The following is a 72,089-nucleotide window of genomic DNA, read 5'->3' on the forward strand; positions in this document are numbered from 1 at the left end:
GTTGAAACCTTGAGGTCATTGTATCAAACTTTTATGTAACCTTGATTTTGTAATGTTGTAATTCATGGTATTTTTGTAAACATGTATTTATGGATATTGTAAAAGGGAATCATTGGAATGTATGATAATTCAGTTGTTTTAATCTTTTGTATATATAAAATGAATGCATTGGAGTACTTTGATTCTTTCATTATGAAATTTAGATGTATGTGTAGTGTTTATCTTTAACATTTAATTTTCCTAAAATAGTTGAACAATAGGATTTTTCCATGGTGTTAATATAATCTAGAAAGTGATCTTCATTGGTAACCCTTAGGGAATCAAGTGTTAGACTTCTGCTGTGTTATTAAACATACAAGTGATATAATTTAAGAACTTGTTCTTTTTAAAAAAATTAATTCACCCTTAGTTGCATAGATTGTGATGTTTTTCCTTAGGGTTTCTGGTGGGGCATTACAATTATGCTCAGAATGGAAATGCTCAACTAGTACGTTCAACAAATTGTGATTCACATGGATATTTGATGTCTAAAACAAGTATCCAAATCCACACAACCCAATGTGACCTCTGTGTGTGTCTGATAAGTCATGCACTAATCTTATGCTCAGCATATATGTACACCAAAACGGAATATCAGGCAACTGAATCTACAAAATTGAACACACAAATCATTAGTAAGTGATCAAATTTGCACTAAGAATGTGTTAAACATGCTAAAGAATCGAAATTTATAACTTTGACAATCCAAAATTGTTGTTTGGACCTTCAAAAATACTTGTTGTTTTCCATACGAGTTACCACAGTCAAGAAACATCTCGAGTGACAAAACACTACGAGCCGCATGAGTAAACACTATTATACAACAAATAGTAAAACGTCGAATGATTAAAGTCTCTGTAGAACACTCTCGTATGATAAAAGGGTAGACACCAGACGATAAACCCTATATGACCATACGAAAAAACAAAAAATTTTAAATACTCGTATGAGAAACAATAATAAACTACATGATAAAACGACACAAGATGACTTCACATGAAATTAAAAATAAAAAATTCAACAAAAATTCAAAAAATTAGAAATGCACAAGGCTTGAGATTGATTACTTACTGCTAGGGGTTAGTTTCACGGTCGATTATGTCATCTTTGGTGCTCAAATCGATGCTCTTGGATAGGAATTGCCATTTTTCTTTGCATGAGGTTTTTCAAATTTTTAACTTTGAGAGGTAAAAAATGAATTGACAAAGACACATTGAGCCCCTTCTATAGCCCAAACCCTAATTTTCAAACTTGCTCCAATCGACATAAAATTTGTACCCTTGCCTAAATTGCCTATCCTAAGTCCATTTTTGGGATCGAAATCGAAATCTGACATCAATTTTCTAGTCGAAATTTCACAATGTTGACCACTTGGTATTTTCGTCTTCCGATCATTTTTTGAATCATTTTGCGCTCAAATCAATTCTGAATTTAAATCTTCAACATCAATCTTCATGCTCAAATTATCATCGCTAAATTTTTTTATCTTTTCAAAATTTCCTAAACTCATTGTAACCTTGTTATCTTTTGATTTCGCTCTTGAGGGGGCATATTCATTACATCTTTTAAGTGATTATCATTATTCAAAGTTGAGAAATTTTTCAAATCTTCATCTAAAGTTGAGAAGAAATGTTTCAGTCAAAGAAAATCAACTAAACCTTGTTACTAGGGGCATCTTAACTAAATCACATTGTATTAAGTTAAGATTCTTTGATGTCAAATAAAGCAATCTCTAGGGGCATAAAAATTGTTGTCCTTATCTGAATCAACCTTCAAATCGGTGTTTAGTTTCATCACATCAAATCAAGCTGGATATTCTCTCTTGCTAGTTGATTCTTGTTCAATCAAGTTCAAAATCGGTTTTATCACTTTTCTTAGTCGATTCTTGTTCAATCAAGTTCAGAATCAGTTTTATCGCTTTTCTTAGTTGATTCTTGTTCAATCAAGTTCAGAATCAGTTTCATCTCTTTGCTCAATCTAGTTCAATCAAGTTCTAGATCGATGCTCATTTCTTGATTCATGAAGTTCAATAACGATATCTTTTTTATCAATTCTTGTTCAATCAAGTTCAGGATCGGTATCGCTTTAATCAAATCTGTTTAGTTTCATAGCTTCAAATCAAGCTAAACATCTCGCTCTTCATCGGTTTTTGATCCATCAAGTTCAGAACTAATATCTATTTGACATAAACTATTCTTTGAACCAACGTGTTGCTTGCATATTAATTCAAAGAGGGGAAAATGTAATACCCTAAAAATGGTCACCTAAACCATGGACCCCTAATCTCGACAACATCACTAAGGTCCTAACCAAAGGAAACTAAATCAACCTTGAGTACCTAATTAATCAATTCTTCAATCATTAATGTTACATGGTAAATTAGTCACTTTATATTAATTAAATATTTATTTAATTAATTAAATCATTCCAAGTAAATCATTTTGGTCAATTATTCTATTTATTTAATTAAATATCCTAGCATATTTAATTAATAAATCAATTTGCCATTTAATCATTAAAAAAAATTAATTTACAAAAAAACAAGTAAATTGAGAGAAGAAAGCAAACTTGAGATATTTTTCTAAAATTGAGATAACTTGAGAAATTTCAGAAAAAGCAATTGTATTGAATTAATCATTTTCTCTAAAATTAAAACTCAAAAGATTTTCTTGAGGAAAGAGGTTCACTTGCATTGAAAAATCTTTTTCTAAATAAAAATCTTGAGCAAATTAAAGAAAAGTGCACGGAATCAACTAATTTGATCTCCAATGCAAACTCAGACTTATAATGTGAATGCGTTCAATCAGGCCATAATTGGAATCTATCTCAAGATTAACTTAATTTGATCTCTCAATTATTTCAATTAACCTAGTTTGTGCTTTTTCTCGAGGAATCTCAACTGCTCATTGTTAATCGATCTTGGCTGTTGGTCTCTCTTTTGAGTCTCTATAAATTTATCCCTTCATCTCTCATTTAAGACACCCTAGAGATTTATTGTTATTATGCAGTTTTTGCTCTAGAGTCATTGAAAATATTGTTCTTTGAGATTATTGCATCTTAGTTTAGCTTTTTGCATACTTAGTTTAATAATGATTGCTTGAATTCATCTAGCTTAATATTCATTCATCTTGCTTAATCTTGTGCTCATATAGATCAAACCCTTCATCTTGGTGTAGTCTAGTCACTAGTATTGCTTAAACAAATCTGAGAGCAAGTCTATACTCGCATCTTTTAGAAGGCAATAGGTCGATTTGTTATGATTTTTACACTCATGATTATATCTGTCTAACCATGCATGCAATGATTTATTGAAGTGTAGTGTCTTATAGCTTGCACACTTTATCCACTTTTCACACACACATAACCTAAACCTATAAATGTGAACTAACATCTAATTAATTGTGAACTAATCTAATGGAAATTACGAACTACTGACTGAGCAATTGTGAATTTCTATCAAGGCAATTGCGAATTTCTAATAGATCAATTACACATCAGTTAAACTGATTTTAAAAAAAAAGAATTAGACAAAATAAAAAAATAGAAGAGAAGTTTTTGCTTTCTTTGACATGCTTTTTGTTGTCTCTTGTTTTGTTTCCTCCTTCTAGCACTTGAAATCTTGAAAACTACGCTTCCTGTCATTGGATTAGAGACATTTTATGCATGAAAATATTTTTTCTATAATTGAGAAAGTTTGATAGGTTAATCTTGCAAATGGAAATAAATGAAAAACAACAAATAAAATTTAATTTTTGGGATATCTCTACAATTGCGCATCAGTTAGTGCAATTGTGAATCAAAATGATAAAAATTGTGAATCAATATGATAGCAATTGCACATCAAAATGTGCAATTATGAATTTCTGTCAAGTCTGTATCCAAATTCCTGTACAGCCCTGCAAATCAAAAAAGTCAAAAAAGTTAGATCAGTAAGTGTGTTTCACGTCAAGTTCACCAAATGTATTCAGGGGTAAATTAAGCATAAACAATATAATCAGATTATCAAAGAGAATCACAAACTCTAATCTAATTAAATTACTCCTAAATGACAATAGAAATGATATCAAATCAATTGAATACACAAGAAATAACATAAAACTCCCTCAATTGATCTAAAAATGCTTCCATTGCTCTTCTCCAATTCGTGTGGTAGATGGCTCTTAGGTATTGCACTAGGATTCTTGCATATTATTAACACAAATATTTTGAAGACTGTGATTCTAGATTTATTTGAGAAAATGATGTTTATATAGGTTTTCAACACAGATGGGGAGGGATTTTGAACTCAAGTCCTAGTTGAGAGTGAAATGATTTAGATTGATCAATGAACTCATCTTGATTGATTTGTTAACTCAATGGATTGAATATTCAACTAGGTTGATTGGCCAGATGACTCAATTGATTAGTTAGTCGATTGAGTTGACTAAATTGATTGGAAAGATAAGTGGATTGATTGATCAGTCAAAAAAGGTGATTTGGAGTGAAAAGAGGTGATTGGAGAGTTAATTGAGTTAACTAATTAGTCAACTGATTTCATCAATCAGTTATGATTTCAACATGTACTATAGGACTTTGAAATTGATTTTAATTTTCATTTCAATTTGGATTTAAATTTGGACTTTCGAATGCTGAAATCCATATGTAATTAACTAAAATTCAGATTTGGTCAAATGTGGATTTGATGATTTGAAATTAGATGAAATTAATTAAAAATTAAATTTGGGGAATTGGAAGAATAAATTAGTTAATTTAAATAATTTAAACTATATTATTTAAACATTGGAAATATAATTAATTAAATAATAAATATTATTTAATTAGGGAAATTAATCATAATTAATTAAATAATTAATATTTGAGAAAGGGGTTTGATTTATTAATTAATTAAAGAATAGAAATTGGATAATTAGAAATGTTGAATGAGCAGATTGAGTTAGTTTAGAAGAATAATTAGCTTAATTAAATAATTAAAGAATTATTTAATTAATTAGGATGAAGAATTATTGCATGATGAAAAAGATATTTTTTAGTGTCAAGTGGTGGTACACAACCTCCAATGATGTGGAGGAAGGCACTATTTATTGTGTTGAATTTTACAAGGTGTGATTTTTGATATTATAGGGATATTATCCATAGAACTAGATACTTGAGTCATCCCTCAATCACCTATCCATTATCTTCCAAAATCCACTTCTCCACATCCTTATGCTCATCCCTATCCATCTTAATAATTCCAAAAAAATCCAAAATAAATGAAAACAAAAGGAGAAGAAAAAAAGTATAGAGAAAAAATTCATCCAATGGTGAAAACTGTTAGCATTATAACAGACAATAAGAGATTGTTGGCATTTCAATTAGGATATTGAGAAGGTTGTTGGTGATTATAGATATAACTGATTAAGGATGTTTACTATCTTAATATTATTATTTTGTCATTGATGTCAAGAAATTGATTTTCTAATTCAGTATGATGTTGCCATATCTTAAGAAGTATGATTTGGTGAGTATAAAAATGTCGATAAAAGACACAAAAAGAATGTGATGAATAAGGGGAGAAATAAGTTATTCAATGGGCAATTATTACCGAGTTAGACAATGATGAGATCATGATGTTTAGATTGTTTTGATATCCTGCATATGTTGTTGATTGTAAGGTTAATACTATACTATGTTATTGAGCAAAGAACCTATTCGGTAAACCCTAAGGTTATCACTATCGGTTAATGAAGGTGGAATGTCTACCAAGTGAAGTTTAGTATTTACCAAGTTGCAACCGAGCTGTAATAGAATGCATTAAATGATTAAAAGTGTTATTTAAAGAAGGAAGCTAATGAACAGGAACTGATTAAGTGATTGGTATGTCGTGCATGAAGTTTGTTAAAGAATCTATGGCAAAGGAAAATTGGTAGGAAGATCTATAGCATAGATTGAACTGCAATACCTTAGCACAAGTTCCAAGAAATGTATGCAAGTTCCAAGGTGAGGTAAAACATTTTCAGATCGAAGGATACATTGAACCTAGTCAAGTTTGAAGATCTGATGGCTATGATTGATCACGGGATATGTGATCAAGGAGATTAAACGATTAGCAAATTGTTTATAAATAAGGAACCGTTGATAAATAATGCATGCAGGCAAGTGTAAGAACAGGGATGCTACATAGTGATTACCAAGCATAGAAGCTTGAAGACTTGTTTGATTAGCAAAGTATAGAGCACAGTAGAGGGACAAGATTAGTCCTATGACTAGATTGTATTGAGCAAATAAGAATCTTCTTTAGCATTTTAGATGTGAAGTTGCAGATAGATTTTTATTACTGTTATTTTGTAAAGTGATAGAAAATCTCTTAACCAAGTGGACTTAACAGTCTTATTTGTAAAACCCTCTAGCAAGGTGACATTCTGATTTACTGTTTGAAATCCTTTAACAAGGTCACTTCTAACAAGGTGAAGATCCTAACAGATCTAAGGGAAATCCCTTAACCGGGTCACATCTAGCAATGTGTTTGTAATCTTTAATAGGATTTTCTTTTAACCGAGCATACACTAGAAGAGTATATTTCTTAGTGGGTCCGAAATCCCATAGTGGTTTTTCCCTATTTGGGTTTCCACGTTAAATCTACTGTTATGAGTGTTATGATGTTTATATGCTTATGAGTTTGCATGTTTAGTAGTTTTGGTTATATTGCTGAAGTATATGTTACCAAGGTTGAATCTGTTGTTTTTATGGAAGATTAAGTTTGTATGATTCACCCCCCCTCTCATCTTGTTAGCTTGGCATCTGTACTTACATTAACTATCAGAACTATCAAAAACAACTATTTGTGGCACCTTGGGTAAGTACCATGATGAAAAATTAGTAAAGAAGTGTCATGTGTAATTCCCCATCTTTTTTTAATCTACACTTGAGTGCAAGATTCATCCCCACTAACCTACCATTTGAATCATCCATATCCCTTATCTTATATTCACATCCTATCTAAGTCCATCCTTATTTCCTATCTTTTATCTTAACTATCCTATCTATATCTTCCATCTCATATCCCTCATCCTATCCAAATCCATCCTCCATTCCTACCTATGATCTTGATTAAGATACAAGAAAAATAATAGGCATGCATTCTTTATAAAATACAAGCCCTAATTCCTCAACCTTCCATATCCCTTACACTTTATCCTTCCATCTCATACATATATATCTACCATCATTAATTCCACTGTTAGATACTTCATCAATCCCAAAGACACTGAGAGGGGGGTGAATTAGTGTCTAATCGGTAAACAAAAGATTTAAACTTGTTTGCAACTTTATAACCCAAATTAATAGACCGATAAACATGTAATAATACAATAAAGAGAAATAACAGTATAACCATCAATGCACACCATAACACAGATATTTTTGGCAAGGAAACTCGGTAGGGAAAAACCTTGATGGGATTTGCAACCCACAATATTTACTCACTGGTCAATATGAGTAAATATTACTTATACAATAGGGGCCTGCACATGCAGGAAGGCCAACAACCTAGAGATCATTGCTCAAATGGAGTCACACTGACTACACAATTGGATGGTTAAATCCAATGATAATGTACTGCTCAAAATAGCATTTGCAATACTGGATTCAGTACCAATTTAAGCTCTATCAGATACCTCTGCCATAAACCTTGCTTCACTCTACTTTGCTCTTATTTTCTCATAAAAATAATTACATCATAATGCATATACAGTTATTCGCTCTCATATAGCACTTGCATTCGTTACCTATACACATTTCCTTACTTGCTTTCATGCATACAAAATGGCCTACAAGATCTCATACATATATGAGTCTTTATAATACATCATGTTGGCTATACAATAATATTACAATACAAAATAATATAATTCCCATGTTGGCTAGGAGTGCCAGTAAGATCTTTTGTCGGTGTAGACTGGATGCCAGTGAGAATAGACTTGTAGTGTCTGTCCATGCCGATAGATGATGTTTGTTGCCAGTGTAACCTATGAACCATATTACCAGTTGGTTGCCATCAATGACAACATCAACTATTCTCATCTGAGTGTATAATGCCAACAATCTCCCACTTTGGCATTGATGACAACACTCATGAGAAAAATCCAAAAGATGATATCCAAAAATGAAGTCCAAAACTGATCCAAGAATAAGAGTTCTCCCCCTAAGAAAATGATCCCTTATGTACATTTTTCTCCCACACTACCCCCCCTTTGACATCAATGACAAAGGATGTCAAAAAGAATCAAAGAATTCAAAATTCTACCTCAAATCCTATAACCGGTTATGTACAATCTGAAAGATATCTGCTAAAATCAAATTAAGACTGCATAAATTTAGTGTTGTCAAAAATAATGGTTTCAGTCTGTCGGATCATACCGGTCAGATAATGCATCTATTTCTCTAGTGATCTTTCTCCTTGAATGGTTTATTTAGATAGTTCAATCCATTGTGTTAGAAGGTTGTCCAATCTAGGACCAAGTTTATTTTTCAGCTCCCGGGCCTTCATTTTTATCCTTTCTTTTTCCTTTTCTAATTTCTCAATCTTTTCTTCAAAAGTTGTCATTTCTTGATCCAAAACGGAAGTAAGTTCTGAAGAACCTATCATGTTATCTACTATATCATCAATCTCTTTTTGTTTTCTCATTATCTCCTCATCAATATCCTTTGTTAGGTGGTGAGGCTTGCATGCTTCCTTATACAATTCTTTATATTCCAAAATAGTGGAGTTAAGTACCAGTAATAAAGAATCAATATGCTCTATATAGTCCTTAATAGTCTTATCAAAGAATTCACCTTTCTCCTTATTCACCCTTTCCTTAACAGTCTCTTCATTAATTTTATCTACAGTTAGAATATTTGAAGCAATAAATTTGGACAATGTGTCCAATTTACCTAAAGATCTAGAAATATGATCTATCTTACAATCCGGTGCAATCAATTTCAAAATAGGTAAAGTATCATCAATGGCCTTAAATGCTAAGGCATTGCATTTAGTGATCTTCTTTATGGAATCTAAAAGTACATTTGTCACATTAGTAGGTCTATAATCCATGGTGGAAGTGCTAGGCAGAGTGTGAGGTTCTGCAATTGGTTTTTTCTCTTCTTCGGATTCCTTAACCACTTCAGCTATCTTGTTTCCATCTTTAACTTCTTCCTTATGCTCACTCTATTTTTCAACTTTATTTTCATCCTTACTATCATCCTTACTGACTGTTGGTTTAGATATACTCAGTTCATGCCTTATTCTAGTTTCAGTTTGTGCTTCTACTTCTGCTTCTACCGGTTTCTTAATGTTATGCTGAGTATCATCAGGGATGGTTTCAGTTTTCTTAACTTTAGTTGTTTTCTTATCCATGACAATGTTAAAGTCCCGAGTGTCCACATTCATAGTAAAAAGAATGTTTGACTCTGGATTTGTGTTATCTTTTGTCATTTCCTTTGCCTACTTTTCAGTTTGACTATCAGTTTGTGTTGGTGCCTTAGCAGTTATTAGTGGGGTGTCTTGTGCTAGTGGAGGAAGGTTATCCTTGACCGTGATATCAGGTACACTACCAATTTTTCCTTTACCTTTGTCTTTTTGATATACCTTAGCAAAATATTTATCTATTTTCTGTCTATCCTTCTCTTCTTTCTTCTCTCTTTCCACAAAACATATATCCCACTTATCCACTGTCTCATCTGCAATTTCCTTGACTCTGCTAGCCATAAGACTAACCTATCGGTGACCACTCACAAAAAATGTTATGTTTGCCTCTGATATTAAATCATCAATTTCCTACTTGGAATTAATAGGATGCACAACTAATAGAGCTTCTACCTTTAATTTCTTATCAAGCTCCATGACATACATTCTCTTTTCCTCTAACCTTAAGTATAAATCATTTGGTAGATCATCTACAACTTCAATAAGAAATTTCTTGTATATATGAAGATATAAAATAATACTTTCTTCTATGGTATCCTTATCTGAATCCTTGAAAGAATGATAAAGTTTATTTACATTACCAAGGTTACCTTCTTGGGTGATTTCATTGATCAATTCTTCTGGTGTAAGAGTATCCGGTGCCTTAGGTTCAGATTTCTTCTTTGAAGTTACTTTCTTCTTCGAACCACTGGGCTCTCTTACAGCCTATTGTTTCTTCCTCTGTGTCCTTGACTTCTTGGGAGATGGAGCAGGTGTTGGTGAGGGTTTTCTTTTCTTCCTGTCCACTCTCTTGAATTTGACTGCCTGATTAGTGTCAGAATCAGATGTAGTAGCCATAGGGGAAATGTGATCTACCGATTGCTATTCTGATTGACTTTCTTCCACATTAGCAGTAATACCGCCAAGATTCATCAATCCTTCTCTAACATCCTTTACCAACTTAGAAACATCTTTCATTAGTTTCTCTCTTTTATTTCTTTTCTTTTGCATGTCTACATCCTTCTCAATTGTTTATGCATTTCCAAAAATTTCTTCTAATGGTTCTGGTGGAGCATCTAAAATTATTTTATCATATGAATCTAAAATGTGAGAATCCACCTCATATCCCATTTCAGTAATCCAGACAATTCTAGGTCTAACTGCCTCCATCTAGATTTCATCTATTTTCACTACAAAGCATATCTATTTATCATATTTATCCACAATGCTTTGGGGAATTCTTTCCCTTTGTCTCATTTTAGTTTGGAAATTATTGAAATAGTCTTTTACCAACTTATCACCATTAGATCCCATACCAGTAATTGCCTCCTTTATTTGTTTTCTAATAGAAATATCATAGGCAAAATCCTTATGTCCTATATTGGGGATCGCTTTTGAAAAGTAAAGCATTAAACACACAATCATACTTCCAAATTTAAAGGTTCCTTTCTTATCACCTTTGATCTTGTGCAAATTCTCTAACAGTTCATCCTTTAACCATTCACAAGTATCAATCTTTGCATTGTTCAATATCATCTCATGTGCACCATGAATGCATGAAATAGACATAGAATTCAACCTATTTGTATGACCAACTTTATAACCAATGACCATGCTAGCAAATTTAACATTTGTATCCTTTATATCATTGACCCTAAGTGACCGATTGTCAAATGTAGCTCTAGTTAAGCTCATAACCTCTTTGTTAGGGATTTTCTTCTTCTTGTCAGGTCTAGTATCGGTGGATGGTAAACCAGTAATAGACCTTATAGCTTCTTTAGTAATCTTAAATACTGAGTCCAACCACATAAATTCACCATGAACCTCACTGAGGACATAGCAGATGGCTTCATCTAAAAATTGTGGCATATGGAGGATATCTATGAAACCTAAATCCTCAACTATGTTAGGTCCCGGAGACAACTGAGAGGGGGGGGGGTGAATCAGTTGTTTAATAAATTCAAACCAAAACTTATTAACCAACTTAATGCTTAATACTGGTAAACCAGTTAAGTATGTCGGTAGACAGTGTTAATAGTAAATTGCCATACCGGTAAGAATTAATGCATGAAACATAAACACAAAGTCATCCACAACACATGACACCAATATTTGTATGTGGAAACCTTGTAAGGAGAAAAACCACGGTGGGAATCCTTACCCACAATCAGATGATACTACTATAGATAGTAAGTGTACAAAGAGGGTTCTGCACATGCAGAAAGGCCAACATCCTAGATCTCACTACTTAATAACAAATGGGAGTCACACTGACTACAATTGGATGGTTAAATCCAATAAGAATGTACTGTACAAAATCACATCTTCATATGTTGAATTCAGTACCGGTGTAATGCTGATATGCTTCTACAAAAACCTAACTTCACCTTAAGATGATGTCTTCGTGTATGCCTCTGCTTGATCTCGCATATACCTTCACTCAAATCTTTTTCACATTTCACACTTGATCTTACAAATAAGATCTTACATTTATACCATACCCTAAGACCAATTTTAGTAGGTTGGCTCTACAAGATATTACAATAAAACATTTTACAAATAATATAATATCCGATGCAATAACTGATAAAACATGTCGTCTTAATGCATTTATAACAATAATAAATCATCTCCATAGTGTCCCATGTTGATCTGGAAAAGATAAACCTGCCAGTGTAACCCTAGATAACCTAGACCTATTTGCCGGTAAAGGCAAATATGCAAATAAGAATATATCAATGATTAGTACTTCAAAATAAAGTGTCCACATGATGTCTTTGACATTACCAAGAGTCTTCCATGTCATTCCAGGTACTGGTGAACATTATATCCTTCCGGTTGATCATATACCAGTAATTGTTGCACAGATTACTGCTTGCTGGTGAATGTTGCTGGATCTCCAAAGTAGGTGTATTTAGTAGGTGTTGACATCAATGACAAAACCATACCAAAATACCAACAATCTCTGCCTTTGGCATTGATGGCAACACAAGATGGAAAAACCATCAAAGTGCCAAAACAGAAATGCCAAATACAAAAACCAACAATCTTCATTTCTCCCCCTAGGAGTAACAATACCAATCTCTCAAAAAAAACTTTCCCTTAAAATCTCTTTTTCTTTCCAAAAGGATAATGTGTTTTTCCATAGATATCTCTCCCCCTTTGACATCAAATGCCAAAGTCACAAAAGGTCAAGTTCATACAAAATACCAACCAATTCAATATACCAACTACTCCCCCTGAGAAGTAGCTTCCTTATCAAATACCGGAATAAAAGATTTGTCCATTTAATTCTGTCGGTTGATGAAAAACATCAACTATCTAAGTCACTACCGATGGTGGTATGACTCCGAGCTGATCTCTGAGATACTCAAAAGTTTCCTTAGGCAAAGGTTTTGTGAAAATATCTGCAAGCTATTCTTTAGTATTCACATAAACTAGTTTTATCTCTTTTTCTTCAACTTTTTCCCTTAGAAAATTCAGTTTGATAGAAAGATGTTTTGTTTTAGAATGTAATACCAGATTTTTAGATATATCAATTGTTGTAGTGTTATCACAGTATATAGTAATAGGTTCCTTGCATTTTACCTTTATGTCTTTCAACATTTGCTTAAGCCAAAGTACCTATGTACAGTTTGTTGCTCCTGCAACATATTCTGATTTTGCTGTTGATAAAGATGTACAACTTTGTTTCTTACTCAACCAAGAAACTAATCTTTTTCCAAGAAAGAATGCTCCTCCAGTGGTGCTTTTTCTATCATCCACATCTCCTGCCTAATTTGCATCTGTATATGCACATAGATCAAAATTTCCATCTTTAGGATACCATAATCCAAGATTTGTTGTGCCTTGTAAGTACTGAAAAATCCTTTTCACTGTTGATTCATGATTTTCCTTAGGATTACTTTGAAATCTAGAAATTATACATACTGCATTCATAATATTAGGTCTGGTTTGTGTCAAATATAGTAAACCTCCTATCATAGATTTGTATCTAGTTGGATTAACAGGTGTAGATTCATCCCTTTGAGATAATTTGTCATTTGTAGTCATAGGTGTGCTTACCAGTTTAGAGTTCTCCATCCCAAATTTCTTAAGTAGTTCTTTCAAGTACTTAGATTGACTCAAAAATATACCTTTACCCATTTGTAAAATTTGCAATCCTAAAAAGAATTTTATTTCTCCAATCATAGACATTTCAAATTCTTGCTGCATTTCAAGAGAAAAATCTTTGCATAATTCATCTTCTCCTCCAAAGATTATATCATCAACAAATACTTCAATAATCAAGATGTCATCATTAGTTACTTTGTAATATAAATTGCTATCTGCATTTTCTTTAGTAAAACCAATTTTTAAAAGATACTTGTCCAATCTTGCATACCAAGCTCTTGGGCCTTTTTTTAATCCATACAGAGCTTTTCTTAATCTGCAAACCATATCATTGTCATCTATCAAAGAAAATCCATCAGGTTGTTCAATATAGACTTCCTCTTCAAGATCTCCATTCAAAAATGCACATTTAATATCCATTTGATAAACTTTGTAATCCTTGTGAGCTGCAAAAGCCAAGAATAATCTAATTGCCTCAATTCTGGCTAGCAGTGCAAAGGTTTCATTGTAATCAACTCCTTCTTTCTAAGAATATCCCTTACACACTAGTCGTGCTTTATTTCTGACAACCTTACCATCTTCATTAAGTTTGTTTCTAAATACCCACTTGGTTCCAATTACATTTTTATTTTTAGGCCGGGGAACTAATGTCCAAGTATTATTTTTCTCAATTTTTCCTAATTCTTCTTCCATAGCTTTAATCCAAAATTTATCTTCACATGCCTCATTTATAGTTAATGGTTCAATTTTAGAAATAAGACATACCTCTTCATTTGCCAATCTTCCTCTTGTCATAACTCCTTTAAATTTGCTTCCAATTATTTGATCTTCAGAATGATTCAGTTTTACATACCGGTGTCTTAGTCTGTTGTTGTTCTTCAATTACTGTGGAATCATCTGATGATACTGGAGTAACTAGATCATCATTATGTACCGGTGGAATTATTGTAGGTTCATTTGTCATAATTTCTGTTTCTAGTTCAGAGTCTATATATCTTGAAGTTCCTCTGAATTGATCATCAATCTTTACATTTGTACTCTCAACAATTTTCTATAATCTTTTATTAAAACATCTATATGCCTTTCTCTTAGATGAATAACCAAGAAATATTCCTTCATCACTTCTAGGATCAAACTTGCCAATATACTCATCTCTTCTAATATAACATTTACTTCCAAAAATTTTGAAGTACTTAAGAGTAGGAATATTACCAAACCATAGTTCATGAGGGGTCTTACCGGTTTCACCTTTGATGTGAACTTTGTTGAATGTATAGATAGCAATGCTTACTACCTCTCTCCAATACACATGTGGTAGATTTTCTTCTGATAACATACTTCTTGCTGCATCCAAGATAGTTCTGTTTTTCCTTTCAACAACTCCATTCTATTGTGGTGTCCAAGGTGCTGATAACTGTCTTTTGATTCCATTCACTTCACAGAATGTATTAAAATATATAGATGTGAATTCTCCTCCTTGATCTGATCTTAACATTTGATTTTCTTATCAGTTTCATTTTCAACCATTGCTTTGAATAGTTTGAACTTCCCAAGTGCTTCTAATTTTTCTTTGAGAAAAGTAACCCAACACATTCTAGAATAATCATCAATAATTAGCATGAAATATCTATCACCTTGTAAGCTTTTAGTTCTAGCTGGACCACATAAATCAGTGTGAATTAAATCAAGAGCATTATTGGATTTTTCTGGAATACTTTTGAAACTAGCTCTACTTGTTTTCCAAATTGACATTCCTTGCAAACTGTATTCTGAGGTTTCATTATTTTAGGTAGATCTCTAACTGCCTTAGAAGTACTGATTTTTACCATGCAATCAAAATTTACATGACATAGTATTTTATGCCATAGCCATCTTTCATCTATATGTGCAATTAAGCATGCCTTTTCACTGTTATTTAAATGAAAGTTATTACCTCTAGTCTGATTACCAGTTGCAATTTGCAAACTAGTTCTATTCATGATTTTGCATTTTCCATTTTTGAATTGTAACTGAAAACCTTTCTCAACTAATTGACCAACACTTAAAAGATTATGTTTTAATCCTTCAACATAGTAGACATCATCAGTGTTATGTTTACAATCAAGAGATATTGAACCCTTACCTTTGATTGAATAGGCTTTGTCATCTCCAAATCTTACTAAACCTCCATTGTATTCTTGAAAGTTCAAGAATTTACCTTTGTCTCTAGTCATGTGATGTGAGCATCCTGAGTCAATAATCCATTCATCCTTTGATTCAACTTTAGCTGCTAGGGCTTGTTCTACCGGTTGAACAATAGGTGCCAGTTGATCTTCTATTATAGCAACAAAGACCCATCCATTGTCTGCTAGATCCTCATCAGAATCATCAGTCACACCTTCATTAGCAATGTAACAAGATTTGTCTTTATTTTTCTTAAATCTGTATCTCTGATATTCAGGATTAGGTTTGTATGTTCTTCTAGCTTCTTCTCTTAGTCTAGCATGTCTATCAGGGCATCTTGAAGCCATATGACCAATCTTATTGCAGTTAAAACATTTTAAGGGTGCTTTACCTTCATACTTACTTCCAATTGGGCCTTTTGGCATTTTTCTTGCAAATAGTGCTTCAAGTTCTTCAAGCTCTTCATTCTCCTTCCTAGTTTCTTCAAGTTCTCTTGCATAAAAGGCTCTCCAATATGATTTGTCAAAAGATGGAGCAGATGATGTTGATGCTTTGAAGGCCAAATCAGTTTTTATAGTAGCAAGAGGACCAAAATCCTCAATTTCAAAAGCTGAAAGTTTTCCAATCAATGTATCCCTAGTTACTGATGTATTAGGCATTGTTTTCAACTCATTTATAGCAATAACCTTCATTTTATATGCTGGTGGAAAACCTCTTAGGATTTTTGAAACAATCTCATCCTCACTGAAGGTTCCTCCACAACATTTGATGCCCAAAAAAATTTCATTTACTCTTTCCATAAAAGCAAAAATCCTTTCATCTTCTTCCAGTTTTAGATGTTCATACCTGACTCGGAAGCTTTCAAGTTTTGTAATTTTGACTATGGAATCTCCTTCATTCAATGTTTCCAAATGATCCCAAATAGCTCTAGCAGTAGATCTATCTGATAATCCCATGATTTGTTGATCCGATAATGCACTCAGGAGTGCTTCTCTTGCTTTGCGATCATTTTCTTCATCTTTAGCTAAAGTAATTGGAGCAGTCTGACCAGCTACAACAGTAGTATAACCATTCTTGGTAACTTCCCAGATGTCTTTACCAATGCATTTCAGATGTGTCTCCATTCTGATCTTTCATATCCCATAGTTGGTTCCATCAAGTTTAGGACTATGCTTTTTGAAATAATTAGTAGACATTGGATCTCCTCAAGTTGTTAAACTTTTGCAAAAAGAGGAATAGGCTCTGATACCAATTGTTAGGTCCTGGGGACAACTGAGAGGGTGGGGGTGAATCAGTTGTCTAATAAATTCAAATCAAAAACTTATTAACCAACTTAATGCTTAATATTGGTAAACCAGTGAAGTATGCCGGTAGACAGTGCTAATAGTAAATTGCCATATCGGTAAGAATTAATGTATGAAACATAACACAAAGTCATCCACAACATATGACACCAATATTTGTACGTGGAAACCCTGTAAGGGGAATAACCATGGTGGGAATCCTTACCCACAATCAGATGATACTACTGCAGATAGTAAGTGTACAAAGAGGGGTCTGCACATGCAGAAAGGCCAATAGCCTAGAGCTCACTGCTCAATCACAAATGGGAGTCACATTGACTACAGTTGGATGGTTAAATCCAATAAGAATGTACTGTACAAAATCGCATCTTCATATGCTGAATTCAGTACCAGTGTAATGCTGATATGCTTCTACAAAAACCTAACTTCACCTTAAGATGATGTCTTCATGTATGCCTCTGCTTGATCTCGCATATACCTTCACTCAAATCTTTTTCACATTTCACACTTGATCTTACAAATAAGATCTTACATTTATACCATACCCTAAGACCAATTTTAGTAGGTCGGCTCTACAAGATATTACAATAAAACATTTTACAAATAATATAATATCCGATGCAATAACTGATAAAACATGTCGGCTTAATGCATTTATAACAATAATAAATCATCTCCCTAGCGTGCCATGTTGATCTGGAAAAGATAAACCTGCCAGTGTAACCCTAGATAACCTGGACCTATTTGCCGGTAAAGGCAAATATGCAAATAAGAATATATCAATGATTAGTACTTCAAAATAAAGTGTCCACATGATGTCTTTGACATTACCAAGTGTCTTCCATGTCATTCCAGGTACCGGTGAACATTATATCCTTCCGGTTGATCATATACCAGTAATTGTTGCACAGATTACTGCTTGCTGGTGAATGTTGCTGGATCTCCAAAGTAGGTGTATTTAGTAGGTGTTGACATCAATGATAAAACCATACCAAAATAGCAACAAACTACCTTATGTTCCAGTTTCACTACCCCATTCTTGTCAATGATAACATTCATGTACATGTTCATCAAATCTTCATACCCTAAACTCTCTGTGTTACAATGTATGTATACCCTAGGGTCTTCAACAAACGCAACTCCCTTCGGGATTCTAGAAAAGGCACCAATAGAGTCATCTAGTTTTGCTATCTTAGGAATGATCTTGAAAATAGGTCTAGGTCATTTTATGTTCTCCACAATGGTAGGGTTTGCTACAAATTTGGGAATAGAAGATGAAGATGCCATTGTGAAAGATAAATACCTTTTAACTGAGAAATCCTTGAATGCTTGGAAAAGACATTTGCTTCTTCGCCTTTAGAATGCCTTTGCTCAATTTATCTCTCTTCAAATGGTTGGATTCTTGGTGAATTGAAATGAGAAGTTATCGAGCCTTTATAACCAAAAATTAACTTACAACTGCAATAAATGCTTCACTGGTGAAGTGAAAACTCCACATATCTGCCGGTAAAGAAGAAATATAACTTCTTATCACCAACTGAGGGTAAATGCATGATTTTAAATTTGTTGCCTTACCCCTAAGGATTATTCTTTAGTTAGATGAAGAATTTCCTATTGGTGCAAGATTACTTTGTTCTACTAGTGCAATGACATATTCATCATTCCTCTGATCTCTCTTCCTAATCCATTGTTTAGAAAATTCTTGCTTGATTTAAGTCACCTTTTCTTTGCCTTTGTTACTGGATCCTTTATTGTTCATCGGTACAGTCTTACTTCTACAAAATTTTGCAATATGCCCAATCTTGCTACATGCATAACAAGTTACATTGTTTCTTTGAATAGCCTTTCCATAACCTTGACCATTTGAGTTAAATGTCCAAATCTACCACAAACATAGCAGTTCACATTCATTCTGCAATTGTTCGAGTTATGACCATTTTTATTGCATTTGGAACATTGACCGATGGGTAAGTTTGTATTTTGATTATTCCTAAATCTGCACTAATTTTCTCTATGACCAAATTTGTAGAAATTAAAACATTTCCCATTAAATTTATAAGAATTAGGTTGCCTTACCAGTTTGCTATGATCATGATTGTTTGTAGTCCTGGAACTTTCTCCATGTTCAAATCCAAGTCCAACTATTTCAACATCAGGTTTTTGACTTTTCAGCATATCATTAAGATATTTGAACTCTTCTTGAATTTTTCTTTTTATTTATTTGTAGTTTCCAACTCACTTTCCAAAGCACTAACTTGTCTCAAAAGTTCCTCTTTGTCATGTTGCATGTGAATCAAATCAGTTTTAAGCATATCATTTTCATAACTAAGCCTTAGAGATTCATCTGATATTTCATTAAGTCTTCTGGCTAAATCTTCTTCATTCCTCTTTATATCTTCAATATCCTTGCATAATCTCATGGTTAAATCTTGCATCTCATTTTTCATGTTACTGTTCTCTTGTATCAATTTCTCTACAATATCTCTAAGAGTTTCTTTTTCTTCACCATCTTGATTTTGCAATTGTCCAAGTAATTCTTTTCTCTTATTCTTTTCTATAACTAAATTATCTTGAAGTGCTTTCATGAATTCCCAAGCAATTCTGAGTTCATCTTCTAATTTTATATTCTTTAATTTTTTTGCATCAAAATCTTTAAGAGCTCCTTCCAAGTGGTCTCAAACTTTCCATTAGTACCGGTTTCAGAATCTTCCTCAACCTGTTAGGCTTCTACAAATAGAGGACTAGGCTCTGATACCAATTGTTAGATACTTGATCAGTCCCAAAGATACTGAGAGGGGCGGGGGGTGAATCAGTGTCTAACCGGTAAGCAAAAGATTTAAACATGTTTGCAAATTTATAACCCATTAATATACCGGTAAATAATTAATAATGCAATAAAGAGAAATAACAGTATAACCATCAATGCACACCATAACACAGATATTTTTGGCAAGGAAACTCAGTAGGGGAAAAACCTCGATGGGATTTGTGACCCACAATATTTAGTCACTGGCCAATATGAATAAATATTACTTATACAATAGGGGCTTGCACATGCAGGAAGGCCAACAACCTAGATCTCACTACACAAATGGAGTCACACTGACTACACAATTGGATGGTTAAATCCAATGATAATATACTTCTCAAAATAGCATTTACAATATTGGATTCAGTACCAATTTAAGCTCTGTCAGATACCTCTACCATAAACCTTTCTTCACTCTACTCTACTCTTATTTGCTCATAAAAATAATTACATCATAATGCATATATAGTTATTCACTCTCATATACCACTTACATTCATTACCTATACACATTTCCTTTCTCTCATGCATACAAAATGACCTACAAGATCTCTCACATATATGAGTCCTTACAATACATCATGTCGGCTATACAATAATATTACAATACAAAACAATATAATTTCCATGTCGGCTAGGAGTGCCGGTAAGATCTTCTGTCAATGTAGACTGGATGTCGGTGAGAATATACTTGTAGTGCCTGTCGGTGTTGGTAGATGATGTATGTTGCCGGTGTAACCTATGAACCATATTACCTGTTGGTTTCCATCAATGACAACATCAACTATTCTCATCTGAGTGTATAATTCCAACATCCACTACCTCCATTATGGGGCATTTCAATCCTTTGCAACATATTCATTGGGTCTCCATCCTCCTATCCTTCATCCTTTATTCCTCCATCTCCTATTATTATCTATCTAATAAATCCATCTATGTCCCATACAAGACATCTTTCCATCAATTCCATCTTTTTACCAATCCTAGCTTCTCCCTTGTCATTGGTTCCCATTTATTCTTCTATCTTAACCATCATATTCTCCATGTAATCTTATCATATCCAATCTTTTTATCCTCCTCCCATCTTATCCTGTCCCTTCATCCCTATAATCCAAAATCCCAAATTAATCCAATTCAATGCAATCAATCCTCATTCATTTAATACAATGTTGTAATCTAGCTCATCATCCTTAATCAATCCATCATCTTGATCCAAATTAGTTGAATACATTGATCAACATGTTGGCATTCTACACTCTTATGAGAATAGTTTATGTTGTCATTGATGGCAACCAACTGGCAATCATCTAGCAACCAACCGACAGATACCGGCACCGGAAATAAACTTCTGCATACATCGACAGACACTTCACCGACATCGGCAACAATGCATATCGACACTCAGGCTGACATGGAATAAACTTTTGTTTATTATTTTGTAATGTAATTATCTTTTGTAAAAGCCGACATGGTACATTGTAATAGACTCATATATGTATGAGATCTTATAGGTCATTTTTATAGAGGTAGATGGAAGAAAGTTGTAATATGTAATAAGGCAATTTTGTATAAGGTGATATAGTTGACAATGAAGGTTTTGGTTATTGACTGAGCTTAAACTGGTACTGAACCTGGCATGAGAGATGTTGTTTTGAAACAATACATTGTATTCGATTTGATAATCAATTTTGTAGTTAGTGTGACTCTTTATTGAGCAGTGTGCTCTAGGTAGTTGGCCTCCCTACATGTGCAGGCCCCTCATTGTAAGTAGTATTTATTCATTGGCTAGTGAGTAAATATTGTGGGTCACAAATCCCACCGATGTTTTTCCCACACTGAGTTTCCTCGTTAAATATCTTGTATTATGGTGTGTTTTCTATGTTGTCTCTATTATTCTTATTTGCTGCATTAATTCTTATTTACCGGTACACTATTTTGGGATGCAAAGTTTTAAATAAGTATAAATATTATGTAAATCGGTTAGAAACTAATTCACCCCCCTTCTCAGTGTCCTTGGGACTATCATTGATTCTAACAATTGGTATTAGAGCCTGGTCCTCTTTTTGCAATAGCCTAACAACTTGAGGAAGATTCTGATACTGATATAGATGGAGAACTTAAGAAAATAGTTGGAAGGAGCTCTTGAAGATTATGATGCAAAAAAATTGAAGAATATCAAACTTGAAGATGATTTGAGGACTGCATAGGAATTCATAAAAGGACTTTAGGAGAACTTTTCTATAGCATAAAATTAAAGAAAATAACTTCATGAGAAGATGTAGAATGATGATGATGAAAAATAAACTCTTAGAGATATTGCAAACAAGTTGAGATAAGAAAATAGTAATATGACAAATGAAATGCAAGATATGACTATGAGGTTATGTAAAGACATTGAAGACAGGAAGAAGAATGAAGAAGACTTGGCTAGGAGACTTAATGATGTTGGAAATGAAAATCTAAGACTTAGTCATGAAAATGATATGCTAAAGACAAATCTGATTCATATGCAACATGATAAAACTAAGCTTATGAGACAAGTTGGAATTTTGGAAAATGAGTTGGCTACTGCAAATGAGAACAAAGACAAATTCAAGAAAAGTTCAGAAAAGCTTGATGACATGTTGAAAAGTCAGAAGCCTAATGGAGATACAAATGGACTTGGATTTGAAGTTGGTGAAAGTTCTAGTATTGCAAACAATCAAGATCAAAACAAAATGGTAAGACAACCAAATGCTTATAAATTTAATGGCAAATGTTTTAATTGCAACAAGTTTGGTCATAAAGAAAATCAATGTAGATTTAGAAATAATCGGAATATGAACTCACCCATTGGTCAATGTTCCAAATGCAACAAAGTTGGTCATAATTCAGAAAATTGCAGAATGAATGTGAAATGCTATGTTTGTGGAAGATTTGGACATTTATCTAATCAATGCAGATCACAAACCGGTCAAGGATATGGAAAGGCTATTCAAAGGAATGATGTAACTTGTTATGCTTGTAACAAGATTGGACATATTGCAAAATTTTGTAGAAGCAAGAATGCACTGACAAACAATATGAGATCTAGCTTGAAAGGAAAAGAGAAGGTAGAAGAAGTAAGGCAAGAATTTTCTAAACAGTGGATTAAGAAAAGAGATCAGAAAGTTGATGAAACAATCTCTGCACCGGTAGAACAAAGTAACTCTCCACCGACAGGAGATTCTTCATCTAACTGAGGAATAATCCCTTGGGGGTATGGTAGCGAATTGAAAAACATGCATTCTACCCTTGGTTAATGGTGAGAAGATACATTTATTTTTTACCGGCAGGTGTGTTAAGTTTTCACTTAACCGGCGAGCATTTAATGATGTTTTAAATAAACTTTTGGCTATAAAGCACTGGGAAACCCTCATTTAAACTCACTGAGCATTCAAACTTTTTGTGAGCGTGAAATCGAGCAAAGGCATTCAAGGTGAATTTGAGAAGTGTTTTTCAAGCATTCAACAAGCATCCAAATAAGAGGTATTTTTCATAATGGTTGCTTCATCTTCCGTTCCTGAATTTATTCCGAACCCTACCATTATGGAGAATATGAAATGCCCTAGGCCCATATTCAAAATAATTCCTGATATTGCAAAGCAAGATTACTCTGTAGGAGCTTTTTCAAAAATACCTAAGGGAGTAGCATTTGTAGAAGACCTTAGGATTTACATACATTGCAATATAGAAGAGCTGAGATCTGAGGAGTTAATGAAAATGTTTATAAAGGTCATTTGTGATAAACATGGAATTGTTAAACCCAAACATAAGATTGTGGAAACTTTAGGTTTTGTGGAGCTATTGAATATCCCTCAATTTTCAGAGGAAGTGGTAAGGATTGTATTGAGTAGAGCACATGAAAAAATTTTATGGTTGGATTCTGTTTGTAAGATAACTCGACAAGCAATTAGGGTAGTTACTGATTTACCCTCAACTGGTAGTAGACTTGATAAGACAAAGAAGATTCCCAACAGAATGGTGATGACCCTAACCAGAGCAACATATAACAATAGATCACTTAGAGTAAATGACATTAAGGACATCAATGTGAGATATGTAAGTATGGTTCTTGGATACAAAGCCACACATGCTAACAGATTCAATTTTGTTTCTAGTCTTTGTATTTATAGTGAACATGAAATGATAAACAACAATGCTAAGATAAATGTGTGTGAATGGTTGAAAGATGAGCTTATTGACAACCTAAAAAAGATTAAGGGAGACAAGAAAGGTACTTTCTGCTTTGGAAACCTTCTGGTATGTTTCATGTTATATTTTGCCAAAGAGATCCCCGATACAGGACCCAAAGACTTTGGTTATGATATACTGGTAGGAAAACAACTGCAGGGAGATTCTACCAATATGGGAGCTGATAGAGATAATAACATAGCTGATTACTTTAAATCTTTCCAATCTAAGATGAGAGCTAGGGAAAGGATTCCCCAGAGCAGAATTGAGAAAAATTGCAAGCAAATCTGTTTTGTCATTAAAAGAGATGAAACCTGGATGGAAGCAATAAGCCCTAGAACTATTTGGGTTACTACAATGGGTTATGAGGTTGATTTACATGTTCTGGAAACATATGCAAAAGCACTACTTGAAGCACCAAGAGAACCGTCTGAAGAAATATTTGGAAATACTGAAACCATAGAGAGTAAAGTATCAATGGAGAAAAATAAGAAGAGAAGAGAAAAATACATTAGGGATGCATCCAATAAAGTAAAAGAAATAAAAGATAATGTCATGAACCTTAGTGGTTTATCGGCTAGTGAGCTTGAAGGACTTCAACTGGAGGCACATATTTCACTGGTTGACACATCTTTTGACAGTGAAAGTAGTAAGGCTGCTAAGTTCAAAAGAGTGGAAAGGAAGAGAAAGCCCTCACCGGTACCCTCTCCTTCTCCTAAGAAAACAAGAACATTAAGGAAGAAACAATAGGTGGTTAGGGAACCAAAGAAGAAACTCACTCCTAATAAGAAAAAGATACCAGAAAACCCCACATTGAATGACTTACTGAATTAAATAATAGAGGAAGGTAATTTGTCTAATGTGATCAAATGGTATACTTCTTCAAATGATACTGACAGAAACACTATTGAAGAAAGCATTATTCTTCATTTAGACATTTATAAGAAAGTTTTGATTGAAGTTGTTGAGGAGCTACCAAATGATCTCTACATGAGACTAGAATCTAAAAGGCTATCAGTGATGGAATTAGACAAGAAATTGAAGGTTGAAGCACTCTAGGTAGTTCACTCGATTAACTCCAAAGAAGAAATTGATGAACTTATTTATGAGGCTAACCGATCAGTATTTGCTAGTGGACACCGGCAAGTAAGCCTGATGGCTGGAAGAGTGAAGGAAATTACAGAAGAAATAGTGGATAAATGGGATATATTATTTGTGGAGAAAGAAAAGCAAGAAGAAAAGAACAGACCTAAAAAGGCATTCAAAGTGTATTAGAAAAACAAGGACAAGGGTAAAGGCAAAATTGGTGGATTTCCAAACATTAAGATTACTAACAATCTTCCACCTCCACCTTTGGATACACCACCAGTACACTTAGAAGATCCATCGGTTATTGACACTGAAGGAGTAAGACATGATGATACTAATCTTGAATCAGAGATACTTTTTACAATGAATATGGATACTCAAGAAGTAAAAATTATTGTGGATAAGGATAATTCAGAGTTTAAGGCAGACAATGTTGACAGTAGTAACATGGCAGAGACACTGGTAGAAACTGTTGAAACTGAGACATCAACACAAACAGAGCAACTGACATAGACTGAAAAACCTATTGAAGATAAAGATACTAGCACAAGGCCACCAGAGACAAAAAAACAGGCAGAAAAACAAACTGAGGCAGAGTTGCACATAGAGGCAGAGAAACCGACAGAGATAGAAGTTCACGTTGAGATTAAAATACCGGCAATTATAGAGACACTAAAACTGACTGAGAAACCTTTAAAGGTTGAGATGCAAACATAGACTAATCCACTAGAGGAAAATACAAGCAAAATAGACACATCTGATGGAAGCAAAGAGGTAATAAAAATAATTGGTCAGACATCCGACACATCTACAGGTGAATTCAGACCTACCAATGTTACAGAGGTGAATGAGGACATAATTAAGGAGAGAGTTGGAAAAGAGAAAAACAAATTCTTTTTGGATACTATAAAGAAGTGTACAAATCATGTAAACACATCATTACCAGTACTTAACTCTACAATTTTGGAGTACAAGGAGCTATACAAGGAAACATGAAAACCTCACCTTTTGACATAGGACATAGATAAGGAGATCAGTAAAAAATAGAAAGAAATTGATGACATAGCTGATAATATAATTGGTTCATCCGAACACATATTAGTTTTTGAGAAGTTAGAAAAACTTGAGAAATAGAAGACAAGGATAAAGTCAAATACTTGGGAACTTAAAAATAAACTTGGTCCTAAGTTGGACAATCTTATCTCTTAGAGAATTGAAATATCTAAGGTATTATTTCAAGGAGAGTGATCACCAGAAGAACACATGCATCATCTCACTGGCATGATCTAGCAGACTAGGGCAACTTTGAATGATAGCAAAAAGTTTATGCAGGGTTTAAATTTAGTTTTGGTAGATATTTTTCAGATTGTAACCAATCGGTTACAGAATTTGAGGTGAAATTTTTTCACTCATTTGATTATTTTTGACAAACTTTGTCATTGATGTCAAAGGGGGAGTAGTGGAGAGAAAAATGCTTATGCAGAGGAGATCACTTGCTCAAGGGGATCACATCTTTTTGGAATCTTTTTGGACTTCATTTTTTGGGAACAGTTTTTGCATTTTTCTCATGAGTGTTGCCATCAATGCCAAAGGGGGAGATTGTTGGCATTCTACACTCTTATGAGAATAGTTGATTTTTTCATTGATGGCATCCAACTAGTAATCATTTGGCAGCCAACCGGAAGATACCAGCACCGGCAATAAACTTCTACATACACCGGCAGACACTTCACTGACATCGGCAACAATGCATACCGACACTCGGGCCGACATGGAATAAAATTTTGTTTATTATTTTGTAATGTAATTATTTTTTGTAAAGTCGACATGGTACATTGTAATAGACTCATATATGTATGAGATCTTATAGGTCATTTTTATAGAGGTAGATGGAAGAAAGTTGTAATATGTAATAAGGCAATTTTGTATAAGGTGATATAGTTGACAGCGAAGGTTTTGGTTATTGACTAAGCTTAAACCAGTACTGAAACTAGCATGAGAGATGTTGTTCTAAAGTACTACATTGTATTGGATTTGATAATCCATTTTGTAGCTAGTGTGACCCTTTATTGAGCAGTGTTCTCTAAGTAGTTGGCCTCCTTGCATGTGTAGGCCCCTCATTGTAAGTAGTATTTAATCATTGGCCAGTGAGTAAATATTGTGGGTCACAAATCCCACCGAGGTTTTTCCCACACCGGGTTTCCTCGTTAAATATCTTGTGTTGTGGTGTGTTTTCTATGTTGTCTCTATTATTCTTATTTGCTGCATTAATTCTTATTTATCGGTACCCTGTTTTGGGATGCAAAGTTTTAAATAAGTATAAATATTATCTTAACCAGTTAGACATTGATTCACCCCCCCTCTCAATGTCCTTGGGAGTGTCATTGATTCTAACACAAACTTTAATCCAATCATCATCATGGGATTTATCCTTCCAAATTATTGATATATGAATTTTTCTTCTCGTTAATATTCAACCCATCAATCAATCAATCAATCAGTTGGCTTTCAACTTGGCTAGGGACAAAATTCTGGGTTACTTTTAGTTTGTTGTGCATGCTTTCTTATTTCTTTTGTGTGTTATCATTGCTTGCATTTATTATGGTCTTTAAATCCTATTTCTAGAAGGGAATCGTGGTCTTCCATATCACGGTGTTATAAAGCATATGTTTGCGCTTGCCATTTTTGATCAAGTACTTGGCACATTGACATCCTAGTTCCTTGTACTTTAGTGCATAACATTAAATACAATATCAAATCTAAGTTGCTTATAACACTGTAGCATGATTTTCCACCATTCTTTCTCACATTCATCCCTCCATCATCTCTATCCTTTTCATACATCATTAATCCTATAGTTCTCCTATAAATTTTGAGAGCATACTCATGTTCTTAAATCCTACATGTCCTCTCGAGGGGGCAAATACTAATTGTGTGTGTGAAAAGTGGAATAAGTATTTGCAAGCTGTAAGACACAACACTTCAATTAAGTCATTACATGTATTGTTAGACAGATATAAGAATGAATAATAAAACCATAACAAATCGACCCATTTCCTTCTAAAATATGCGAGTATAGACTTGCTCTCAGATTTGTATAAGCAATACCAGTGACTAGACTACACCAAGACGAAGGATTTAATCTATATGAGTATGAGATTAAGCTAAATGGATGCAAGATGGATGAAAGATGGATGAATAGTAAGCTATATGAATTCAAGCAATCATAATTGAACTAAATATGCAAAAAGCTAAACTAAGATGCAATAATCTCAAAAAGAAAGCACAATACCTTCAAGGACAGCAGAGCAAAAACTACATAATAACAATAAATCTCTAGGGTGTTTTGAATGAGAGATGAAGGCTGAATTTATAGAAATTCAAAAGAGAGACCAATGGTCAAGATCAATCAGCAATGGGCGGTTGAGATAATTCAAGAAAAAGAACAATTTAGGATAATTGAAATAATTGAGAAATCAGATTCAGTTAACCTTGAGATAGATTCCAATTATAGCTTGATTGAAATGCATTCAGATTATAAGTTCGAGTTTGCATTGGAGATATAATTCAAGTAATTCCATGCACTTGTGAAAAAATAGGTAATTCCATGTGATTTATTTGATTTATTCAAGAAAAGAGTCTTTTCAATGCAACTGAATTTCTTTTCTCAAAAGCTTTGAGTTCCAATTTAGAGAAGATCAATAATTCAATTTAATTGCTTTTCTGATTTCAAGTTATTTGAATTTAGAAGAAGAAATAATATCTCAAGTTTGATTTCTCTCTCAATTCAATTCTTTTATTTTATTTTCAATTTAACTCTTGCTTTGTAATTAATTCCTCTTTTGTAATAAATTAATTCCTTTTTTTATGATTAAATGGTAAATTTATTAATTAATTAAATATGCCAGGATATTTAATAATTTAAATAGGATAATTGATCAAAATTATTTTCTTGGAATGATTTAATTAATATAGAATAATTCACTCGCCATGTGACATTTAATGATTGAATAATTAATTAATTGAGTGCTCAAAGTTGACTTAATTGCCTTTGGTTAGGATCTTGGTGATGTTGTTGAGATTAGGGGCCCATGGTTTAGGTGACCATTTTTAGGGTATTACATTTGGCTCTCTTTGAATTAATGTGCGAGTAGCACGTTGGTTCAAAGAATAGATGTGTCTAGGAGATACTAGTTCTGAACTTCATTGATCACAAACTAGATGAAGAGTGAGGTATTTTGCTTGATTTGAGGTGATGAAGCTAAACAGAGTTGATTAAAGTGAAACCGATCCTAAACTTGATTGAACTAGGACCAATGAAGAGCAAAGATACCAAACTTGAACTTGATTGATCAAGAAGTGGACCTTACTGATCTAGAACTTGATTGAACTAGGCATAGTGAGCAAAGATAAAATCAATCTTGAACTTGGTGGATCAAGACACGATGAGTGAAGATAAACTATCCAACTTGATTTGATGCGATGAAACTGAACACCAGCTTAGATTGAGTGTGTGATCAAAGATACTCTCTAAACTTTTGATTGAGTTTAAACGAATAATCACCTTGATTTGAAGTGATGAAACTGATTAATGTTAAGAGACTGATTCAGATGAAGACAAATATCAGCTTGATTTAAAGCGATGAAACTGATATTCCCCTAGCGATTGATTCAATTTAGATAACCAAGAGATCTCAACTTGATATGAAGCAATAAAGTTGAGATGAGATAAGATTTTGTTTAATTTTCTTTAGTTGAAAAATATTTTTGCTCCACTTTTGATGAAGATTTGAAATTTTCTCAATATTGAAGATGTAAGGTCATAAGATCACAAGTATGCCCCCTCGAGAGTGAAATTGAAAGATAGCGAGGGTACATGATTATAGGAAATTGTTGATTATAATTATTTGAGTACAAAAAAATGATTGAAAAGGATCAATTGAATATTTAGAGATGATTGAGGAGAAATTGAGCACAAATTGAAGAAAAGAATTGAGCAATTGAGGAGAGCACTAAGTGGTTCAAGTTGTGCAAAATTGACTAGACGCATGATCTCAGATTTCGATTTCGATCTCAAAAATGGAATCAGGATGGGGCAAATTAGCTAAGGGTAAAATTTTCATGTCCATCAGAGCAAGTTGAAAAATTAGGTTTTTGGCTATATAAGGGGTCCAAGTGTCCTTTTCACTTCATTTTAACCTCCCAAGTTTGGAATTCAAAAAAACATCTACGAAGAAAAATGGTCATTCCGATCCAGGAGCACCAATTCGAGTGCCAGAGATGTCATAATTGATCGTAGAATTATGAGCCAATAGTAAGAGACTAATCTTATGCCTTTTTATTCCATCAATTTTGATTTTTTTGTTGATTTTTTTGCTTTTTAAAGCATGAAAAACTAGTCGTTGTCATTTTGTCATGTGAGATGATACTGTGTCTCATAAGATAAACTGTCTTTTTTTGTTTTGTCATTTTTGCCCATTAGATTTTTCATTTGGGACCCTCCCCGTGTATCATACAAAATTTTGCTTGAAAGACCATTTTATCGTGCAAATTCTTGTAGTTTATCGTATGGGAGTCTTTTGTCATGCTAGGTGAATTCCTAACTCGTATGAGTTTCTACTCATACTATGAAATGTCGTATGAAAAATAGTGAGCATTGTTAAGGGTCCAAACATGAAAATTTAATTTTGCAATTGATGTATTTGGATTTGTGTGCTGTTTAAGTTGTTTTGTAGAAAAATTTGGATGATTTTCTGATGCTCTATTGTTTGATTCTTGCAGGTTAGATTGCCACATGTTCTTTTTTGGTGTGTCTATCCTCCTACAATGAGGCTAGTTCGCGAGTTTCTCTATATTGATAGAGAACATATTGACCTGTGCAGATTTACTCACCTTCTACAGATGCTGGATATCCATGTGAATCACAGGATGCTTACTACACTGGTTGAGAGATTTCATTCTAAGCATAACACCTTCCATTTACCATTTGGGGATATGAACATTAGTCTAGAGGATGTTTACAGGATATTGAGGATTCTATTTGCTGGGGATAAGGTTGATTATGATTTTGCTTAGTGTCCTGGTATATTAGCCTTGAGACACATTTTTCATGATGAGGATATTCTTAGGCGGGCTATCAATTGGGATGATATGATGGCTAGGTACAGTGAGCAGTTTCCCTTGGCATGTGTCTTGGAAGGATTCATTGGTTTCTTTGTTATGTCAGATAGAGGACAACGAGGTTTCTTATGCGGTTGGGCTAGGATGCTGGAGAGACTTTTGGATCATCCTGAGAGATTAGGATGGGGTTCTTGTCTATTAGCCCAAATGTATCGTGAGATGCATGAGGTTTTCTATAGGGAGGGGAAGAGCATGGCAGCAGGGGTCTTGATTTTACAGATATGGGCCTGGGAGCATATCCTAGTTTGTAGACCTATTATGGATGATGCCAGAGATCCACAACACCTAATAGTTTATAGATATTCTAGATATGTTACTCAGCCCCATCTAGGTAAGATAGAGTATTAGTGATGACAACTTGATGATCTAATCATTGTTGTATGGAGACCATACATGGGTATCAAGCTTTGGGATGACTAGAGGGTTGTGCAAAAAGATATGTTCATGACTTGTCCTTTGATCGGTAGATCTGTGACAATTATTGAGCGATTTGTTGTATCTCGGGTCATGAGGCAATAAAGGTAGGCCTCAGGGGATTTCACAGGAGTTTATCACCTACGCTCGTTATGCAGATGGGGAGAGATGAGGATGGGCCCCTAGGTTGTCCTACACATTAAGCATGCAAGAGCTGATAGGGTTACAATGACTTTGGTGAGATTACTTGGATGACATTGCAGATCTAGGGGTATTGCCCCAATATAGGGATTGATTCTAGAGTCATCCCTTTCCTAGATTTATGGATCTAGTTGAGCAGGCACCTATCATAGAGGAGGTTAAGGATGATGCCCTTGCATAGGCATAGGGGTAGGCACAGGGACAGGGATAGGGATGGAGAGCGGAGGCTCCTAGGCGGGCCGATGGTGATCCTAGTGTGAGCAACAACTGGGTACCAGCTCAGGGGAGACAACAATAGAGAGGAGAGGGTGGATCCTTTGGAGGTGTTGGTGTGAGGATGAGTGGTGCTAGGGTAGAAAAGGGTGGAGGGGAGGAGGGTAGAGCAACTCCTAGATAGGTGCAACAAAGGAGAGATGAGCAGGGTGGAGATGGAGGCAGGAGGAAGTTGATGCAACATGGTCTATGAGGGTGAGATTAGTAGGTCTGTAGTCATTATTGATAGTGGCTCAGACACAGCTTGCAGAGTGGGATCGACAGCTGGCGGAGGTTAGGGTAGAGCGAGATACTCTCAAAGAAGAGGTTTTGCACTAGACCAGTCGGATGACTTATTAGGTTGTAGCATATAGTGTAGCAGTTCCTATAGCACAACAGGTTGCTCCATATTCCCATTATATGGCTCGATCTGAGGGAGCTTGGGCACCTAGGAAAGATGCTGGTCAGTAGGCTCCACCTCCTCCACCACCTAGCGATGTGGGAGAGGCAGAGAGCTATATTTTTTGTAGCTTATATTTTTTTGTATCCCATACGATTCTTACTCCGATGGGAGATTGTAGATGACAATTATATCATTTTTACCCTAAAACTTTTATTTGTACTCCGAGATATTTATGATGATATATATACGAGATTTTGATTTGATTTCATCATACTTGTGTCAATTGATTATGACATGTTTTTCTATATGATTTATTCTATATGTATGCATATTTGTTCAACATGGATGTATATAATGCAAATGAATATGGATGTTTGTTTTTGTTTCTTTTGATATGCAAATAAATGATGAAAATGAGTAACTAGTAATGCAAATTTTGAGTTTTCTTATGCAATAATATGAATGCAAATAAGTAATAATGAAATGTATGGATCTATATAAAATGTTCATGTATGCAGCTAGCATCTCAATACACAAGTACTCAATTAGAGAAATGATGAAAAAGAGACCACTTAGCTGAGAAATGATGATACTTGAAGCTCTCATTCAGAAGATAAAGAGATCATTGTTATCACGCAGAAATTACTTTAAATGCATAAAATGCAGAATGAATGCAACCTAAACCTAGTCACTGGATTTGAAATGCTTAAGTTTCATCACTAAGCATTTACAAATATAGCAGGAAGATTAGAGTTCCTTTCTTTTCATGTGCAATATTAATTATCTTGTCCGCAATGACCCTTTTTTCGTTCATATCCTTGGACAAATTATGCACGCAACTGGATTGCACATTTAAAGAAATTCCCTCAAAACAAATAAAAAAATGATGTCAACCTCCCTGTAGCATACAAATAAGTGGAGTCAAGGTATGTGTGGTGATTTCACCTTAATGTGAAGGCACTTATCACATGCACCCAGCTGATTAGATGTTTCCAGATCATCGAAATCATTCCTACGAGCAGAAAACAAAGAAAATAGTATGCCCCCAATCCTTGCTCCTCTTAGTCAAGATAGACTTCCTCGAGTTACTTAGAGGGAATAATATTCGAAAATCAATATAAAAGACAACACACAAATAAAATTTCATGTATATCTCAAACTTTTTAGTGATTGTTTTCACTAATGTTGTTTTGCTTGTTTACTCAGTGATAAACTCTACAGTAGTTAGGAGATAGGTGACTGACTCAGAGTGGACGACCGGGTATCACTGACAGAAAGATGACTTGGTTGATACTGCTTAGGACATGTAAATTTCTCAGTCGATTACCCTAAGACTAGGACATTGATCAGTTTCAAGCAACAAGGGTTCCAATGAACCAAGATGTCACAAATGTGACTAAAAGATATGTACAAGTGAAATAAAAAATGATAGAAAGTGGGAAATGCCAACATTGCATTCATAGATGGAGCGCTTGAGTACAAGAGACGCCTGTTTGCCAGGTTTTCACCTGCTTGGCATATATTCTTTTTTTTTTTTTTGTTGTGCCAGAAGTGCCCCCAGTGATGTATCAGTAGATGGTATGTATAGAATCAATGGTTTACCTTGGATTGGTGGCATCATTATTGGTGGATTAGATAGGTATTATTTGATTTGTTGAAGGTGATGTTCACATTATTGATTCTAGTTGTATGTTACTCCTTTCCTTAATACTTTTGTGAAGGGTTGAGCTTTATCTGCTAGCTAAGAAATAAAGCATCTTATTGATTAAAGACGTCCTTGTAAACTTCTCATTTGACTGATATTCTTTGGAGGTGGCATTTCCATTATAGCTTGGACCTTCTCAGGATCAACCTCAATTCCCTTCTTTGAAATAATGTAGCCAAGTAATTTCACTGATGTCACTCCAAATACACACTTTTTCAAATTTATCCGAAGCTTGAATTTTTCCATTCTATCTAGTATGAGGCCTAGCTCTTGAATATGTTTGGATCTCTTCATAGTATTTACTAAGGTGTCATCAACATAATCTTCCATGTTCTTATGCATCATATCATGAAAGATAGTTGTTACTACTCTTTGGTAAGTTGCTCCTACATTCTTTAGCCCAAATGGCATGACGTTCCAGCAAAAGGTTCCCCATGCACAAGTGAAAGTTGTCTTTTCTTGATCCCTAGGAGCTCTTTTGATCTGGTTATAACTAAAGAATCCATCCATTAGTGAGTACATCTCATATCCAGCTATCATATCCACTATCATATCAATTTTTGGTAATGTAAAATCATTCTTTGGACAAGCTTTGTTGAGATCTCTGAAATCTGTGCAAACCCTAACAGATTTGTCTACCTTTGACACAATACTATGTTTGATATCCATTCGACATATTCTATAGCTCTGATGAATCCAACTTTTAGCAATTTCTCTAGCTCAGCCTTGACTAACAGTGCCACATGAGGGTGCATCTTATGGAGTTTTTGCTTGACTGGTTTAACTCCTGTGTGATAGAAATATGATGCATGATGAGATCAGGATCCAAGCCTGACATATTAGAGTACATCCATGCAAAATTGATCTTCTTTTCTAAAAAGAGATTAGTGAAATATTTTAATTCTTCTGCTAATAGTGATTGAGCTAAGTGGTTGATATGTGGTGTCTCTTGACTCCCAATATTTACTTTTTGAGTTGGTTCAATCAATATAGAAGACCTTTCCTAGAAGTGACTTGGCAATATATCAAGTATCTCATCTTCGGGCGCCTCATAGAGGTTTTCACCCTTGGGTACATCCTTTATTTTCTCTATTTTTGATTTTGACACCACCACAATGTGGTTTTTGCTATCAGATCTTTTATTTTTCATTTTTTTATTTTTGCGACTAGGAGACTTGATATCTATTTCAATCATGTTCTCACTTTGCTCACTAGTGGAAGAGTCCATGGGTTCAACTGCATTAAGATAGTAGGCCAACATGTAGTCATTGGAAAAGATAGGTATATTCATAGGTTGGTCTTGTATGCTATAGTCAATTAATTCAGGATGTACCAAGGACAAAGTTTGGACAGGTTCGAGGGAGTTCACAGTATTATCATCATAACTACGGACCGAAAAGTTGAGTTCTGGAAGACTACCTTACGTAAATGGTTCGAGACTAGGAAGAGTTACACCATGATCATTGAAGTGCACGTTAATTTTTAGTTGACCGAATCCAATAGACATACTCATAGCACCATTCTCTATGCCAGGTTGGACTACATATCATGGTCCGACAGTAACAGGATCAGTAGACAGATTCCCGACATCCGTAACAAATGAATTTGTCATAAGATGAATTTTATAACTCTTCTTCAAGTGATTGAGTAAATGTATGCATAGTGTCAACACCTACATCTTTGATGCTGCAAGTTCCTTCATGATTTGGTTCATTTATCACTTGTATTTGACATACCTATTGACATAACCTTAATGGTTCTGTGAATCTCTGTCGTCTATTCCATTCAACTTCTTCTGGACTAATGATTAATTTTGTTTCTGTAGCTTCCAATTCTTCTTGTGTATTTTTATACCTGAGTTGTTCTATCATATTAGATGGAGATATGGTTGGTGAAATATTTTCTTTCATAGTCTTCTTGTTTCTTTAGTCTGATTTCCTCTATTTCCTTTTGCAATTTTAAGTGTATCAGCTCTTGTGTGTCATTTGTGATATCAGTGGACTCTTCTGGGGTTTCTATAATAGATGTATCTGAGAGATTATCTCAACCCCATTCATACTCATTTAAGTTAGTGTCTGAATCATCTACTTGTTGTCTACCAGTATATGTGACTAGAATTTTCAGTGGTGAGAACAATTCTCTGATTCTTTCTACCTCTTCTCTCATAGCCTCTTGGGTTTCTACTTCTTGTAGTGTTGTAGCCGATATCATTGGGACTTGAGTACTAACTATTTCCTCTCTCTTGATTGGTAGTTCTTCTTGTTCTTTTTCACACTCTTCTTGAATTTGTTGAGTGTTTACTTCCTGTGATAGTGAAGGGAGTGTCTTTTTCTTCCACTTAGACTTAGAAGCATGTTTTTGGTCTGATGTTTTTCTGGGATTGTATCCTAGTTCGACTTTATCCTTGGTAGACTTAGTTTGTAGATAAATAGGTTCAATAATACCTTCTTGATTTTTTCCTAGAGGACTTGTACCTGACTATCCCATGCATTGAATCATTTTGTAGCCTGCACCATATTGTGTTGAGGAAATCTCGCAATGTCGTACTTCTTTGTTTTCACTATGTTCCTTGAAAATCCATTTAAGAAGATCATCCTCTTCTATTTCATCTACAAGGGAAGTAGAGGAATGTACAAAAAGACCATCATATATGACATGTGGAGTTGGAGTCTGTGTCCTCATAGCCTCTGATGGTTTGCCCAATTATTTTGGTGATGGAGGAAGAGAGATTAATGAAAGTACTAGTTCTATCTTGTAGCCATCCATGCTAGTATTTGTAATTTTCAATTTCTTTTCTAAGTTCTTCATCAGAGCTTCTAAACTTTTAGTTGTAGAGGCTGCTCTATTATGAGGAACAAAGGTGTCAACACCCTAAGCTAATGCATTACATGGGTAGTTTGTGTCAGCAGGAATACTGACCTCAACTCCGTTATAAGGAAATTTTAAGCACTAATGGTATGTAGATGGAATTGCTTTCATCTCATGAATCCATGGCCTACCCAGTAAGATGTTGTATGACAGAGGGAGATCAAGCACTTGAAAAATGACATCTCTTTCTATAGGTCCTACTATGATTGGTAATAGTACCAGACCTTTAGATGTTCTTTCTTCTTCATCATAAGCTTTGATAGTTATTTTCTTGGTTGGATCAATGACATTTTCAGAAAAGCCTAGTTGTGTAAGCAGATTATAGGTACAAATATTTAACCCAGTGCCTCCATCTATCAAAACACGTTTAACTCGATGTTTATAGATTGTAGCTTCATTATGCAATGACTGGTTATGTGGGTGATTCAGGGGGTTGTCATCTTCTTCAGAGAAAGTGAGATAATGAGGTGAAGTCAGGTGACCCACCATAGATTGAAACCGATCAATATCTAAATCTTTTGGGACATTAGTGGTGAGCAAGGCTTTATCCAGGATCTCTTTATGAGAAGAAGAGATTTTTAGCAATTCAAAGATGGAGATTTGAGCATTCATTCTTTTCAATTGTTCGACAAAGCTATAGCCAGGAGATGATGACAAAACCAACTGTTTGTTTGTTTGAAGTAGTTGGTAGGTTTGATGTTGTTTGAACATGAGTTGAGGAACTAGCTCCTTGAAGAGTAAACTTCTTTTGAGTCTGAGTGACAACATTTGCATTTTGTGATTCATTTTGTTTATCTTTGATTATAATCACATTGAAATATTTAGGTTGGGAAGACTCAATCATGTTGATCACATTGTCATTATTAGTATAGGTGTAATTAACTTTGGCACCCCCTTTTCACTTCGAGGAATCAACTTGTTCATAAATAGGTAATGGATCTTTATAAGCTTTGTGATCAAAATTACTTCTATGATTTCCAACAACAATTTTGCCAATGTCAATGAGATCTTGAATCTCATGTTTGAGATTCATGTAGTTGTTTAAGTTATGACCTTTGTTTCGATGGTATTCACAATATTCATTTTCTCTCCACCATTTTGGTTTGACTTCGGGATCATATGGCCTAGAATTGTCTGATAATGTTATCAAATCATTTGCCAATAAAGTTTTAAAAGAGGATTCATATGATTCTTCGAGAGGAGTGAAGTCATGTTTAGGTTTTGAAAGCCAAGGTTTCTCTTTAAACCACTCTTTTACTTTCTTTGGAGAACTTTTTGCTACAATTTCAGCTACTTTGAGTGCTTGTGTGCCACTAGCCAATTTAAATATCATGGTATTTGAGTTTTTTTTAATAGTGTCTACTACTCCACTATTAACAACATTTCTATTGTTGTCTTTGCCATATTTCCAATATTTGTTCTTTTCTTTGGAACTAGATCCTAGTTGTGTTTCTTTCCAAAGTGATATATCTCCCTTCTTTATAAACACATCTTCCATTCAGAGGGCATTATCTACCATTTTGTTGAATAATGGGTGCACTTGCATTTGGATACTTTATTTCAATTCAGGGATCAAGTTATTGATGAAGATATCCATTTTCTCATAATTTGGAATAGGTCGTGACTATCTAGAGAACATCTTTCTCCAATGTTGGAGGAAAGTGAGAAAGGGTTCTCCTGTTTTCTGTTTGGTATTGCAAAGCTCTATCAGAGTCACTGGATGACGAAGTTGTAGGAGTATTTTTGTATGAATAACTGGATTAATTCTTGAAATTTTTTGATCCCCATAGGTAGACTTGATACCATTCCATAGGTTTCCCTCCTAAACTTCTCGAGAAAAGGCACATGAGATATGTTTGTTCGTGCATGAACTCCATACATAAAGCACAAAATTCTCTAACATGGTCTTGAGGGTCTGCGGTGCCATCATATTTGTCAAATTTTGGGATCTTGACTCGTGAAGGAAATGGATGCATGTATAGGTTTTTGTCAAATGGAAATGGGCATATTGTATCCAGAGAATACTATTTTGAGGACTTATCCTTGTTTTAAAGTTCTATGATCTCAGACCATAAGGCTTGTAATTGTTTATTTACCATTACCAAGGGTGACTCTTCCTCTTTAGTGATGAGGGTCTCAACATTATAACCAGTAGGAAGTTTAGCGCCTTGTTTTGCTAGTTCTAGAAAATGGTCTTTTTTTTCTCTAGCCATGATAACCTTCATCATTTTTCAAAAATCTTTATCGTCTTGACATTTTAGTATATCAATTTCTGGAGGTTCAGAGGCTTCAGATTCACTTGATGAGGAATCATTGTCAGTAGCATGGATACTGAGGTCGTCATTTGTTGGTAAACAGATTTGTCTCCCTTTATTTGTTTAATCTTTATGCATTATGGGTCAAGAAAAGAAAGACAAATTTTCTACCAAACAGTTGGAAAATCATTATATTGATTAACCTTTGAATTAAGGTACAACTCCCTCTAATAAAAATTCAATCAGCTCCAAATTACACACAATCAATAGAATGCTTTTCACCAGAAAGCACTAAAAGGTAATTGCATCCACCAGTCAATACAAAATGAATGCAAGCACTGATTCATATATCATTCTTTACATAAAGCCGACAGACTTCACATGTACACTAAAACAAAATGAAAAGCTCTTAAAGATGAAAATTTGCCAATAGTTTTCTACACATATAGAAAGTATAACAACCCCTTCTTTGAAACATTTTTTCACACAAACCAAACTTCAAATATCAAACACACAGATTTGAAATCGAAGATAAATGTTAACAAGATTTTCATTCATTGATGATCATCCACTTTCTACATACACAAAGTGTTTAGCCAATTTTAAAGATAGTCTTTTCAAAAACTTAGTGAACCACAATAAAGTCAATGCAAAAAATATATATAGGTCGCTAGACCAATAGTTTTTAAACCAAAGTAAAATTAACTTGAATGAGTTAATAGAAAACTACCCTAACTGCATAACCGGAATTTGAATGGACTAGACTCGTTGGCAAACAACTGCCAGTAGTGCTAGTCATGCCGTCTGCTCCATCTCAGTGTGATCTCTCGGGTTGGTGTTTTGGACAGACACCATCACCGCCTTTGCCACACTCCACTCTTGATGCACCTTCAAAAATTCCTCAATTATAGTTACATGTGGCAAATTGATGTGAATTACTCTCTTCTTCCAGAGCTCCTTCTTTCTCTTTACCATCTGCACTTGTTCCTATGTGAGTCCAGGTGATCAAGACAAACTATGAGCATTGATTCTACTTTGGAAATCCTCGTAAAATCTCCCACGGCCAAGGATTTTTCCACCTTGATTTGTTTAGTGTGGCTGCTAAACTAGTTAATCATCTCTATAGTATCTTCTAGAGTTTGGTCGTCTTCTTTAAGCAATTGGACATCCACACAGTAGAGATCCTTCTGCATGGTCATCCTTAAGGCTGTTAATTCACCATGCAAACTGGCTAATTCACTATGGCCCTATTCAATAGTCTGATTACGCCACTCAATGTTGTCTTTGCAAATAAACATTACATCTTCATTTAACCTTGGCACTTGCCTTTCAACAAGAAAATTCATCAGGCCATAATGCTAAATGTCGCGCATCTATTTTGAAATCACTGCCCATTTAGCCTTCTCTTTCTACCACGAGATTAAATCAGAATCCAATTCTTTGGTGACTACGTTCGCATCTTTAAAAATTTGGACTAAATTCGTTATGTAATTGGTCCCTTGGTGCATGATCGAGGTGAGCCATTCCAAGAAGACCTCAGTGATCATCTTGTTTCACTGAACTTCATCAAAGAATTTCTGACTAGCAGGTGATTTTGGGGTAAATGGCCCTGAACTTTGGGACAACGGTAATGGGCTGTTCTATAGTGCATGAATATACTAAGCCATTTGCATTAAATTCTTCTTTAACTCAGCCTTGTCTCTTTCATCCTTCCAAGTATGAGAGAATTCATTTGGTTGAAGTCTCCAGGTGTTTCACATCCATGACTCTGGTTCTGACCCCCAAATCAACTCGTTCAATAGCATAGTCTGCTTCTGAAATAGTAACAACATCTTTGTCGGCCGTAGGTTTAGCAATGTCTACAGTCCAATGCTTCGTATTTTCATCGAAACCAATCATAGCCTCCATTTTTAGCTTTTTAGGCTTCGTGGACTTTCCCAGACATTTACTCACAACATCCTCCATTGATATTGAAATAGGGACCACGTTCCTTTTCTGAGTAATTGATTCACTCAACCACTTGGGTGCGAGAGTCAGTTCCTTAGATGGTATGGGTGGAGATCCTGATGAGGGTGGCAGTGTGGCACTGTCTACATGAGATCAGATATCAGGCGTCCTTGAATCCTAGAAGGTAGTATCTATTCCAGTTGAAACCTTGTCTATATCAAAAATAGGGAATGCCATATCGCATAGTGTTTCCTCTACATCCAAATCAAGAATGAGATGAGGAGCTGACAACTGAAAAATTTTCTTGGAACTTGACCTAGTAACCTAACCCCCAATAGAAAGTTCAGCCTCAGTGTCAATTTTCTCTTCTTTAATCTTTGCTTGCCTTTTTCCTGTAATAGAAACAAGAGTGTTAGTTAAAATAGAAGTTTTTCTTGCGGTATTCCTCTTCCCACTTTTGCTTCTTGAATTGGTTGCTCGTGTCGGATGAAATCAGCAACTCCTAAGACAATTTTTTGTCCTACAAATTACGTTGAAGGTGCATGTCTAAATACTATCCTCCATCTTTTTCCTCGAATCCACCTCTGGAAGAGGTTCCTTATGTACCCACTTCATAAACTTAGAATCAAGTATATCTTCATCATTAGTGGTGACACATAAAGTATCCAATGGCAATTTCATGTCATGAATTTGTTTCAAGGTTAACCTACACCAACTCCTTTTCCTTACTTCAAATTCATCCTGGCAACCCTCCCAATAATCCTCCAACTGAGAAACATGCTGATCAGGCACCATATTCTTCACATATTAAGCAATGAAACCTTTACTATCAAAATTATCTCTTTTCACAAAGGTCTTCAAATGAAACCTTTTAAATTATAGCTCAAGATTCAGTGCATCAGAGATAAACCTCCAACTGTAATGGCCTAAATCAATGGGCAAAATCCCACTTGTGTTGGAGTCCTCACCATAATCCTTTGCGACATAGGCAAGCTACCTGGAAATTTTGATCAAAATACAGGAGTCTAAAACATACGTAGGTAGCCTAAAGGGTTCACCTTTAAATCCTCCAAGCCTTAGGTAAGTGAAGTGACTAAACTGTATAAAGAAATTGCCATAGATGTTAACAAGTTCAACAGCTTCCGTAGACATCCTTCTATGCAAGTTACCTTGTAATTAAAAGGTCAACCTCCCAATGAAAATATCATTTCAATGGAGATAATAATCAACATGCCCTTTTAAAGTCAAATTAGGATGATACTCATAAATTCTTATGCCTTGAACCCATTTTGCATGGGACAATACAAACCATTCTCTCACACAGGCAAGCATATATAATAGGTAGGAAGACATATAAAAGTTAGACATCCCAAGATAATTACTCAAACCTTCATGTGACCTTTCTGCGATAACAGTTCCCCAACCGATGAACTGACTTTTATCTAGGGTGACTTGGATGAAGAAATACATGTAGTCCTCCCAAAAGAAAGAGTGGGAATTACCCTTTACTCTGCTTACAATATTACCAAGTCTCAGATTGTGGCAATTAAATGCTCGCGGGTTAGAGGTCTCGGTAGCCTTGAGCCTCCTTTTTGGAATCTTAGAAGCCAATTCTGTGCAATAACAGTTCTATAATACTATTTTTTCTCAGAGAAAATTCCATAGGATTTCCCAATCGTCCAATCTTCATAGGGTTCCCGGTGTGGGATACCCATGGCTGCCATTACTGTCTGTCTATCAATGGATAACAAAACCTCACCATTGTTTTTCCTTATGCATCTATTACCCTTGTCATAATGATTCATACATTCTAAAACTAAATTAGGGTAAGGAGCAGTTGTGGGAAATGCGACTGCTTCTAATAATCTGCTCTATTTAATATCTCTCATCATAGGATCTGCGGCTGGGTTCCTTACTCTTTCTAGAAAAATATCTAAATCCAGTTGAACTAATGTTGTGTCACCTAGTTCCAGTAAAGAGCTTACAAGGGAAGACAAGTTCACTAATTTGAGCAAAGTAGGCCTCATGCTTAGCTCATGATTTTTTTCCAATTACCCTAGGCAAAGAAAGAAAGGGAAAATGGAAACAAACAACTAACAAAATACCCAGATCTTGTAAAGAAAATTGCAACAATTGAGAAAGTTCTTGAACATACCTTCCTCTAACATCTACAAATCCCTATCGCAGTCTATTTCTCCTGCTCCAAAAACTTCTTCTCAAAACTTTCTAAAGAAAATGATAATCTCGATGTGACAACTACTTAGTTTTAAAGCCGAGAAAATCTTACCCATCATTACCAAAAACTATCTTCATTACTCTTTGTTCGTGTTACCTTACTTTGAAATGATTGCATTGGAGAATGCTTTAAATGCTAAGTCACTTCACTTTCTACTCTATGGATCTTCACACATACTTGCTATAAATGACAGATTTCAAATCATTGAAGAAAGAATATTCCTCCCCTCTACAGCCGTTTATCATATCCTAAAAGTCCGCCCATCACCTCTTGGCAAGTCACATGTCTTCCAAGAAGCCTATACATCAAACTCTGAACTTTGTGAAACAATCGTGACATAACATTAACATGACAAATCTTTAACCTTGAACCTTGAACCTAAAAGGTTCAAGTTCAAGGTTAAAAGAATGCAAAATGCCGACAAGGACTAGTAAAGACTGAAAACTGCGTAGAAGAACAAGACATTCAAAACAACACCTATCAAACTTAGAACCTTGAACCAAAAGGTTCAAGTTCAAGGTTCAAGTTCAATGCAATGAAACTTAAACGACATAACAATGGCCAAGTTACATGAGGAAAATTAAGGAAATGACTTGACCAACAGATTAAACGGGCATTACTTCAAACAAGGACACATATGGAATGGTAATTTCTCTATGGGCCCAACAGTGGCTCTATATGGGGATTGGAACTTGTAAAGTATCAAGCAATGAATCTCAAAATCTTTGGTGTCGCAAAACAATTTACACCAAGGTTCAACTCACAACAAAAACTGACACACCTAGACTAACACAACAAAAATGTATGTACAAATTGATAGAGGACGCCTTCTTATAACTGATACAATTTTAAGTCCTACCCATTATAAGATAGGGGTAGTTCAAAACCATCTTGGTAAGCAAGCTTAAAATAATTGGGTCCCTTTACCTCATGAATCACATAAGGCCCCTTCCATAGTGACTCAAATTTGCCATGAGCACCTTTCGGCTCTCTCCTTTTATCCCATAATAACACCAGGTCCCCTTTCATGAACTTTTTGGACCTTTCTTTTTTATCAAAAATCTTTTAAACCCTCATCTGATGTTCTGTAATCTTGTCAACCAACTTTTCCCTTTCTTCTTCAATCTTGGTTAAGCACATAATTCATTTTTCAAGAGAGCTTTGAAAAAATGCATCTTCTATCACTGTCTACAGTTTAGAAGCTGGTAATTATAAAGGAAGAGAGAGTTGTGCGCCAATACCATATACTAGCTCAAATGGTGACATTCCTATGGCCCATTTTGGTGAAGTTTGATATGCCCATAGTGCTTCATGCAACTTCTTATGCCAATCCTTGAAATTCTCATTGACCAACTTTCTCATGATGTTGATCAAATTCTTGTTACTTGATTTTGCCTGACCATTACCCTACGGATAATAATCAGAGGCTTGTGCCAAAAAAATTCCATGATCATGGCAAAATAAGCTTAACTTAGATGAAGAGAAATTTGATGCATTATCTATGACTATTTTTTGAGGGACTCCAAACCTGACAAGAATATTATCCTTAAGAAACGTACACACAATCTTTGAAGTGGTTTTTTTTACAGGGATAGCTTCCACCCACTTAGTGAAATAATTCATTGCTGTTAGTATGTGAGTGTGCCCCACATTGGAAATGGGGTTCAAAGGACCAATGAAATCTAATCCCCATTGTTTAAATGGTTCTTCAATTACCACAGGTCTCAAAGGCAAGGTGGCTAACTGGGGTTTACTTGTAAACAACTTGCACTTCTCACACCTCACCACCCAGGCGTATGCATCCTTGAACATTCCCGGCTAGTAGTAACAATTCCTCAAGATTTTATATGCAGTAACCATAGAAGAGAAATGACCCCCGCATGCTTCATTATGAAAAGTTTTCAATAGAGCTTCTTGGTGCGGTTTATCCACACATCGGAGGAAAGTGCCATCTAAGCCTTTCTTGTACAATATGTTATTAGAGATGACGTACTTTGCAGATTTCAACCTTAAATTTCTCTTTTCCCTAGGAGAAAGATGATCTGGGCAGTCTCCATATGTAAGATAATACGCCACATTGGTGAACCAAGAATCCTGATGATCGATGAACAAGGCTAAAGGTAAACTGTCCTCTTCTTTAAACTCATTCTCTGCCATCAATGTACAGAGGTCTTGTCCTCTAACCAGTTTAGTGGGATTGATATCCAAATTGAATTCTGGAATCTTGGAGACCCAAGATGCTCTATTGTTGATGCCAACATCCTGTTGAGTTAAAACCGCTTTTACTACAGAATTGGGAACAAAAACAATCGCATGTGAATGAAGTATGTAATACTTGAATTACTTTATAGCTTTTACCACCACATTGGCCTGCTTCTCTATCTGTGAGTATTTTAACTCATGCTTGTTCAGGGGAATACTCATGAAGGAAATTGGCACCTCTTCATTATCCTCACCCTTTTGTACCAAAATCCCAGACATAGTATGCTCTGGTGCATAACAATAAATAATAAAGTCCTTATTAAAGTCTCGATTTACTAGGGTAGGTGCATGCGTGATTGCCCTTTTAATCTCTTCAAAAGCCTTTCTGCCAGCTTCATTCCACTTAAAGGCTACCTTTTCACTCATCATATTCACAATGTATTTAGTAGTTTCAAAAAAATCAAGAATACAACACCTTAGGAAGTTCACCTGTCCAAAGAAAGACCTTACTCCATTTCTATTTGAGGGGAGACTAAGCTGCTGTATTTCTTTTACCCTCTATGGATCAACCTTTACTCCCTCCTGTGAAACGATATGTCCCAGAAGTTTTCCTTTTGTGACACCAAAAATAGGCTTTTTAGGGTTTAATGATACCCCATGCTCTCTACATCTCACTAGAACTTTTCTCAAATCCCACACATGATGCTTCCTTTTTCTGGAGAAAATAGTTAAATCATCTAAATACACCATAATAATCTTATCCCTCAAATGTCTGAAAGAAAGATCCATCACCCTTTGAAATGTTGCCCCTACATTAATCAACCCAAAAGGCATTCTGTTATACACAAAGGTACCCTAGGGGGTTATAAAGGTTGTCTTGTGTTGATTCTGCTCTGCCACACTAATTTGATTATACCTAGAGAAGCCATCCAGCATGGACATCATCTTAGACCCTGAAACAGTTTATAAAATATGATCCATTGCAGGCAGGGGGTAATTGTCTTTCAAACTTACTTGGTTTAAGTTTCTGAAATCGACACAGTTTCATATCTCACCATTTTTCTTCCGAACAGGAACTATGTTTTCAATCCAGGTAGAGTGATGCAGAGGATAAATAATTCAAGCCTTCAACATTTTGTCAACCTCATGAAAAATTTCTTCTGCTACCTTTGGATTAAAATTTCTTAACTTCTGCCAAAAAGGATTGGCACCTCGTTTCAAAGGAATTTGATGTTGGAACTTACCATCCCTGAAATTCTTCTAATCATCATAACTCCATGGAAAAATATCTTTAAACTCAACCAACAAATTGACGAACTTCCTTTTCTCCTCTACAGAACAACATTTTTCCAGATTAACAAATTTAGGATCTTCATTGGTACTAATGTTAATTTTCTCATACTCACCAGAGTTTGGAATTACAGGGGGTTCTTTTTCCTTTTGTTTAACATATCCATCTTTCCTATCGAAAAGGTGTTCAAGAGAAACTAAACCCTTTGGTATTTTATTTCCTTTAACTGCAACATTCCATCATGTAGTTCTTCAAGTGTATTGGGAGAAAACTCTTTACAACTCATCTCTGATCCCTCATAAAACAAGGATGCAAAAATGTCAGCACATTGTAGAAAGTTCTGAATCTGTTTATCATTTTCAAACACCTGCTAGGATTCAGAATTATCAGGCACACTGGGTCTATAAACTAGTTCAACCCTATAAGTGTTGGTTGTGAAATTCGGGTGTGGTACCAACAAGGCTGCAGATACCGCCAAAGAATCAGCCTTCAAGTTAAACTCCTTGGGAACGACCTCAATTGAAAAAGCATCAAAGGCTTTGATCTCATCCCAAACATGATTCCTATAATGTCTCAATCTCTCATTTTTGACAACAAATAGGCCCCTCTCTTGTTTAACAATAAGTTCAGCATCACCTCTCACCTTCAACTTTTTGATTTGCAATCTCCTTGCTTCAGACAGACCTAATAACAAGGCCTCATATTCGGCCGTATTATTCATGTTTTGGAATTCCAATTTGAAAGAATAAGGAATGACCTTTCCATGGGGAGGTATCAATATGATCCCAACCCTTGATCCAGAAGATGAACAACTCCCATCAAATTCCATAGACCAGAGTTCATCAGACATACCTAAATCCGTTAACATACTCTCATCTTGAGGATCAGTCGATATCATGTAATTACCAAAGCCACAATCCTGGTACAAAATTTGAGCTTTTGGATCATCTGAGAGAAAAACTGTGTATTTGGCCTTTGTTTTAGGGTGCAAAAGGACTCTCTATTTTCCAACTGTGATCTTTGCTTGAGACCAATCCATCCTAATTTCCCCTCCCATGTCTTTACAGAAGGTGTGACTCAACAACATGCCATAGCTAGCAAGGATGTCAGCCACTAGGATTGTCAACTTGATTCTCTTGGCAGGGTGTGCCACTAAAGTGACCTGCACATCCTTGATTTTCCCTAATAAAGGAACCTGCTTGGAGTCCATGGAGTAACATTTGCCAAAGGTCATTATTACGGTTAAACCTAAAGATTTTTCTATGGTTGAGGGCATGACATTGTCATATTCTCCTGAATCTATTATGCAATTACTCAACTTGTGCCCATTAATATATAAGGACACGTAGAAAGTTTCTGGTTTATTTTCAAAATTGGGTTCAAGCAAATCGGCTTGTAGAGGGATAGTCTTTGATGAGATTTCAGGGATTACTAAAGTAGGACTGACATTATCATGTTCTTGAGAATCAGTACTCATGGGTGTTTGGGTTTCACTTGCTAAAGCATGCGCATCATTCCCTTTGACAAATTCAACCAATCTATCTAGCTACTTTGGGTTTAATTTCAAATACTCAGCCGGAGTAATCTGAACACAAGATGTCTTGCAAAATTCAATGATATCAAAAGGGTTAGTAAAAGAATCAAAAATTGAAGAAGCAACCTCTTGAACAACTTTTGATATACCTCCATGACCGGTCAAAATTTCCTTTCCTTTCATAGCGTTGTGGACAGGTGTTACAACATCTTGAGATTTCAAATTCTGTTGAGTTCTTGTAAGAATTGCGTATGAGGAATCTTCCAAAGACACCAACATGTTTCCTCCCCTTTCTGAGTCAGAGACATATTCCATATAATTAATTTCAGAGTCGCCAGGCATACTTTTGGAACTTCCTTCATCAGCTTCTAAGATTGTTTCTCCTTTATTGATCATTTGGGAAAAACAAACCATCTCTGGACATGAAGAACCATCATGTTCATCAATTAAATGAAACACACAAGAGTTTACCTTGAGGGGTGGTGCTTCAATAGAAAGTCTTTGTTGTATAGGGGGTAGTTGTAATTGTCTTCCTCCACCTCCTCCCTGTTGATTAGGATATCTCCTAGGAATGTCTTGATATGGTTGGGAATAGGAAGTACTTGCTTTAGGAGTTTGCCTCTTTAGGGCAATTACATCATTCATTAACTATTGGATAATAGGATCTGAGGAAGTAGTTGGTTGGGCATTAGATGTTTGTACTTCTCTTTTCCATTTGCCCGCAGTGATCAAATCATCCTCTAATTCAACTGTGAGAGTTTTAGCGGCATTCAAATCTGCAACCCTTTGCCTACGAATCAAGAAACTTATTTCAGAGGGCATAGAATTAATAAAAAGAAATTTGAGATTATCATCTGAAGGTTTTTGGTTAACCGGAATCTTGTGTAGGATCTTATCAAATCTTGCTATGAAGTCCCTCATGGATTCAGGAAACTCCTTTTTCAACTGGGATAACTAAGCTAGGAGGGAGTGTTCGTCTTCAGCTACCTTAAATATAGCTTCAAATCTTGTCTTCAAATCCTGCCAGGTCGTTATCACACTATTCAGTAAGTGATAAAACCAATCAGCCACCACTCCTATCAATGTCTAGATAAACACCTTGATGGCCACATCTTCATGTTGAACCGCTATTACTCCACAAGCTACACTGAAAGCATTTAGGTGCTCATCTATAATGACCATCCCATCCCCACTAAATTTAGGTTATTGATCTCTAGCAGCTTTTGGCAAGGGATTAAGCTTCAAACCTAAATTCAACGGGCCTATAGCTACCCCCCACGGGTTATTGGCTACCATTGGGAGTATGATATTAAGAGGAGTAGGGTTAAATGAAATTAGTAACACAACACCATGTAGGACCAATGCTTGGTAAACTGGAAACGCAGGTGATGATGGTAATGAGGATGGAGATCTACTTCTTGCCCTTTGTTGAGACGAGAAGGTAGGTTGGTAAGTTAAATTCTGCAATTCTTCAAAGATGGGATCAGAAACCCCCCCCCTTCTTTGGGATCTACTATACGACCTAGAGTCTAGTGTGGAACAATCAGGGTAACAAATGTTTGGGATACTGTAGTTGATTATCAGGGATGTGAATAAAGAAAACCCTAGGAACAACCACCCTTTCAAAGACTAACACAGGATGATCCGCTTGTCTTTCTATTTCGCTAAGAAGAGCACTTATTCTGTCATATTCTGCTCAAATTCTTCTATGCCTCCAGGCTAGAGTATCCAACTCAGAGGTAATGTTACTTTGCTCTTCTTGTACCTAGTTTAAATTTGATTGCAAAATAGGCAAAAACCCTTCAAGAGGCAATACCATTTATGAAGAACAAAGCATAACTATAATGACGACCTTGTTTTAGAATCAATAGTTATTATCCCTCCCCAACAGAGTCACCAAAAAATTGTTGGTAAATAGATTTGTCTCCCTTTATTTTTTTAATCTTTATGCATTATGGGTCAAGAAAAGAAAGACAAATTTTCTACCAAACAATTGGAAAATCATTATATTGATTAACCTCTGAATTAAGGTACACCTCCCTCTAATAAATATTCAATCAGCTCCAAATTACACACAATCAATAGAATGCTTTACACCAGAAAGCACTAAAAGGTAATTGCATCCACCAGTCAATACAAAATGAATGCAAGCACTGATTCATATATAACTATTTACATAAAGCCGATAGACTTCACATGTACACTAAAACAAAATGAAAACCTCTTAAAGATGAAATTTGCCAATAGTTTTCTATACATATAGAAAGTATAACAACCCCTTCTTTGAAACAGATTTTCACAAAAACCAAACTTTAAATATGAAACACATAGATTTGAAATCAAAGATAACTGTTAACAAGATTTTCATTCATTGATGATCATCCACTTTCTACATACACAAAGTGTTTAGCCAATTTTAAAGATAGTCTTTTCAAAAACTTAGTGAACCACAATAAAGTCAATGCAAAACATATATATAGGTTACCAGACCAATAGTTTTTCAACCAAAGTAAAATTAACTCGAATGAGTTAATAGAAAACTACCCTAACTGCATAACCAAAATTTAAATGGACTAGACTCGTTGGCAAACAATTGCTAGCAGTGCTAGTCATGTCGTCTGCTCCATCTCGGTGTGAACACTCGGGTTGGTGTTTTGGATAGACACCATCACCGCCTTTGTCGTACTCCACTCTCGATGCACCTTCAAAAATTCCTCAATTACAGTTACATGTGGGAAACTGATGTGAATTACTCTCTGCTTCCAAATCTCCTTCTTTCTCTTTACCATTTGTACTTTGTCCCTATGTGAGTCCAGGTGATCAAGAGAAATTGTGAGCATTGATTCTACTTTGGAAATCCTCGTAAAATCTCCCATGGCCAAGGATTTTTCCACCTTGATTTGTTTAATGTGGCTGCTAAACTGGTTAATCATCTCTACAGTATCTTCTAGAGTTTGGTTGTCTTCTTTAAGCAATTGGACATCCATGCAGCGGAGATCCTTTTGCATGGTCATCCTTAAGGCTGTTAATTCACCATGCAAACTAGCTGAGTCACTATGGCCCTGTTCAATAATCTGATTATGCCACTCAATGCTCTCTTTGCAAATAAACATTATGTCTTCATTTAACCCTGGCACTTGCCTTTCAGCAAGAAAATTCATCAGGCCATAACGCTGAATGTCGCGCATATGTTTTGAAATCACTACCCATTTAGCCTTCTCTTTCTACCATGAGATTAAATCAGAATCAAATTCTTTGGTGACTGCATTAGCATCTTTAAAAAGTTGGACTAAATTTGTTATGTAATTGGTCCCTTGGTGCATGATCGAGGTGAGCCATTCTAAGAAGACCTCAGCGATCATCCTGTTTCGCTGAACTTCATCAAAGAATTCATGATTACCAGGTGATTTCAAGGTAAATGGCTTTGAACTTTGGGACAACGATAATGGGTTGTTCTGCAGTGCATGAATATACTAGGCAATTTGCATTAAATTCTTCTTTAGCTTAGCCTTGTCTCTTTCATCCTTTAAAGTATGAGAGATAATTCATTTGGTTGAAGTCTCCAGGTGTTTCACATCCATGACTCTAGTTCCAACCCCCAAATCAACTCGTTCAATAGCATAGTCTACTTCTGAAACAGTAACAACATCTTTCTCGGTCACAGGTTTAGCAATGTCTGCAGTCCAATGCTTCGTATTTTCATCAAAACCAATCATAGCCTCCATTTTTAGCTTTTTGGGTTTCGTGGACGTTCCCAGACATTTACTCACAACATCCTCCATTGATACTAAAATAGGGACCACGTTCCTTTTCTGGGTAATTGATTCACTCAACCACTTGGGTGCCAGAGTCAGTTCCTTAGATGGTATGGGTGGAGATCCTGATGAGGGTGGTGGTGTGGCACTGTCTACATGAGATCGGATATCAGGCATCCCTGAATCCTAGAAGGTAGTATCTACGCCAGTTTAAACCTTGTCTATATCAAAAATAGGGAATGCCATATTGCATAGTGTTTCCTCTACATCCAAATCAAGAATGAGATGAGGAGCCGGCAACTGAAAACTCTTCTTGGAACTTGACCTGGTAACGTAACCCCTAATAGAAAGTTTAGCCTTAGTGTCAATTTTCTCTTCTTTAATCTTTTCCTGCCTTTTTCCTACAATAGAAATGGGAGTGTTAGTTAAAATAGAAGTTTTGCTTGCAGTATTCCTCTTCCCACTTTTGCTTCTTGAATTGGTTGCTAGTGTCGGATGAAATCGACAACTCCTAAGCCAATTTTTTGTCCTGCAAATTACGTTGAAGGTGCATGTCTAAATACTATCCTCCATCTTTTTGCTCCAATCCACCTCTGGAAGAGGTTCCTTATGTACCCACTTCATAAACTCAGAATCAAGTATATCTTCATCATCAGTGGTGACACCTAAAGTATCCAATGGCAATTTCATGTCATGAATTTGTTTCAAGGTTAACCTACACCAACTCCTTTTCCTTACTTCAAATTCATCTTGGCAACCCTCCCAATAATCCTCCAACTGAGAAACATGTTGATCAAGCACCATATTCTTCACATATTGAGCAATGAAACCTTTACTATCAAAATTATCTCTTTTCACAAAGGTCTTCAAATGAAACCTTTTAAATTCTAGCTCAAGATTCAGCGCATCAAAGACAAACCTCCAACTGTAATGGCCTAAATCAATGGGGAAAATCCCACTTGTGTCGGAGTCCTCACCATAATCCTTTGCGACATAGGAAAGGTGACTAGAAATTTTAATTAAAATACAGGACTTTGAAACGTACCTAGGTAGCCTAAAGGGTTCACCTTTAAATCCTCCAACCCTTAGGTAAGTGAAGTGACTAAACTGTGTAAAGAAACTGCCGTAGACATTAACAAGTTCAATAGCTTCTGCAGACATCCTTCTATGCAAGTTACCTTGTAATTCAAAGGTCAACCTCCCAATGAAAATATCATTCCAATGGAGATAATCATCAACATGCCCTTTTAAAGTCAAATTAGGATGATACTCATAAATTCTTATGCCTTGAACCCATTTTGCATGGGACAATCTAGACCATTCTCTCACACAAGCAAGCATATATAACAGGTAGGAAGACATAAAAAAGTTAGACATCCCAAGATAATTACTCAAACCTTCATGTAACCTTTCTGCGATAACAATTCCCTAGTCAATGAACTAATTTTTATCCAGAGTGACTTGGATGAAGAAATACATGCAATCCTGCCAAAAGAAAGAGTGGGAATTACCCTTTACTCTGCTTAACAATATTACCAAGTCTCGGATTGCGGGAATTAAATGCTCATAGGTTAGAGGTCTTGGTAGCCTTGATCCTCCTTTTTTAGAATCTTAGAAGTCAATTTCGTACAATAATAGTTCTATAATACTGCTTTTTCTCAGAGAAAATTCCATAGGATTTCCCAATCGTCCAATCTTCATAGGGTTCCCGGTGTGGGATACCCATGGCTGCCATTACTATCTGTCTATCAATGTATAACAAAACCTCACCATTGTTTTTCCTTATGCATCTATTACACTTGTCATAATAATTCATACATTCTAAAAACTAATTCAGGGCAAGGAGCAGCTGTGGGAAATGTGTTTGCTTCTAATAATCCATTATGTGCAATATCTCTCATCATAGGATCTGCGGCTGGGTTCCTTACTCTTTCTAGAAAAACCATCTAAATCCAGTTGAACTAAAGCTATGTCACCTAGTTCCGGTAAAGAGCTTACAAGGGAAGACGAGTTCACTAATTTGGGCAAAGTAGGCCTCATGCTTAGCTCATGATTTTTTTCCAATTACCCTAGGTAAAGAAGGAAAGGGAAAATGGAAACAAATAGCTAACAAAATACCCAGATAATTTAAAGCAAACTGGAAGAATTGAGAAAGTTGTTGAACATACCTTCCTCCAACATCTACAAATTCCTATCGCAATCTATTTCTCCTGCTCCAAAAACTTCTTCTCAAAACTTTCCAAAGAAAATGATAATCTTGGCGTGACAACTACTTAGTTTTAAAGCCAAGAAAATCTTACCCATCATTACCAAAAACTATCTTCATTACTCTTCGTTCATGTGACCTTACTTTGAAATGATTGCGCTGGAGCATGCTTTAAATGCTAATTCACTTTACTTCTGACACTACGGATCTTCATACATACTTGCTATAAATGACATATTTCAAATCATTGAAGAAAGAATACTCTTCCCCTCTGTAGTCATTTATCATTCGTCACCTCGTGGCAAGTCACATGTCTTCCAAGAAGCCTATACATCAAACTCTGAACTTTGTGAAACAATCGCGACAAAACATTAACATGACAAATCTTGAACCTTGAACCTTGAACCTAAAAGGTTCAAGTTCAAGGTTCAAAGAATGCAAAATGCCCACAAGGACTAGTAAAGACTTAAAACTGCACGAAAGAACAAGACATTCAAAACAATGCCTGTCGAACTTTGAACCTTGAACCAAAAGGTTCAAGTTCAAGGTTCAAGTTCAACGCAGTGAAACTTAAACAACATAACAATGGCCGAGTTACATGAGGAAAATTAAGGAAATGACTTCACCAACGGATTAGACAGGCATTACTTCAAACAAGGACACATATGGAATGGAAATTTCTCTATGGGCCCAATAGTGTTTAGCAGCTCGTCTTTCTTGTTCTATTCTAGATATGGTGGGAGATAAGAGTTGATAATAAACTGACATATTGGATGATGAAGGTTTATTATTGAGTGGGTCCTTTACATAAAATGGGTTATCTTGATATGAAAAGGATTGTCCTTTTCCTATGTTGGCTTTCTTATGAGAACTTCATGTTTGAGTAGGTATTTTTATTGACTGATATGACCTAGAGTTGTTTGTGATGCAGAAGTCAAGATCAAATTTGGAGCTAGTTTGTTCGTTTAACATTTTGATTGAGAGAAGCAACTGAGATTTAGTCTTGTTTTAGGAATGATCTATCCTATGTAAGATGTTTATCTAAGTTACCTAGTTTGATTTGAGAGAAGTGACTAAGACTCGATCTAGTTTTAGGAATGATCTATCCTGTGTAAGATGTTATCTAAGTGACTTAAGTTTGATAAGTAGTTGATTAAACTAGTTGAAAGATGATCAACAAAATCATGCAACGCAATGACAAAAGTACTTGTTTTGATTTTTTTATGCTCAGGATGATAATAACTAGTTTTATGGTCATTGTGGACTGTTTTAGGCAAGTTTGACTATTCTGGACTAACAAAATCAGAGATTTGTACAACAGGTTTTATAGAACCAGATGATAGTTTAATAGCTTCAGGACGATGAAAACAGTATTTCGTACGAGTTGCTACCTATTTTCGCACGATGAGTGGGTATACCTCAGATGACAAACTGATGAAGGTGATTATTTTTCATATGACATAGAATCAAGAGTGAGATGACACTTCCCTAAGCAGGACAATAGATTATCAAATTTTGTATGACACAGAATTGAGGCTCAGACGATAAACTGTAAGACCTGATGAAGTTTCATACAAATATAGGTATGTAGCAGGATGATAAATCAAGAGACTCGTATGACGGTTTACTGGACAGAAATAAAATTATGACAGACTGAGTTTTCAATGACTGATGATGGCGAGTTTTGAGATGGACTAAGTTTTTGATGACAGAGATGGACTAGTTTTTGACAGAGTCAGAGTTTTGATCACTGAGTTGTTTATTGTTTTCTCCAGTTTTGGTATTCTAGTTTCAGTTTCAGGGATGAAAACACAGTAAATATGCAATATGTATAATGAATCCAATCATAGCATGCTAACCCTATGGAAATTGGTGAGAGAAGAAAAAATTTGCTTGCAGAATTAGGTACACACCCAATAGCTAATCAGTATACAGTCGATGAGTCTCATGCAGTAGATTTTCAACGTTGTATTAGCTGACTCCAAACGCTAATGGGGGCATGAAATGGAAAGTATCTTGGGAGAGTTACTATATCTCTTGCACAAAGATTATCCCCCTTTTGGAGGTGAACCAGGTAGCTTCTAAATTTAATTGGAACTAGTAAGAGATTCGTTCAACGCGTCGGGGCATAAAATCAATTAAGAGGTCTCCCAGCCTTGAAAACCAAGGTTTAATATACCCAAAGGTATGGAGGAGAGCTATTCTCAAGAATTGTTGTTGACTTGATTTTCATCAAATCACATTTATTTTATAGTCAGTTGGAGTACTTGGCATTTAGCCATTCCCACTTGGGTCATTCCCCTCTCACCGGCCTTAATGGATTTGGCCTTACAGGGTCCTCGGGAGGGCAGGCCCGCTAAAGATATACAGATTTCAAAATTAGAAAAAGAAGACAAGAGCATACTCTCCTACCTCTTAGAATTTTTTATTGTCTATGCAGATAAGGTCTAGATTTTTTATTGTCTATGCAGAAAAGACCATACTCTCCTACCTCTCAGAATTTTCTTAAAACATGAAAGATGGATTTGTTCATTAACCATATAAAAATTTAGGAGCCCAAAAAAATGAATTTAAAGAATACACAATGTTTACTTGAATCTCCTCAGGCAACTTGCAAAGACAATGAATCAGTAGTCATATTGTCTTTGTTTGACAAGCATATTCTTTGACAATCATTCTACAAAAACTGATTAGGCTATGAAAATCCTTCAAACAGATGAACAACAAGCCAGGTTCAACGTTAGTATGATAAAAATTGAATAAGAAAACTTGAAGAATGAAATCTGTTTTTAACCTAAAAACACAAAATACCATACGACAATTCTCACCTAGTCGTATGATATCTCATGACACCTGTAGTTTGTCATTTGACACTATGGGAAATATCGTATGATATTTTGCAATAACTGTATGGACGAAAAATCCGAAAAAAAAAAAAAAAAAAAAAGTTAGCTTTTGAGGCCGAAAGATGTAGTCTTCTACCCCACGGTGGGTGCTATAAATGTGTGTGGGAAAAGTGGAATAAGTATCTGCAAGCTGTAAGACATAACACTTCAATTAAGTCATTACATGTATGGTTAGACAGATATAAGCATGAATAATAAAACCATAACAAATTGACCCATTGCCTTCTAAACGATGCGAGTATAGACTTGCTCTTAGATTTGTATAAGCAATACTAGTGACTAGACTACACCAAGATGAAGGATTTAATCTATATGAGTATGAGATTAAGCTAAATGGATGCAAGATGGATGAAATATAGATGAATAGTAAGCTATATGAATTCAAGCAATCATAATTGAACTAAATATGCAAAAAGCTAAACTAAGATGCAATAATCTCAAAAAGCAAGCACAATATCTTCAATGACTCTAGAGCAAAAACTGCATAATAACAATAAATCTCAATTAGCAATGAGCGGTTGAGATAATTCAAGAAAAATCACAATTTAGGATAATTGAAATAATTGAGAAATTAGATTCAGTTAACCTTGAGATAGATTCCAATTATAGCTTAATTGAAATGCATTCAGATTATAAGATCGAGTTTTCATTGGAGATATAAGTCAACTAATTCCATGCACTTGTGAAAAAATAGGTAATTCCATGCGATTTCTTTGATTTATTCAAGAAAAGAGTCTTTTTTGTTGGCTTGATGATGATTGTAATGTATTCATCACTTGTTGTCATTGATGAAACACTCTCACACACACATATGATTGCATTGACTATCGGTGTAACTCAATTGGTTCACATCGTCAATCGATATGTTTAAGGTCTATCTCTAATTGGTACTCTATGTCAGTACTCTATGTCAACCGGTATGTGCTTAAGAGATAACCTGTGGTTAGATTAAGTTGGCATCAAAATGAAGATGAAGATGAAGAGGGAGATCAAGTGGAAGATTCCAGGACAACAGTTCACATGTTTTGTTCCAACCGGTATTGACTGTTCTAATAGGTATTTGATTTTGTGATGAGTTACCAACACCATTTTCTTGGCGGTCATTTCTGTGATGAGTTATGTTTACTTGTCTAGATACACTACACCTAGGAAATTGAATTTTGATTTCCTATGGCCGACATAAGATTTGAATGTCTATTTAAAGACATCTTAGTGGATCATTTGAAACTGACAACTGATATAGAAGAGGAGATTATGCGAATACTGATATGCTTAAAGAGTGAAAGCTTTTGCTGAAGAGCGATAAGTGTTAAGATGAAGAGAAATGTTGAATGTACTTAGAATGATTTGATCAAGCAAGTATTGTGCTACTCAGAATAGATCAAACCATTCTCATTGTTTTCTAATCATTACAATAGAATCAAATCCCCTAGTTGGGTAAGCTCTAACAAGCTTGATTGTAAAAATCTTCTAACAAGGTGATCCATTAGTTTGAATTCTCAAATCCTCCAGAGAGGTTACTCCTAACAAGGTCGTACTCTTAACAGGGTGTAAGCTTCTAATCAAGCTTGGGATCTCTAACAAGATTCACTCCTAGCAGAGCACTTTGTAAGACCTTAACCGATCAGTTATCTAATACTGCAGATAGTTAACTTGTGAGTTCCATCTCACAGTGATTTTTACCTATTTGGGTTTTTTATGTATAAACACTTGTGTTATGGTGGATGTTCTACTTTATGTGGATGCTATTATTTCATTTTGTATAGCATGTATTTTGTTTAAATGCTTGGTTAAGTTCATCTACCAGTTAGTGTTTGAAGTTGTGTTTGTTTTGGTATCACTGATTCACCCCCCCTCTCAGTGCTTTTCAAGTCCATCAATTGTTATCAGAGCCTAACTTCTTTGAAACCTAACCACTTAGAAGCGAATCTTGAAACTACCATGGGGAATAGGAGCTACTTCAAGATGGTTAGAGAGATAGAAGCTAGCATAAATTAAATTAAATCCCTTAGGGGAAGACTGAAAGTTTCTCAAGTCAAAAGGAGAGAGCTATCTGAAAAATTGTTAGAAATATCTGATAATAGTTCTTCAGATGAAGCCAATATTGAAGCTTTAGCAGATGAAGTTGAAAAGGTGAATGGTGAATAACTAAATCTAAGAAGAGAGCTAGAAGGTCTCACTATCTGCATGAGGCAGGAACTAGAAGCCAGAAGAGCTGCTGAAGATCTTATCAAGGTAAGAGATCAAGAGATCATAAAGATCAAATGGGAAAAAAGACACTATACATGACGACTTGATTGCTGAAATAGGAGAAAAGGAGAACCTAAAGCTAGACCTTGAGTTGGCATCATCTCTAAAAGAGAACCTATCTAAGCATAATGAAGATCTTGTCAAAAAGCTTACTGAAGCCAATGAGAAATTGGAGAAGTTTATCAAAATTTCTACCATGCTGGAAGAACAAATTCAATCACAGAGAATGAAGGGTGATATCTCTGGACTTGGTTTTCATACAACTGAAAAAGTTGAATCCTCTAGTACAAAGAACAAGACTACTCCTAAAGTCAATAAGACTACCGGTAAGAAGGTTTTTAAACATGTATGCTTTGTTTGTCACAAGCCTAGTCATACTACAAATGTTTGTAGAAACAAACCTAACAAAAATGCAAATTACAATACTAATGCTAGGTATGTGTCTAGAAAGTTTGAAGGTCATTTCTACATATGTGGAATGTATGGGCATAGACATATTGAGTGTGTATATGGATCAAACAATCCTGTACCACACATGCATCCTGGACCAAATGGTGACCGGATAATAAATTTTGATAACTGGGTAAACCAGAACTGGCAAAGATCCTATGGCAACCGGTTTAGTCCATTCAAAATGGAAAAGACAACAAATGTTGTTTGCACCTTTTGTAATAACTTTGGTCATGTGGCTATGAACTATAGAAGAAGAACGGGAAGAGGAAATACTAGACCCTAGAGATCATCTGGTATGGTCTGTTACCACTGCAACAAACTGGGGCACTTAGCAAAGTTTTGCAGATCAAGAAATAACAGACCGGTCAACTCCTTTAAGGATCAGAAAGGCAAGCAGAAAGTTGATGTTGAGGAAACTAGAGAAGATATGAATCAGATTTGGAAAAAGAAAGGTGATGTCTTGCCTGGAGAAGAAACTGTTCCTTCACCAAGTGAAGAGAATCCAGCACTGGTGACTTAAGCCTATCTAACACAGCTAAGGAGAGCTTAACAGTAAAACATCTCCAGACCCCTTGTAAAATGAGTGGGAAAATTTTTTGTGACTTTTTGTTAATGTGTTATCAATTGGTATATCACTTAAGCGGTAATATTAGGGTTTGTAACCTAAAGTGCGAGCATTTATTACAGTTGGTAAAGAGGATAAAAACAAGTTTTACTTTATCATTTTTACCCTAACTCTTTCGAAAAAGAAATTTGAAGCGATTGCAAAGTAGAACAAGATTGTCTTGTTGTCATTGGAGAATTGTTTCATGTTTAGAGAAATCAAGTTGAATTGAAAGTTACAGAGAAGCGAACAGGTGTGTATTTGGACATTTCAATCGGGAAACGGAGCGACATGCAAGATACAAGGTATTTCTTTGTATACCGCTTCGAAACTTGTTTAACTAGAATGGCATCTACTTCTATGTTTGTAGAAAGGTTGATGCTCACTGTTGAGCCTGAGGAATATCTAAAGATAGATGAAATTATGTCTTATAATGCATTATCACAAGTCCTGAGCGGTGTTGTGATCAAATGTGACTTGTCCAACTATATATATTACAAGATAGAAGATTTAGGAACTCTACACATCAATACTCAGCTGAAATCACTCTATGATAAGGGCAGAAAGATTGAAACCAAATATGATAGGGTTTTTGAAAAAGGGTTTCATAATGCCACATATTTTCTTGAAGATTTTGAGGAAGAACACATAAGAATCATTTTGAGTTGAGTCCATGGAGATAATATGTATTTGGAAAGGACCCATAAAATAACCAAGGAAGCTATTAGGGCTGTAATGGGTTATTGCTCAACCGGTGAAATTCCTATGTTAAGAAGAATTTAAAAGGATACTATCTTCAAGTTAACCGGTTCTATATCTAATAAGTATGATTTTTCTATCAACAATATTAGAGACCCTACAGTGAAACTTGCAACAATGGTGATAGGTTACCAGGTATTCTACTCCAGTAGACTTAATAGTGTTCCATCTGTAGCAATTAACACGACACAAAATGATTGTTGATAATGCAGACTATGATATTTGTGAAGCCATCAGAGACCAATTATTTCAAAATTTGAAATCCTTTAAGGACAACACACAAAAGTTCAAATATGGTCAGCTATTAGCTGGGTTATTTTTCTATTTTCAGAACTTCCTACCAGGTATTGGAGATATTGAATGGTCCAAAGAATAACCAGTCAATGCACAGATCAAGAACAACATTAAGGTTGTGAAGAATACTTTTCCAGCTGCCATGAACAAGTATTTTAATGAATTTCAGACAAAAGATGAGCATGAGAATGAGGTTACCTGAAGATGTGGTAAAACACTTTGCAAAAGATAGAATCTTTATAGTTACCACTGACTGTTTTTTTTATGCAAGCAATTGAACCTAGAGAGGAAGAGATGGAAGATATGAGCTATGAGGTTAATCATGATTTACTAGTCGGCTATGCTAATACCCTATTAGCATCACCTAAAGATAAAAAGAAGGAAAAATTAGACAATGGCAGTCCAAATTGCACCTACTGAAACCGGTATTGCACCTATAGCTAAAGTGAAAGGAAAGCAAAAGAAATCTGATGAAAAATCTCATGTGAAAAAGACCACAAGGGTGACTCAGAGTGTCCTAACCAAGAAGGAAACAACACCTAAAGTATATGTAAAGAAGGAGAGTGCACCAAAGAAGAGAAATCAGAAATTGATTTTGCACCTAGAGTCTGAGGGTATAGATTCAAAAGAAGAACTAAAGAAGGAAAAAGCAACCGAAAGAACACCCAAGAAGGTAAAGGTAGTGTCGAAGGCAACTACACCTATAGATATTGCTACCTACAAACTTGACACAGTTTTTTAGAGGACAATGAAGACATTAGGAAGAAATAGGTTTGATAATGTCAAAGAATATTTTGATTCTTTCACTGAAGATGAGCGGAAGTAAGTAATCAAATAGGTAATAACTTATTTGGATCATTACAATAGATTTTTGCATGACTTGGAAAAAGATATTTCAATCTCTTTGTATAATACTCTGTTAGATAAATGGGAGGAAGCAATTCAATTGGAAAAGAAGATTATTGATGAAATATTTGTGCAATATTTTCCCAATTTATCATCAGATGGAAATAGTACTTTAATTGAGCAATAGAAAGTATATTTTGGTTTTAAAGTGAGAATATTGAAGCTTCTTAATGCAAAAAGGTTAGTTGTTGAGTCTGAGACACATCAGCTAGCTTGTGTAATCAAAAAGAGGGAAGAATTCATCCACTCTAGCAATAAGGATGATACTATAGATGATGTTCCTCGACCGAAAATGGATGAAGAGGAAATTGTTCAAGCTGACGTAGTCTATCCAATCAAGAAGAAGGATGATTCCATTATTCTTGTTGATGAAGATGTTCAGGACACAGTAGATCTATTTGGAGACATTACTGCACTAGATATGGATCCTCCTACAATCACTGAAGTACAGGTTACATTAGTTGAACAACCGGGTATTCAACTAACAGTGGACAATGAATCGGCAACAAAATAACTGGAGAAACCCCAATCTCCACCAGTCATTGAAACTACTCAAAAGGAATCTACTGAGGAAGCTGTCACTCAATTAACTGAAGATACAACAAAGAAGAACACAAAAAGAGCTATCATTAAGAGTGTACCCCCTGAACTGGCAAAGTAGAAACTACTTGAAGATGATGATGATGATTCTTTAAGTATCTCAAGACCCATTGACATGAACACTTTGAGTGCATTAGAAATGATGAAGATTGCTAATGTTATGCAATCTAGAGCACACAAGAAAAGACTAAAAGAGCAAAGGATTGATGCAGAGACAATCCAGAATGCAGTAGAGTTTACTATCGAAAACAGCTATTGCACATCTTCCTACACCCATAAGCAAACTTGGTTAGTTAGTTGTAGATGCATCTAATCAAATCAAATCGCTTGAAGATGTTGTTCAAATGTCTGCTGAGAAGAGCCACAAGAAGAAATATGGAGATAAATTGGCAAAGAACATTGAAAGTGGCAAAATGGCTTTATCTCATAATGGAAGTCTGTTGAAGAAAGCTATTGAATCTTGAGGGAAGTATCTTGCCTCTACCTCCAATGTTACTTTCTTTTACTTTGACATTTCTAAGAGTCAAGTTGAAACCAAGTAGGAAATGGAAAGGTTATGCAAGGCATATGTCCCACTCCAGGACTCTATTCATGCCTTTAACCATTCTGTAGATGATTTGCATGATATAATGAAGATGAATGATAATGAGAAGGCTAAGAGATTCCAATCTCTAAGAGAGCTCAAGAGTCAGCTCACCTCATAGGTCGACATTCTTCAGAGAGCTTACTCCAATGCAGAAGCTATTCTTGCTACTCTTGAAACCTGCACGCTAGACTCAATGGAAGAATTCTATTCCCAGTTGATGTCTACATTTGAGTATACTACTAACATACTAGAATCATGGGAAAATGTTGTATCCCAGATGAAGTAGAATTTCAATGATATTTTTATGAGACTAGCCAATGCATGAACTTTTTTAAAGTTGTAATATATGCTAAACACTTTGATACAAATTTTCTATATGTGTGTATACATTTTACTTTAGCATTTTGGCATTGTTGTCAAAGGGGGAGTAATAATATGTATGTGTGTTTTTGAAAATTTTGTATTTATGCATGCATTAAGGGGGAGTATTTCATTAAAAGGGAGTATGAGTACATGTATAAATATGTTGTGTATGCACACTTAGCAGTATTGTATTACTCTAAAATTTTCTAAGTGTTGCCATCAATGCCAAAGGGGGAGATTGTTGGCTTGATGATGACTGTAATGTATTCATCACTTGTTGTCATTGATGAAACACTCTCTCACACACACATGATTACATTGACTGCCAGTGTAACTCAATTGGTTCACATTGTCAACCAGTATGTTTAAGGTCTATCTCTGACCAGTACTCTATGTCAACCAGTATGTGCTTAAGAGATAACCTGTGGTTACATTAAGTCGACATCAAAATGATGAAAATGAAGATGGAGATCAAGCGAAAGATTCCAGGACAACAGTTCACATGTTTTGTTCTAACCGTTATTGACTATTCTAACCGGTATTTGATTTTGTGATCAGTTACCAGCACCATTTTCTTGACGGTCATTTTTGTGATGAGTTATGTTTACTTGTCTAGATACACTGCACCTAGGAAATTGTGTTTTGATTTCCTATGGCTAACATAAGATTTGAATGTCTATTTAAAGACATATTAGTGAAACATTTGAAACTAACAACTAATATAGAAGAGGAGATTATGTGTATACTGATATGCATAAAGAGTGAAAGCTTTTGTTGAAGAGTGATAAGTGTTAAGATGAAGAGCAGTGTTGAATGTACTTAGAATGATTTGATCAAGCAAGTATTGTGCTACTCAGAATAGATCAAACCATTCTTGTTGTTTTCTAATCATTGCAACAAAATCAAATCCTCTAACCAGGTAAGCTCTAACAAGCTTCATTGTAAAAATCTTCTAACAAGGTGATCCATTAGTTTGGATTCTCAAATCCTCCAATAAGGTTACTCCTAATAGGGTAGTACTCTTAACAGGGTATAAGCTTCTAATCAAGCTTGGGATCTCTAACAAGATTCACTCCTAGCAGAGCAGTTTGTAAGACCTTAACCGGTCAGTTATCTATTATTGCAGATAGTTAACTTGTGAGTTCCATCTCACCGTGGTTTTTACCTATTTGAGTTTTCCACATATAAACACTTGTGTTATGGTGGATGTTCTTCTTTATGTGGATGTTGTTATTTCATTTTGGATAGCATGTATTTTGTTTAAATGCTTGGTTAAGTTCATCTACTGGTTAGTGTTTGAAGTTGTGTTTGTTTTGGTGTCACTGATTCAGCCCCCCCTCTCAGTGCTTTTCAAGTCCATCATTTTTAATGCTTTTCTGATTTCAAGTTATCTCAATTTAGAAGAAGAAATAATATCTCAAATTTGATTTCTCTCTCAATTCAATTCTTTTATTTTATTTTCAATTTAACTCTTGCTTTGTAATTAATTCCTCTTTTGTAATAAATTAATTCCTTTTTTATGATTAAATGGCAAATTTATTAATTAATTAAATATGCTAGGATATTTAATAATTTAAATAGGATAATTGATGAAAATGATTTTCTTGGAATGATTTAATTAATTAAATAAATATTTAATTAATATAGAATAATTCACTTGCCATGTGACATTTAATGATTGAAGAATTAATTAATTGAGTGCTCAAAGTTGACTTAATTGCTATTGGTGTAAATAAATATTCATTATGGATATTATTGCACTTTACTTAAGTTAACTTAGGATAATGCATCTCTCCGTAATTTGGATTTGAGACACTTAGGAAAGTGTGCACATAGGGATAGAGCTTGTAGGAGAAATTCCACCTTTTGTGGTCTTATTTTGCTGTTACACTCCACATTCGGTGGATCATCCACCTCTTGTGGAATATTATATTATTTCTCCTACTTACCCCTAGTATTTCTTACCTACCCTTGTTTCTCATTGAGCCACATGTCATGATTGTGTGCTCGTACATCCATATGGCCTTGCCTATATAAGCAGGCTTATATTCATTGTATTGGTGAATCCAGTTGATCATTTTCATATTGATGAGAATACAGTTTGTTCTTGCCATTCTTTTGTCTCTATTTTTATACTTTTTATTGTGCCCTTGATCTTGGCAAAATTTCACATGGTATCAGAGTCATTGGGGCTTCATTGATTGGTTTTTGGAGACATCGTGGAAAGTTTCTATTTTCGGATCTGAGGGACTGCATTTTTTGGAGGCATATTAGAGCATTTTCAACCTCACTATTGCGTCTGGGAGGCCGTTTCCATAAAAATCGAGTATAAATTCAACCTATTTTGGCGAAAATCAATTTTTGGGTGTGGAGGAAATTTTCTGCCCAATTCGAGCGGTACGGTACGGAATTTTCAGATTTTTTTTCAAAAAAAAAAAAGAATTATTTTTTTTTCTGAATATTAATTTTCAGTTCGAAAATTTTTTTGAAAAAAAAAAAAAAAAAATTGAAAATTATTTTTGGGATCTGTACCTTTTGCCCAATCAGCAGCGCATAGTCAGCTTCTGCCCAGTCAGTAGCGCACAGTCAGCGCCCAATCAGCACCCAGTCAGCGCTTAGTCAGCATTTTCTTTGGAAAATTTTAGACCCCTCTTCGTTGAGCAGTTTAGATTTTTGGGTCAACTTTGGAGGCCCATAACTTGCTCAATTTTGCTCCTTTTTGGGTGCAATTTTTTTTGATTTGGGCTAATTTTTTCGTGCTCTTCATAGTGGGGTGGTTATTTTCTAGTTTTGGTGCACAAGGTTTTAAAAAATTTTAGATTCTCTCCATTGTACCTGTCCAATCCTCAATTCTGCAACTTCAAAGACCTCATTTGAGTTCATACGACCTCCTTTTCAGGTGCCATTTTTTTTGAAAGTGTATGTTTTTTCATCTACTTTCATAATCTATGATTAGATTTCAAAGATTTTAAGTAGAAATTGTACTTTTAGATATTGGTCTTATTTGGCCTATTTGGTACTTGTAAATTGCTTGGATCTTATTTTAGATCTCTTGCATTATTAGTTTGAGTCTCTTTTGGCCTATTTGGTACTTGTAAATTGCTTGGATCTTAGTTTAGATCTCTTGCATTATTAGTTTGAGTCTCTTTTGGCCTTATTGAGGCAGTTGTAAAATTGAAATTAGAAGTCCACTTTGCCATTTTTTGCAAGTGGCCCATTGTACACGCACTAACTATAAAGTGCCAAAACATCACTTTGGGGGGGGGTTCTTTGATTGAGTGAATTTGGGGGGGTGTCTTATGTGATTGTGCCTCTCTTTCCTTGTGCTCTTTCATTTTTGTTGCAATGAGTCCTCATAAATTTCCACCTTTAACTCCACATAATTATGCATCATCGAAAATTAAAGTATGGAGCAAATTAATGGAAAAAGGTCTCACGCATTACATAGATGGAACAATAGTAGCAACACCTGATCCTAAGGCTGATCCCAATGCTCAATTAGAATGGCTCACTAAGAATTGCATGGCTCTTGGAACTTTGCACAAGTATGTATCAGATGACCTCATCTTTCATATTGAAAAGTGTACTACAATCAAAGATGCTTGGGATATGTTTCAGAAATTGTATGGTCAAGTTGATGAAATCAGAGGTTATAAGATTGACAATGAGCTCACCAACGTGGATCCCAAGAGTTTTGATACAATCCAAGATTATGTCACCAAAGCAAATGAGCTAAGAGCAAAGCTTAAGGATTGTGGAATTGACAAAAAAGATGCTTAGTTGATATTCAACTTGTTGGACAAGCTTGCACCAGAATATGAAGCATTTGTGTCTAGCTTCCAAACTCATCGTTTGATAGTGGGGAGTTCCTATGTTATGCCTTCATTTGATGCTTTCACAGAAATGTTGATATTGGAACAATCTAAGTTGTTGAACATGGGGCTTCTTAAGTCTTCAAAGTCCAAGGCTTTGGTGGCTAATCAAGGGAATCAAGGAAGTCAAGGCAAAGATTCCAGCAAGAAGAAGAAGCAATCTAAGTTACAGACACAACAAGAAAAAGGACAATCATCCTCTCCATCACAAGGCAATTTTTCATCCTCTATCAAGAAGGGGACACCACCTAAGAAGGATAAGCCAACTTGTGCATATTGCAAGAAGTATGGTCATGATGAGTATTGATGCCACACAAAGCAAGTTGATGAGTTAACTAATCTTCTTAAGAAAAACAACATCAACTTACCATCTGCCTACACAAAGAAGGATTCATCTCCTTCCTCTTCCTCATAGCCTAAGGGAAAAGGGAAAGCATTTGTGGCTACAACAAGTTCTTCATAGCAATGGATACTTGACTCAAGTGCCTCATATCACATGGTTCTACAAAGGAGCAATTTTCTTCATTGGAGCCATCTAAGGTACCTCACATTTACATAGGTGATGATACACAAGTAGAGGTTGAAGGGAAAGGTTCAGTTGACATGGATGATGGAACATTTGAGAATGTTCTCTATGTTCCTAGCTTGTCTACCAACCTTCTCTCTATCTACCAAATCACTCACTATGGGAATGGGAAAAAGGTTGAGTTTACACCAGATTCAGTTGTGGTAAAGGAACTTGATGATGATGCCTTGGTAGCAGTGGGACAAGTCAATGACAACTCAAGGCTTTATTCATTCTCCCACTTTGTGCCAAGTTCACCTTCTAGGGCCTTGCTTACTCATTCAAATTTAGAAAGTAAGCTATGGCATGAGCGGTTTGGTCACCTCAACTATCACTATCTTCAGCAGCTCAGCACTAAAGACATGGTCACAGGTCTACCTCGAATTAGTTTTTCAGAGGGTGTATGTTCAGGTTGTTCCATGGGCAAGCATCCCGAGGAAAAGTTTGATAAGGGGAAAGCTTGGAGAGCTTTGGAAGTTCTTCAACTTGTTCATAGCGATGTAGCAGGTCCATTTCCAGCACCTTCATTTAGTAAGGCCCACTATGTCCTCACCTTCATTGATGACTACTCCTGCTTCACTTGGGTCTACTTTCTTATTCATAAGAGTGAAGTATTTGATAGATTTCAGGACTTCAAGACTCGTGTGGAGAAGCAATCCGAGAAAGTGGTCAAGATTCTTCATACAGATAATGGAAGGGAATATGTGAACAAAAGACTTGAGGATTTTTGTACATTTGAGGGGATTGATCTTCAGTATTCTATCGCATACACTCCACAGCAGAATGGAGTTGCAGAATGCAAGAATAGAACTCTCAAAGAAATGGCTAGCTGTATGATACATGCACGTTCTCTTGATCTCACTTTTTGGGCAAAGGCTATTAGTTGTGCCACACACATCCAGAATTGGGTTCCTCACAAAGCTTTGCAAGGTATTACCCCTTTCGAGGCTTGGGCTGGTAGGAAACCGATTGTGAGACATTTCAGAGTATTTGGGTGTCTAGCATGGGCTCGCATACCTCCATAGAAACGCAAGGCATTGGAACCTTAAAGTCGGCCTTGCATATTTGTTGGATATTCTGAGGGTGTTAAGGCATATAGATTGATGGATCCTGAGACACATGAGGTGTTCATTGAGAGGAGTGTTCACTTTGAGGAAAGCTCTCCTAGCTTAGCCTCTCTACCTCCTCCATCTTACTCCATTGTGGATAGTGATGTTAGTGATTTAGATGATGAGACTCCTTCAACTCTAACTCGCAGGGTTACACCTCCACAGGGTCCACTTGTAGTTGAGGAGCCTTGTTCTCCACCTCCACCTAGACCTCATTGGGCTTGACAGACACTTGAGTCCACGGGTTCTCTTGTTGGGGATCCTTCAGATACAAAGAGAACTCGATCACAACATTAGGATCTTCCACATGCATTCATTGCTACCGCTTATGATCCCCGGACATTTAGGGAAGCATCAAGGGTTCCTGAGTGGGACCAAGCTATGAAGGAAGAGTATAGTTCCTTGATGAGGAACAACACATGGGATTTAGTCCGAAGGGGAGAAAGATGGTTCGATGTAAGTGGATCTATCGGACCAAGTATGATGCGGATAGTAGTGTGGATAAGTATAAGGCTTAGCTTGTTGTGAAAGGTTTCTCTCAGGTTGCAGGTGTTGACTATACTAAGACCTTTGTGCCTGTAGCCAAGATGATCTCCATTCGCTTGACACTTGCTATTGTTGTAGCTCATGGTTGGGTTGTACATCAGATGGATGTGAAGAGTGCTTTTCTTCATGGTGATCTTGATGAGGAGATTTATATGGAGTAGCCACAGGGTTTCATCCAGGATACTTCCTTAGTTTTCAAACTAAGGAAATCTCTGTATGGCCTTAAGTAGGCCCCCAAGGCTTGGTACACCAAGATGGATTCCTTTCTTCTCTCCGCAGGGTTCACCAGGTGTCATTTTGATCCGAATGTCTACATTTTGTGACAAGATGACTCTCACTTGATACTTGTGCTCTATGTTGATGATTTGATCATTATAGGGAGTACCACATCCATCATTAGCAGGGTCAAATCTGCTTTGCATGACAGATTTGCTATGACTGACTTGGGTCTTTTGCACTACTTTCTCGGGATAGAGATTTCACAGTCACCTTCTAGGATTACACTATTGCAGCCCAAGTATGCTCTTGATCTACTTGCATGCTTTCATATGGCTGATTGTAAGCCTACCCGGACTCCCTTTCTTTTAGGAGTCAAGCTTGAGGCTCATTGTTCTTCTCCACTAGTTGATGCCACTTTGTATCGTCAACTTATGCGTAGTCTCATCTACTTGACCCATACATGCCCTGATATTTCATTTGCATTTGGCATGGTTTCCCACTTCATGCAGGAACCACATGAGCTTCATTGGAAAGTTGCCAAATGCATCCTTCATTACATCCAGGGTACACATCACTATGGGATTCACTATGCAGCAGGCACAGGACTTTGCCTAGTTGGTTACACAGACTCTGATTGGGCTAGCAATCTTGATGATCGTAAGTCTACTTCCGGTTATAGTTTTCACCTTGGTTTAGGCCCCATTTGTTGGTAGAGAAAGAAGCAACATGCTATTTCTCTATCTTCGACTAAGGCTAAGTATCGAGGCATTGTTAACGTAGCTACTGAGACCATTTGGCTCTTGTAGATTCTCATAGAGTTTGGGTTCACCACTCCACGGCCGACAGTTCTACATTACGACAATTAGAGTTCTATTGCAATCTTGAAGAACCCGATCCAACACCAGCAAACCAAACACATCGAGATTCATATGCACTATATCCGAGAGCTCATTCAAGAGCAGTTCATTGATTTCCAATATTGTCCTACAGCGGAGCAGGTTGCTAACATATTCACCAAACCTTTCATTGAGAGTAAGTTCCAGCAGTTGCGAGCTCTCTTGGGGGTGCAAGATGTGTCATTAGGGGGGGTCAGCTAACTTCTCCTTCCTCTCTTATGGGGGGACTTTTTCCTCTTTGAGGTTTTGTCCATCTTCTTTGAGAGTCTTTTGTACATTCATCTCTCTTTTGGGGGGGAGTTTTTTCCCACTAGGTTTTCTCCCTTTCTCCATTTGTGAGAGATTGCATTGCATAGTTTTTCTTGCATTTGCATATTGTACATGGGTACCTATCATGGCCTAGTAGCCGGGACTCATCTTGCATTGTTGACTTAAGTCTTCATTCCCCTAAGTTGCACTTAAGGGGGGGTGTTGGTGTAAATAAATATTCATTATGGATATTATTGCACTTTACTTAAGTTAACTTAGGATTATGTATCTCTTCGCAGTTTGGATTTGA

This window comes from Cryptomeria japonica, chromosome 5 (assembly GCF_030272615.1).
Source record: "Cryptomeria japonica chromosome 5, Sugi_1.0, whole genome shotgun sequence".
In the NCBI taxonomy this organism is placed as follows: domain Eukaryota; kingdom Viridiplantae; phylum Streptophyta; class Pinopsida; order Cupressales; family Cupressaceae; genus Cryptomeria; species Cryptomeria japonica.